Here is a 51,236-nt window from a genome sequence, read left to right on the forward strand (position 1 = left end):
CAGCTTCATTGCTTCTCTCCATCCTGGCTCCCTTCCTAGACCAGCTGCCCAGAGCCTTGGTTCCTCTCCTCTGCTCACAGGAGCCGCTTTGCCAGCCAGCCAGCCAGCCAGCCGGCCAGAGCCCCTCACCAACCATGCCACTGAGGGCCAACAGCTGGGAACCTGGGCTCATCCCCAGCTGGGTCTGGTCAGCTTGGCGGCCAACAGGAAAACCCAGGGCCTCCGGGAGCTCTAGGGGGAGGTGGCTCGATCCCAGCCCCGGCTGCCAGACGATGCCAGCCTGTCCACTTGACAGAAAAACACACGCTGGCCGCCTGCCCCGGGGTGTTTCCAGAAGAGAAATTTAATCTAATTTACATACTTCTAGGTACATCGATAACCAAAATGTGGCCACTGAAAAAAGTTAAAAGATCAATCAGCTCCCGGTCTCTAGCTGGCCCAGGATTGCAAAATAAAAAGATCCACGTTCCTTATTCTCTACACAAAACGCGTTTTTAAAAAAGTGAAAGGTCTAGGGAGCTATACATAGAAAGCAACAGTGAAAAGGAGGAGGGGAATGGGGGTGGGGGAGGAGAGTCCCATCCCCACCCCCTCCTGGGCCCCAGAGCCCCCCAAGGCTCTGGGGGGCCTTGACATGGCAGGAGGCAGCTGTCAGCTCTGAGCTCTTCCAGGCTGGGAAGGCCCCTCTGGGGGGGGTGGGGGGCGGCCAACAAGGATTTCCGTGGCATCATGGGCTCAGTGGGGGGCTCCCAGGCCCCAGCAGGCCCTCAGAGGGAGCGTGCCTTCCCCTGAGCAAGCACCGTGGCATGATGTGGTCGTTTGACTCAGGATCTGGGGGGCTAGGGCAAATCCTGGGTCTCACGAGGTGCGTGCGTGCGTGCGTGCACGTGTGCCTGTGTGTGCGTGCATGTGTGTATGTGTGTGTCTGTGTCTGCGTGTGCGTGTGTGAGAGGATATTCACAGGGGCAAGAGGGAACCAGGGCAGGGGTCTTTGGGGTCTTTGCAAATGGCCACGGATGGCGAACATAGCCCCGCCTGGCTGCCAGATGCGGGGGAGCGCTGGCCTTCCTCCCCTTGACCAGATCAGCTGCCACCACAAGAGACCTGGCCTCTGCCCCTGCTGGACCAGGTGGGCGTGGGCTGAAGGAAGATGCGCTGTGTGTGGCCCCAGAGCCCTCGGGCTGGGGGAAGGGCCACTAGCTGGCTCCTGGCGCCCCGGCTGTAGTGTGCCCGGCCCCCAAGGGGTGCCGGTTTGAGGTTTTGGCTTGCTCCTTTGGAAACGGAAAAGAAAGAGGGAGGACAGGGTGGAACAGACGGAGGAGAAAGAGAAGACAGAGGTGGCACAAGAGGGAATTTGGAATGCTTCTGTGTCAGGGCGCCTCTGCCGCCGCTGTCTGTGCCTGCGGGGCCCGGGGCTCCTCGGGTTGGGGGTCCGCTTTGGAGAAATTCATCTCCAGGATGTGCCGCTGTAAGTGCCGCACCCACTCCTCCTGGATGGAGAGGGGCCCCTGGAACTCCACGTCACAGAACCTGTGGGGGAACAGAGGGGAGGCCGAAGTGCAGCCCAGCCCACGTGCCCGGGCGTCAGGCACACCCGCCACGGCTCACTGTGCATGGTGCAGGCCCAGGGCTTCAGGGAAGGGGCCCTTCACGGACGGCTTCCTCTACCCACCCCTGGATGATGGCAGGGTCCCCTACAGACCCGCATCATCTCTAGGCTCAGGGAGGTCTGCTGGCTCTGATGCTGGGAAAGGGCCGTCGGGCTTCCAGGGCCCCTCTGCCATCTGACTGAAACACATGAGCTGAGAGGACAGAGACCCCAGAGCAGCAGACCCTGCCCTGCCAGGCCCCAAGACAGAAGGATGGCAGCTGGAGAAAGGGGGTCAGGCACTAACTCACACCCACCCTGCTCGGGCACCCACCTCCCCAACTCCTTATGCCTGAGGTCCCATGGGAGGCCTCTCAGAACAGGGGCCCAGGACCTGAGCCTGTGATGCCACAGACTTGGGTTCGAATCTTACTTCTGACTTGGCCTATGTGGTCTGAGGCCACCTTAAGTGTCAGACCCAGTTTCCTGGCTTCTGATGGATGCCTGGACTTTGATAAAAATGAACTAAGACCTTCATTTGTCTTAATCAGACAAGCACTTGTCGAGTGCTTACCATGTGGCAGGCATAGTTCATGTGTTTCATAAATACTCAACTTTTTAAATCTCATGACAAATCTATTTGGTAGGTCTGTTGTCAACCCCGTTATATACATGGGAGCATTGAGGTTTGGAGCAGGAAGCCCTTGCCCAAGGCCACTACGCTGATTAGGTGTCAGAGCCAGTACTGGAAACCAGGTCTCGTTGGCGACAAACCTCAGGGACCCAGCCTAATGCTCTGAGGTGCCGCTCTCTGTTAAGAATCCCTTAGCCTGGGTCCAGCCATGCTCTGAGGCAGTCCTTAAAGCTACATCTCCTGACTGCCACCAACCCCTGTGCTGTTCAGAGGTTCTGGGTGACTAAGCCCCAGGTGGGTGGTCTTTCTCCCCCGCCGCCCCAGGGGGCCACGTACCTGCACTTGAGGGTGTAGATGTTGCCAACAAACTTGACCAGTGATGTCTGGGGGGGCCGGGGTACCAGGGAGGGGACCGGCCGGACCCGGGGTGGGGGTTGCCGCACCTCCTCCAGCTTCTGCTGTAGATCATTGGCCTCTTCACCCCCCCGGACCGCAGAGGCATCTGGAGGGCGGGCTTGTCGGCGCTCAAATTCTGAGGCAGGGAAAGGTACGGGGAGGGACAAGACATAAGCCAGAGGGCAAGACCCCCGGGAAGGCAGGTTCCTGCCTTCAGCAAGCATGGTGTGAAGACTGTGGGGAACTGTAGGACAGGACAGGACAGTTGGCCACTGGATGCTGCCTGGGCCTGGGGGAGGAGTGAGGAGGGGGGAAGAGGTGGGATGGTAGCCAGATGGGTGAACGGGTGAGCAACTGGGGAAGTGACTAAGGGCAGGTGCCCCTCGCCCTCAAAACCCCCTCCCACCAGCACTCACTGTTGATGTTCTGCCGCTGGTGTTCCTCAGCCTTCACAGTGCCTGGCGGGCTGGCTGCCAGAGGCCGCTCACCACTGTCAGCTGCCCGTCCAGCCTCAGGCCCTGGCTCACCCCCAGCACTGCGGCCCACCACAGCCAGGCCCCCGGGTGCCAGCCCTAGGGGCGGCCGCTTGTCACTGTCGCGGCCATGGCCAGCACTGCGGAACTTCTTGGTGAATGGGCGGCCGCCCTGGATGTAGCTGCGGTAGGCCCCCACCTTCTGGGGCCGGTGCTTGATCCACTCGCTCAGTGTCTCAATGGGTGAGCCGTTTACACACCACTCGGTCACGCCAAACTGCCGCAGGTGCGCCCGCGCGTGGCTGGCCAGGGCCTTGCGGTTTTCGAAGTAAAGGCCACACAGCTCACAGCAGGCCTCGGTGGCTGCAGGCAGAGGGGGTGCTGCTGAGCCCCAGCCCAAAGGCAACCAGAGTGCCCAGAAGGCCCTGCCCAGGTCAGGAGTCAGTCCCACCTCCCACCGGGGCCTCGCCATGGGCCCCTGCCGGGGGTCAGTGTGTGCACAGCACTGCTGGGCCCTGTGGGCCCCGGCAGGTGCCCTCCCAGGACCCTGCCACTGGCTGCTTACAGGAATGGGAAGTCTTCTCGTGGAGGGTCTTTGCCTTGAAGGGCAGTTCAGTCTGGATGTAGGTCTTGGCCTTGACCTCTGCTGGGAGGAGGCGGTCCTCCTGCAGGGGCCGCTTGGCTGCCACTGAGCCCAGGTAGCCAGTGGCTGTGGGCTTGGCACCGGTGATGGGCGCCAAGCTGAGCTCTCGAGGAACTTGGGCCGGCCCAGCTCCTGGTTTGCCTGGGCGGCCAGCCATTGGCGCCAGCGGCAGGGGGGCCTGCACAGGCCCTGGAGCAGCCGTGGGGGGCCCGTCCTCAGCCAAGGCGGGGGCCAGGTCTCCAGCGGGCGGCTCTTTCTTGATGAGGCACGGTTTGGACTTCTTCTTGAGGATCTCCCGCAGCGTGTCGATGGGCGAGCCGTTGACAGACCACTCGGTCACGCCCATCTGCCGCAGGTGGGAGCGCGCATGGCTCGACAGGCCCTTGCGGTTCTCGAAGAACTCACCGCAGAACTCACAGCGGATGTCACGTACAGGCTCTGCCCGGGACGCTGCAGGGGGTCCAGGGTGGGGGGGAAGGGGAGGAGAAGGAGGCGGCGGCTGCGGCGGGAAGCCTCCAAGCTCAAGGCTAGTGTTAACTGTCCCGTCCATACAGCCCCAGACCCAAATGACCCACTCCCTCATCCACTTCCAGGGGCCCCTGTGTACATCCAGCCCTTCTGCCTGCTCTGTCACCTCAAATCCTAGCTGGCTTCAAGATGATCCCCTGTGACATCATGAAGCAGTGAGAGCAAGCGCTTCGTTGATCCTGGGCTCAGAGGCCAGCTTGGCTGTGACCCCCTTAATGTTACGCTGGGCTACGCTGGGCAAACCACTTCCCCTCTGAGCCTCAGTTTCCTCCTTTGCAAAATGCAGATGGAAACTTCCACCTTGAGGGAGCAGTTCAAAGCACATGGCACACAGCTGGTAATGAAATGCACAGAAGCACTAAGAGAGAGAGGCCTGGGCCATCCTCACCTGCTCAGTACACGACTCAGCCAACTGGAGCAGAAAGAACACGGTGACATGCACAGTATGACTACTATATACATACCAGGCACCGTGCTGGGTGCTTTATACCACTTTGGAACTATACAGAGCTTGGACCATGCTTATCTTCATTTCCAGAAAGAAGACACTTGCCCAAGGTCACATATTGCTAGACTGCTGAGCGCTTAACTTGAACCGGACTCCGAATGTCAAGCACTTAGCAACCAGGAATGTCAGAAAGACCGTTCAGATGCCCACTCAGAGTGCCTAGACTCCTGCCGGTGGAAGACATCACGAACTGACCCCTATCATCTTTCTCCCCAGGAATCTGGTTGGCAGACACTACCAATCAACTAAAGATGGCCCCAGAGATAAAATCTTTTTGCCATCATCCAATGGCACAATTCTGCCTCCCCAGAGTGGATGAAAGAGCATCAAGAAGCAGCTCAGCTGGGATCTGCACAGCCAGAATGCACAGCTAACCCCTTGTCCTCCAGACCTGTGTATCCTCCCTTCTACTTCTACCGTGGGCGCTTCGGGTACCCATGAAGTGCTGGGATGAGGGTGGGGAGGGGGCCCGGGGAGACCCCTCTACCTGTTTTCACTGCCCTGCCCCGGGGTCACACTTACACAGGTTCAGGGGGGCCATGTCTTCCCGCGGTGCCGCCCAGGGACCCTCGGATGGGTGAGGCTCCCCATGAAGGGCCCCTGGCAGCATCTCCCGTTTGATCTCCACCCGCATTTGTTCAGGCTTCAGCTTCTTGGGCAGGGAGGGTGCGGCCAGGCCTGGGAACATCTTCCGGGCCGTGGGAGGAGGAGAGGCAGTAGGTGAGTGGCCCAGGGGGCTGCCTGGTGGCGGTGGCAACTTCTTGGCCAGGGGTGAGAGGTGAAGGTCTGCGGGGCTGCGGGCTTCCAGCGAGCTGCCAGGACCTCCGCTGCCCATCACCTTGGCCAGGGCTTTCGGGCTGGGCCCTGGTGGGTTAGGGGGGCCACCAGGCCGGGACTGGGTCCGTCTCTTGAGGATCTCCCGTAGTGTGTCAATGGGCGAGCCGTTGACATACCACTCGGTCACGCCCATCTGCCGCAGGTGGGAGCGTGCGTGACTCGACAGGCCCTTGCGGTTCTCGAAGAACTCACCGCAGAACTCACAGCGGATGTCTCGAGCTGGCTCTGGGCCCGAGGCTGCAGCAGGAGAAAGGAGTAATTAGCATCATGGGCACCATCAGCATCGTCGCCTGTGGGTCTCCTGGTCGGCTGGGCATGGGCAGCAGCACGCCCACAGGCTGGGGTGGTGGTGGAGGGCAGGTGCAAGCGAGGGAACTGAGCGGGGTGGGGGCCAGACGCTCAGCAGGAGTGAGGGGAGGCTCCAGAGAGCGCATGGGCCCTCGGTCCTGGCAGAGAAGGATGGAACTAAGACTCCACGGCTCTGCGGGTCCCAACAAGGACAGGGGGCAAGAGGGCAGGAAGTAGCAGCCTAAGTGCCAAATGCCATCCAGACCAGGGGCAACCACGGGCACTTTCCACACCAAAAGGTAGCACCCCACCCTTGGCCTTCATTCTCAGGGAAGGTCACAGGCACGGAGGTCAAAGGCCAGGAGAAAAGGCCTAGCAGCCAACTGCCAGCAAGATCTCTGGGCAGAACCAGCCCACTGCCAAGGGCCCCTGTCTACTCCCTGCCCCAGCAGGAAAGGAGTAGGGAGGGGGCTGCGACCCCCCCGGGAGGGGCTCCAGGGCCCGCAGGGAGGAGGGAGCGGCTGAAGCGAGAACCTACAGAGGTTGAGAGGAGACGGCTCCACATCAGAGGCCCAGAAAATGCCGGCGGCTGCGGCGGCCGAGAGGTCCTGCTTCCCCCAGGGGCTGGCCGTACCCGCGGCCTTCAGCTTGGCCTTCTTGGCCGGCGGTGGGGGGGGGAGCAAGGAGAGGGCCGCAGAGGTGGGAGGAGGCCGCCCCAGCTGGGCCAGGGTGCCGCGCCCGGGTGGGAGGCGGATCTGGACGCCGTCCCTCCTGATGAGCCCGTGGAGCACGTCTATGGGGGATCCCTTGGCGTCCGGGTCGCTGACGCCCAGGTGGCGCAGGTGGGCGCGGGCGTGGCTGGACAGGCCCTTGCGGGTCTCAAACCAGGCACCGCACAGCTGGCAGTCCAGCTCTCTGCCCCCGTCACTATCTAAAGCTGCGGAGACAAAACACAGGGGGGGGGTTCACGGCCGCCACCTTGGCCGGCCCTGGGGGACTGAGGCAAGAAGACCTGGTGTGATTCAAGGCTGCCCAGGCCATTCGGGGTCCAAGACTTGTGCCGCAGATTTATTTTAAGAGGTTTTGGGAAACAGAAAGTCCTGTTCCCTGCCTAGCCCTTTGGCATCAAGGTGAGTGTGGAGAGCTTAAGAACATGGGGTGGAGAGGCGTGGCCAAATTCCAGTGGTACAATCTGATGCTCCCAGGCCCTCTTCCCTGGGACCCCAGCTTTGGGAGCTGTATGGGTGCAAAGCAGGGGCCCCACCCAGCTGCCAAGCACCATACAGCAAAGGGCAGACCTGCTCAGGGCCTTGCTCCTGAAAGCACAGCAGACAACGGAAGCAGCTTCATCAGAACATGAGGTGCCAACTGGGGTGCCCTGTTGGGCAGGGGGCTAGACCCTGGGCTCACCCTCAGACTCAAACACAAATGTGTGGGAAGGCCTGACTTCCTAAGGGACATCATGCTAAACCTGCTCACTGCACCTGGGGTGGGGGTGGGGGTCGGGGTGAGGGTGGGGTCTTCCCAAACCCTACTTTGCCAAGCCCACAAGTAGCCTAGGAGGTGTGGCTCCACCTATGGGCACCGTTGAGGTGCCTTTGCACATGACAGCCAGGAAGATGTGAAGACAGGACCGACTACAGGACCACCTGCCTGCCTATAGGACCCAAGATCCCCCTCCTGGGAAGCCAGGCCCACAGGAGTTCCGGTTACTTTCACTGTCCCAACCCTCAGGCTCAGAGGAGGTCAAGAGTGTCCCTAAGTGGCAAGGGTGACCCTGATGGGCTCAGCAGCCACAGTCAGGCCTCCAGGGGGAGGAACAGCAAAGTAAAGTGGGAGGCAGATGATAATATGCTGCATGGCCAGCCCAACAGGAGACACAGTGCTCTGACCAAAATTCTGACCCAATGGACCCAGGACGTAGGAGCTGCAGTCCCCATCGTCCCCACCCTGGGCTCTGCAGCCCTCCCGGTGCCAGGACCTCCCTCAGCTCCCAGGACCCGCACTCACTGAGGTTCAGGGGCCCTTCGTCCTCAGACTGGGGCCACTGTGCCTTTGGGGAGGCTGGCCGGGGGCTCAGGGACAGCTGGGGGCTCTTGTCCTCAGGATTCTTGGGCGTAGGGGAGCCCGCCAGGGCCAGTGGTGCCTTCTTGAGGAGTGGGGAGTTGGGTGGGTGGGCCAAGCCTTTGGTGGAGAAGCCGGGTGGTGACTTGATGGCCTTGTTGACAGCAGGAGCATCCAAGGGTTTGGCCAGGGCAAGCAGGCCAGGCCGGGGAGCCCCAGCTACCACCTCCTTCGGTGAGTTGGACTTCTTAGACAGGCCTGGGGGCAACCCAAGGGGTGTGTCAGGCAGGCCCTTTTGTTTCACGAGCTCGTAGAGGAGGTCAATGGGGGCACCGCTGCTCTCCGATTCGGCCACCCCCAGCTGCCGCAGGTGGGAGCGCGCGTGGCTGGACAGGCCCTTGCGTGTCTCAAAGCAGGCACCGCAGACCTCGCAGGTGGTCAGGCTCTGGGCTGGAGGGCGAGATGAAGGCCACGAGAGCTGGCTGTGAGGCCCCTTGAGCCCTGCCCTCCCACTTCTCCCCCCGACCAAGGACCCCACTCACCCAGGCTCCCCGCAAGCCTCCCTGATCCTTAAAATGACCCTAATAAGGCAGGAATCAGCCTGTCCAGTTTGCAAATAAGGAAACTGAGTCTCAGGGAAGAGTTGTGCCCAAGGGCACACAGCAGGAGACAGAGCCCTCCGTGGTCCAGCCAATGGAACGCCTTTCAGATATCCAACATACCAGGGTGTCCTGGCAACAGGTGTTCACACAAATGCTGACCTGCCAGCCACACGGTTTCCAGAGCTGTCCCAGCCAGCCTCTGCAGCTCAACTCATGCCCCAGACACTGGGTTGGAGACCCCAACCCAGACCCCAACCGCAGGTCCCTGCACCCTCTTCTGCAGAGCCCTTCCTTATCCCTGCCTGTCTCCTTCTCTGCCTCCCTGCTCCCCAACTTCAATGACTCCAAGGACAGGTGCCAGGTCTGTTCTGCTCCTCTCACATCCCTGGGGTCCGGCGCAGTGCCTGTTACCACTCAATAATGATCTGAATGTCAACACACAGATGAGAAAATACCATGCAAAAGATCACACAGCTAACCAGGGCCAAAGTCAGCAAATGAACTGGGTCTGAGTGTGAGCTCATGAAAACCATGCTCTTTCCTTGGATGTCCCTCCCTCGCCCAGTGAGGGTACAGCTCAAGGCCATGCATGCCCAGGGCAACAGAAGCTCGAGAGAAGACAGCTAGATCTCTCCTCAGTGTCTTGAAGCGAAGAGAAAGCTGTTGACCCCGCACTAACCCCCAGACCCCAGAGTTCCCTATGAGTGTGACCAGCCTGACCAGCACCCCCACCTTGCCACCTGGGCCACTCACCCTTGAGATCTGGCAGTTCCTGCTTGCTGCCATGAGGAACCTCTGCAGCCACTTTGCTGCTCAGCCGATTGGCCACCTGCTCCAAGGGCCCAGGGACAGGCAGGCTCTTCTTGGGGAGCGGGGGGGAGCCCAAGTCCATGGCCACCATTGTGTTTTCCTCAGAACCCAAGCCTGTGAGGTTAGGAAGACAGGCTCAGCCCAGGCTGGGTGCGAGCTGTCTACCCCCGTAACACTGAGAGTGGCGGCATGGAGCCTTCTTCCTCATCCTTGGCAGCTGCTCTCACCCTGGGAGGCGACTCACCCCATGAAAACAGGGGCTCCATCCATAACCCCCAGCACCAGTAAGACCCAGGGATGTCAAGGCTGCCCACTGACAGCCGGGACTAGGAGCAGCTTCCACGCACCGGCACACAGACTGGCTGGGCAACACAGTGTAAGCAGAGACTCCCGTCCTAGGAGATCTGACAACAAATCTCTCTGGGCAGAACGTGTGCGGGGGAGCATGTCAGTCTTGGGGGCAGCTAGGTGGCAGTCAGAAGGGGAATCCAGTAAGGGAAGGCCAGGGTCAGAGGCCAGAGAAGCAACACAGAGGTGAGAAGCCAAGGACAGGAAGGAGGCTCCTCCAGAGGAGGCTCCCAGGACTTGGGAATCTGCACCAGACAAGACAGCTGGGGCTGCCGAGACAACTCAGGGCTCGGAAGTAGTCTACTTATCACAAGCTGAGGCCTAAGTGGGGGAAGGTGAGAACGGGGAGCCTCCACCAGCAGGGATCTGAATCCGGACAGGAAAAGTGGGAATCACAGAACTTTGTGGGAAGTTTCCGGGACGTCCGTCCCGCCAGGAAGCTTCCCTGAATGAGCGGTGTATGAGAAGACGCAGTGGAAGGTATGTTTTCGTGGTCTAGTTTTTCAGAGAAGGGGGCCCGAGTGGCCCGCTGAGCCCCAGGTTTAGCGTTCAGGGCATGGAGACAGCTCTGAGGATGAAGGAACTGTGTGTCAGATGGGGCTTTGAAGTCGTTCAGTGCCCTGAGCAGGAAGCCACGCAGGTCCCCTGCTCAGTCTGAGTCCTACGGAAGCAAGGAGAAGGCAGGCAGGGGAGGCCACCGGGGTACGGGACACCGAGGACTTTGTCAGAGTCGCCGGGTGCAGTGGGCGCGTCTGTCACATAGTGTAGGGACCGTGTCTGAAGTGACTTGGAGTGGGTTTCCGCGCCGGAGGGACCGAGACTGAGGCGAGGGGCGCTCCCGGGGCTCCAAGGGGGACACAGGACATCTGTCAGACGGGGCGAGGGTCCCACGGAGCGGCGGCGGAGAGTGTTTCTGAAACCCGGGACTCTGCGAGCTCCGACAGGAGGCCCGGGGCCCGCGCGACCGGAGGGCCTGGGGGGGGAGGGGGAGTCCCGCAGACTGGAAGGCGGGCATCGGGGGCGGCGGCAGGGGGCGGGCGGAACGCCGACTTTGCCCTCCCCGTACCCTCCCCGGCGCGGGCTCTTACCCGGCGCGGGCGCCGGCCCGGGCCCCGGCTCCGGCTCGGCCTTGGGCCCGTCCCGCGGCGGCGGCGGCGGCGGCGGGGGCGGGGGCGGCGGCGGCGGCGCGGGGAGGGCCGCGGGGCCCGGGCTCGGGGGGCTGGGCGGGGGCGCCCCAGCGGGCGCGCGCTCCCGGGCGCCCCCCGCGCGCGGCCCCGCCGCCGCCTTGCTCTCCGCTTTTGTCACTCGGCACTGGGCGGTGGAGGCGGCCATCTTGGCTCCGGCGCACGCGGGGCGGCCGCCCCAGGCGGGAGCAGCCGAGCGCCGAGCGCCGAGCGCCGCCGCCGAGCCCGCTCCGTTCCGCCCCGCCCCTCGGGGCGCACCCAGTGTGGCCGGCCGAGCGCCGAGCGCCGCGAGCGAAACACTTGTCCCGGCCCAGCGGGCCGGCGGGGGGGGGGGCGGGGGATGGGGCCGGACCCTCAGGGAGCCGCCTGCACACCGGCTCGCGGAAGCACACAAGCCGCGCTCGGCCCGGCTGCCAACTGCACCCGTGACCTGGACGAGCTGGGACACTCTTCCCCAACCCTGGACATTCCTAAGGCTAGAATGGGAATCCTCGGGCCACAAGCATTTGCCTTAACAGCATTCAGGCTCCTGGAGCCCCGACGCCTGGAGCTAGAAACTGCGCCGGGACCCTGTTCCTTTCCCTATCCTGGAAGACTGCCCTCCGTGTCGGAGATCCTGGAAGACACCAGATCCCAACTACGAGGATCCCACAACATCATCCTGGTATCCAAATGTCCCCGCCCCAGCCCCTCCGGCGCCGTCCCGCAATCCTACGGAACTCCCCACACGACCGCCGTCACCTCATTCCAGGCACAACCTGCTTCTCCCCGACACCAAACCGATCGCCCCCAGCTGGTCCCTGACAGCTGGGTGGGGCCAGAATCTGACCGTTGTCCCGCCCCCAACCTGGCACCCGCCCCCTACGGCTCACTTAGGTGGGAGATGCTTCTAAGAACAACTGTGCAGGGCAGGGCGGGTGCCAGGACCTAGCCTTAATCTTGGGCATCCTTCCTCAAGGCAAGACTTCCAGGATCTTCTGAATCACTCATTAACGGCCCTCCTGCTCACCAGGTGTTAACTGGAAGACTGATCAGGGCCTCCCCTCCTACGGACAAGGCTAAGGCAGTACCAGACTGAATCCTGGCACCCCAATGGCTTGGCCGGATCCATCAGCACATAACTAGGGGCTGGCACATTGGTCTTCTCCTAGGAACAAGTGGACCAAAGCTGAACCTGACTGCTGAGCACATGCTACCATCCCTGGGTGGCCTGACCCAGGCACGAAGTAAGGAGTGTGAGCCTGACATTCAGGCCTCTACCTGAGTGACAGAAAAAGAAGGCAGCAGGGCTGGAACTTACAAACTACCTCCTGTGCCTCCCAGTCAACCTCAGAGCCAGCTCCACTTCTCAGCCACCCCTGAGAAACCACAAACCTAGCCAGGTGTGTGAGCTGAATGCCTGGGGACAGCCTTCAGCAGAGGCAAGAAGACTGAGGTCACATCCCTACAGTCTCTTTCGAAACTGTGACCTCCACCAACCACTATGCCCTTTCTGTGCCTTAGTCTTATCCAAGGAGGAGAGGGGCTTTGATAGTGCCACCCTCCACTTTGCAGACCCTCAGGTCTCCTTCACCAGTAAGGGGGCTTACAGATGAGTCTAGTGGAGGTCAGAGTACAGATCTAGGTAGGACCCTGGAAGCTGCAGGTAGGAGAAACAGAAGGAAACTCAGCCCCAAGCAGCCCCTGGACAGTTCCCCCTGTTCAGGGACCTCCTGCATTCCCCAGAGCCCACCTATTCCTCACTGCCCAGTTCTCTGCTTCAAGATTCAGTAAGGGCTCCCACAAAGTCAGCCGTTGCAAGGCTGGGGCCTTCACCTTTCTGCCCCCTCAGTGGTGCCCATTCCCAGGCTCCTTCACCAAAATATTACTTCTGGATTTCCCAAGCCATCCTCCCCTGGAGAGACCACCGAACATGGTTCAGAAGTCTCACTCTGTTGCTTTGTGGCTGTGTGGCAAAGCAGAGGACCCACAGTCTCTCTCTCCGTAAAACCAGAACACAACAATCCTTAGCTGCACTGAATTGTTTTGAGGCGTAAATACGATGAAACTTTAGTATACACAAGCACTCAAGTTACGGGAGGGGTTATAAATGCTGCCGGACAAAGTAGGCACCAATGAAAATCTAGAATGTGGACTCTAGATCTGCAGTGTCTGAGTGAATTGCAACTAACCTTGCACTAGCCACATTTCAAGTGCTCAACAGCCATAGGCGGCCAGTGGTGGCCTATAGAACACGTATCTAGAGAACCTTTCCATCTCAGAAAGTTCTATCGGAAAGCACTGCTCTAGATAGAAGACGTTTTTAAGACCAAGAGTGGTAGAGCCTGACTTGTCTAGGGTTTCAAATTCCAGCTCTGCCACTTCTGTGTGTCCCTGGGCAAATTAATGAATTTCGTTGTGCCTCAGTTTCCTTATCTGTAAAATGGGGATTATAATAACACCAGCCTTATATCGTTGTTGTCAGGATATAAATAAGTTTGTGTTTGTAAAGTGCTTAGAACCTATCTGGTTCCTAGTAAGAGCTGAATAAGCATGCATTAAAGTCACTGTCAGGCAGGGCAGGGACTAACTGGATCCAGAAGCAGCCCTGGCCCAGCCCCTGAGTAAAAGAGAAATAACCCCTACATGGTAGGGCAGTTGTGAGGACAGTTGTCAACATACTTTGAAAAGTGACTTGAAACCCTCCCAGGAAAGCAGAGCGGCTGACCCCCTCATACCCCCCATCTCTCTGGGCCCCTGAGGAGGGTCAGGGCCCCAACCCCCTCTGCACCCTCTCCCCTTACCATCTCCGTAGGCTGGCCCAGGGTCCTCAGCCCAGGTGGGTGGAAAGGGCACTGCAAGAGGTAAGCGGGGCCGGCGGGAGGTCAGGAAGCCGCTAGGCGACCCCCCAGGCTCGCAGCCCAGGGGGCTGGGGGGCCGCTCAGCAGCCGAGGTGGCCAGCAGCTCTTGTAGAATGTTGATGGGTGACACGGTGAGCTCCCAGTTAGTGATGCCAAAGTCACGCAGGTGGGCCCGGGCATGGCTGGAAAGGCCGGCCCGGGTGTCGAAGCCAGCCCCACAGAAGTCACAGCGCATCAGGCTGAAGGTGCCTGGGTCGAAGTTAGCCACTGTGGAGGGAGAGAGGACATGGGCTGCCTGGAGGGGTGACTCTCTGGCCCCAGCCATCCCCGTTCCCAGGGGTTCTCACCCTCCGCCCTCCACTCTCCACAGATCACACAGCCAGTGCCATCCCTGACCCGGGACACCTCCCTTTCCCATTCACACTCCTGCCTGTGTGAGCTCACACATCCTCCCGCAATTCCTGCTCCAAGAAGCCTTATGTGCCTGGCCTTCCAGATTTCCCCCTACTTAGCTCTCGCATCAGGGACTCCACCCTCAGAAACTTCTCTAGTTGTGGATTTGCAATCTTTTGGGTGAACGTTCGATTAAGAGCCTTCTCGTGTCTACAGTACACGCCTATTTTTGCTCACTGTCACTCCAGTGCTGTCAGTTAAATCTTTGTTGAATGAAGAAATGGCCAAATGGATGGGATCCCCTCCCCTAGGAGTCTGCTTCCCCCCCCCCTCCCCCGCCCACAACAGCCCCAGGCAGAGTCAGGGACCTCCTCTCAGCTTCCCCAGCCCCTGGCTTTCCCCATCACAGCCCTGGTCACTCACCGCCATAACTGCCTGGTTTTGTGGCTGTCTGCCCCCTGACCCTGACCCCCAGTGTACGCGCACACATGCACGCATGCGCACACACGCTCTCAAACACCACACCAGCACCTCCCCCAAGTGGGATCCACGTTCGCCAGCGTCAGAAGCACCCAGGGCAATCCTGTTGGAGATAGATCTCCAGAATCAGAACCCTGGTCCTGGGAATCTGCATAGCTCACAGGCTGCCCTGGGGTTTCTGAGGCCGGCCAGGGTCCCACACTCCTATTACTGGGCCGGGAACTCCAAGAGAGCAGGGACTGCTATTTCCTTCCCTGCTGTGCCCCCAAATGCCCGGAACAGAGGGGACCTCTCTCAATAAATATTCGCTGAGTGAAGACAGTGAAATTCCCTGCCTGGGGCTGCCTCCTCTGCCCATACTCCTTCCTCCAGCTGCTGGAAGGGCCAGGGCATCGGGGCGTCCCCACACCTCCACTGATGCAGTGGCCTTTGCCGCGGCTCCCAGTCTTCCAGAAGGGGAGGCCCTGACTTCCCCCTGCTTGGCGCTATGGGAGGACTTAGAGTGAGGGTTGCTCGGTTCAGAGCTCAGCTGCCCAGCTGCACGTCTCGCGGGCCTCGGAGGGAGGTGGGTGCCAGAGCGAAGCCGCCCTACCTTTTTTCTTCTTCTTCTGGAAGGAGAACCTGCGCTCAATGGCCTTCACCTCCTCGGCAGAGATGAAATGCCGCACATTGTAGCTGACGCCCACACGGTTCAGGTGGCCCCGGACGTGGTTGGCCAAGCCGATACCGTTGTGGAAGCGATCCGGGCAGTAGGGGCACTTCCGCTCCTCATGCTTCAGTGCCACCGCCGGGTCCCCATCCAAGAGCGCGTCCAGCCCCAGCGGGCTGCCCAATGGCGCGTCCAGGAGTAAGAAGTCCAGGGGGTGAGTGCCCCCCAGCCCCAGCTCCTCGGGCTGCAGCCGTGGGGGCACCCGGGTTGCTGCAGCCATGACCTGTGGCCCCAGCTTTGCCACCAGCACAACGGGCACCATCCCTCGGAGCTGCTGCCGCTGTGCCCGAGAGGCCTCAGCTGCCCTCAGAGCTTTTCGGAAAGTCCGCTTCAGGTCCAGGGCCAGCTGTGGGATGAGGCCAGGGGAAGCTAGGGGTGGAAAGACCCCATTTTCAGGGGAAAAGTCCATTTCCGAGGCCAGCGGTATGTCTTCCTCCTCCTCTTCGCTCCAAGGGTGTCTCCGGTCCCCCAGCTGGCCTGGGAGCCCCTGCGGGTGGACCACGCTCTTGTTTCTACCGGGATGTAAGGAGTAGGGGGCAGATGCGAGAGGTGAGGGGAAGGCTGGCCTTCCCAGGGGCCTCTGATCTGAGCCGCGCAGAAGTGGCTTTGACAGTGGGAAATCCCTCATGCCTAGCTGCTGGCAGCCTGGGCCAAAGGCCAGGCTGGGGTCATATCCAGCAGGGTTCTCCTGCCACGTGGGGGCCAAGAGCGGCTCAGCTTTGCCAAAGTAGTCCTCGGCAGCATCAGGGAAGCGGGCATATGCCTCCTGGCTGGTGCCCGGCTGGCTGGCAGGGTCCTCCTCAAAATCCTCGGCATCCTCCTCCCACTGGGGATGGGCATGCGCGAGCCTCATGTGCTCCCTGAGCAGGCTCTCGCTGGGCGCGGGGAAGCCACAGAAAACGCAGCCACTGAGCCCCGAGGAGCCTCGGTAGGGTCGATAGGCGAGGGCGGTGGCATCAGGGCCCGGGCTGCCGGCCCCGCTGCCGCCCCCAAAGGGCTCCCTGGCGGGCTGGCCCGGGAGCTCACGCACGTGCAGCTTGGCATGCTGCACAAAGGCCTTGGAGGAATTGGTGCCAAAGATGCACTTGGGGCACTGCAGCCGTGCCTCCCGGCCCTCATCTCCCGGGACCTGCTTCAGTTTCTGGATCTCTTCAATGATCTTCTCCCGGGAGGCCTGGTGCAGCTGGCGGTGCTGCTCCAGGGCACTGGGGTCCGCAAAGGCCCAGCCACACTCTCCACAGGCCAGCGGGGCCAAGTCGGCGGGGGGCTCCTGGCCCGGGGCTCGGCGGTGCTGGCTCATGTGCTCCAGAAGGTGCTCCTTCTGCTTAAAGTAGATGCTGCACTCGATGCACGGGAACACGGCCGGCTCCTCGTCCTCATCCTCATCTGGGCTGGCCACCCCCTTGGCCACCTCCTCCAGCAGCTCGCACAGGTAGGGCCCCGTCCGGACCGGGGCCAGCAGCGGCTGGAGCCGCTCCACGGACGCCTCCGAGTTCACTGTCCAGGTCTGTGTGGCCACCTCCGAGGCCGACCTGGGCAGGCCCCAGTCGGATGGCTGGGCCAGCCCTTCAAGGTCTGCCAGGTGCTCCCTAGTGTCCACCACCGTCACATCCAGTGACTTAGCGCTATCTTCTACTGGCACGAGCACCGTCCTGAAGGAGGTGAGGGGCAGGGGCTGGGGTGGCAGGTCCCGGTGCAGCCCTGCATCCTGGGGTGGGGCCTGCTCATCTGTGTCCCGGAGCCAGTCGAACCTGGGGTGGCCCCGGGAGGCCTTCTCCAAGAGCTTCGGTTCACCCTGATGGTGCAAGAACCTTCTAGAGCCCTCGAGCTCAATGTGGGGTTTCATGGTTCTCACAATGACCGAGTCCTCGAACCTCTGCTCAGATGTGAGGCCCTCCCTGGCTTCCTGGACCAGGGGGTGCTCCCAGGTCCCCTGGCCATCAGGGGGGCCAGGGAAGTGGCCCAGGAGGTGGGGTGGTGGGGAGCCCGGCTGGAAGTCCAGGCTGCCTCCATCCCAGCAACTGCAAGGAAGTGCCAATTGGGACAGGTTAGCCATGGGACTCAGTCTCCCTTCCTTGGGCAGGGGAGGGGATCCTCGTAGGCTCTGAGACAAGCCCCGGAGACCCAGCCCAAGGGCAACCTCAGAGGGGCCGGGAACATGGAGGTGAGGGTGGGGAGGTATGGGGAGTGCGGGTGGCGCGTCCAGAGCTGTTAGACCAGAAAACACATCCAGCTCCCAGGCTGCACCTGTCTATATAGCCCAGCCCCATTGCATGGTGGGAGAGTGTACAGGGTCTATCAGGGGTCACACCAGGGTCACAAGGCATGTCCTCAAGTCTGGTGGCACAGTCAACTCTCATCTGTCCCCCAGGAGGGCCCAAGGCTCTGATCTGTGCCCCCAAACTGGGGTGATTTAGTTCATCTAGTCTCACCTCTCCAGCAAATTTGGTGCAACTCTGTGGCGTAAACAACTCAAGGGAATGCACTTTTCCCCTGCAGCTCCCTTCCAGGAAGGGTGGAGTCAGGAATGGTGGAAGGATCCTGCTCAGCCTCTAGCCCCAAGGACCCTGGCCTTCTTTGGGGGAAGGGGGAAGGCGAAGCAACCTCACCGGGCCTCAGTTTTCCAATCCTACAAATGGGGACGAGTCCCAAAAACCAGGAGCCTCTGTGTCCTTATGCAGCACCTAAGGAGCTTTCTCGTATCCATAATCAAAGGAAAGTTTACATGAGGTATGTGCTCATTTAAATAATCACAGCTGTGGGGCGCCTGGGTGGCTTGGTTGGTTAAGCACCCGACTTTGGCTCAGGTCATGATCTTGCGGTTGGTGGGTTCGAGCCCCGTGTCAGACTCTGTGCTGACAGCTCAGAGCCTGGAGCCTGGAGCCTGCTTCGGATTCTGTTTCTCCCTCTCTCTCTGCCCCTCCCCCACTCACGCTCCATCTCTCTCTGTCTCTCAAAAAAGGATAAATGTTAAAAAAAAATTTTGTTGTAAACAATCACAGCTACGATCCTTCAAATGGGGGCCTTGACCCCGTGAAGTGTAAGGAGAGGAGGACACAGCTCAGTGCTGGGGGGAATGCTTCGCTTCACTAGATGCCTGGCTCCTGGTGAGCCCGCAGTCAACATGGGTTCTTCTTATCACTGTCCCTGATAAATCTCCCTTTGTTTTCAGGACCCTGACTCCAAGAGGGGCTATCGATCGTGTCCACCAAACAGGTGAACACATGGCTCCACCAAGAGGCTGAGCGGAAAGCAGGGGGTCACCTCTCTCAGCCCCATCGGTGACATGTGATACTACCAGGACCATCCCCCCAGGGCCATGGCAAAGATTCAGTGGGGTAAACCTGTGCCAAAGCTATCATTTAACCCGGTACAACTATTATTTGCATATTAGCACCCACCAAGACTTAATACAGGGTCCCTGCTGTCACCACTGCTGTCACTTCCTGCTCCTGTCCCACCTCCCTTGGGTCCTCAAGGCCAGCTTGTGAGATGCATCTTAGGGACTCTATTTTGCAGATGGGGAAACTGAGGCTTAGAGAGGCCTGGCATCAGGCTAAGGGCCACCTGGCAGAGACAGGACTCCAAGGGTCTAACCTTCAGGCTCCTGTCCCTCTGGCCCTGCTCCTGGCAGGGATAATGAGAGTTGACTGTCTGTGTTCATCCCAGTCTTCCCCACCCCCTGCACACGCCCAGGGGCTTGTCTGCCGGGAGCCACCTCCTCCTGCCTGGCCTCCTGATTCCCTCCTTTCCCCTTCTCACTCCCCAGGGGGCTTCTTTTGGGCCTAGGCACAAATCCTGCTTGCCCCCCTGCCCTCCCTGACGTCAGGGCCAGCGTGGCACTCACCAGCTGCTGATCCGATGGGTGGCGGAGGTGGCACGGGGGAGGGCTTCGCTGAGGCCGGGATGGGGCTGCCCGTCTGCAACAGAGAGGGGAGACCCTGAGGGGCTGGGGTCCCCCTGGCCGGGGTCCTTCACAACACCCCAGCTCCGGGAGCCCTGCCGGGCACCTCGGAAGGGCCTAGCCGGCTCCCCACCCCTCTCCCCTGAGAGGCCTTTGGCCTCTGCACTCCTGAGCCTTGAAAGGGGTTTCTTTGGAAGAGTCTCTTGGGGGACCCAAGGGGTATCCTGCCTTTAACCCTCCTCTCTTTGCCCCCACCCAGCAACCAGGGTGATTTATAAAAATCACACCCTGGTTAAAACTCACCTGACCTCTCATCATACCTATAATAAAAGCCAGATTCCCAACCACTACCTGCAAAGCCCTGAGAGGTCGGACCTCCACAGCAGGTCTCTCCAGCCTCAGCTCCCTGTCTTTGACCTTCACTCACTCTGTCCTGGCTCCTCTTGATGCTTCAAGCTCACCCAACCCTTTCTGGCCCCAGGGCCTTTGCATTGGCTATTTCTTCTGTCTGGAGAGTCCTTCCCTGGCCACTGACCAAAGTGAGCCCCTATGACTTTCTCTCTTGTCTCCTGTTTCATTTCTGTCTTCGAACTCTCTGAAATTGCCTTGTTCCACTATGGATGACTGCTTTCCCCGAGTCCCTGCAAACAGGTAAGCTCCCCCTGAGGGCAGGGACTTTTTCAGCCTCCTTCACTGCCACATCCCAGTGCCTGGCACACAGCAAGTGTGCAACCAATACTCGCCAGTTGATGAGTGAGGAGCCCTAAGCCCGAGCTGCAAAGGGCCTATCCCTGCCTCCCAGGCCCCCTTCCAGGCCTCAGTCCTAGAATCAAATCCCCTCCTGGGACCCCTTACACAGATAGAGCCAACTCTCCATTATCCGCCTGTGGAGCCAACGCCTGGAGCGACCACAGGAATCCTGGCCTGTGCCTCCTCTGCCCGCCGCACTCGCCTGACATGGGTGAACGTGCCAGTTGGGGTGCAGGCCAATTGCCTGGGCCAAGGTTAACACACGGGGGGAACTTGTGCCCCGTCCAGAGCCTGACAGATGCAATTGCTGGATTAACTTCAATTGGAGGATGGTCCAGGGCTAGCTCTTTGTCTGATCCCCCACGGTTCAATTTGCCCAGGAAATTGAGAGCTGACAGGAGCCAAAGAATTAAAAGTGCCATCAGGGATGATGTGGGGAATCAGAAAGTTGTGGTCACTGGCTGAGGGTCTTTCTGCTGAGCCTGAGAGAAGGGCTGTGACTGTCACATGGCCTCTGGAAGGGGAGGGTGGTGATGGGGGTACGTAAATTTGCATTTCTAGAGCAGTTTCTCAACTTCAGCACTATCCGCGTGTAGGGTCGGATGATTCTCTGTGTGGTGTAGGACACTGAGCGGCATCCCTGGCCTCTCCCCCCTGGGTGCCAGGAGCACCACCCACCCGCCCCCCCGGCCCCCAGCCCCTGGCCCTACCATCGTGACAACCAAAAATGTCTACAGACATTGCAAAAGGCCCCTTGCAGGCAGAACCGCCCCCCATTTGAGGACCCCTAGAGTAGACGGATGGGGAGCAGGGCCAGACCAGGGGTACACTTGACTGCAGGGGCCAGTGTCAGGGCGGAAGGATGAGGTGCATGTTGAAGGTGTGAGGGTTGGGAAAGCAAGGCCTGGACCACCCAAGGGACAGAGATCTCAAAAAATGGGGTCTCTTGAGAACACAGGAGTCATAAATGTGAGCTACTCAGGGGAGGGCAAGCAATTCAGTGGCACCAAGCCCCCGCACAGCCTAGAGGTGCAGGTCTGAGGGTGCGGGCATCCTGCTTCTGAGATTCTGGGACCCCAGCTCTGGAGATTCTGGGCGTCCCAGATTCGTTGATTCTGTGATTGGCGTTGTCTAAGGATTCCATGAGCCAGGGGGCTGTGTTGGCCTCTTTGAGCAGCTCCAGCGAGGCTCCTATTTTTAGTGGCAGCATTTTGGAGGAAGCAGGCCAAGCAGGGCCCCGTGTCCAAGACACCTGGGGGCTGGGGGGCTTGCCCAGAGGCCTCCATGGCCAGAGGGGATCCAGAAGTCCCTACAGGTCTGACGAGGTGCCCAGATGCAGCCCTTGGCAGTGGCCATGCCAAGGGGCCCTCATGGACTCCTGCTATCTTGGGGGTCCCCAAGAGGGTTTGACAATGAGAGAAGGAAAATGAGAAGGGTGTCCACTTGCAGCTTGAACCCCAAGCCAGGCAGCTTGGCAGAGTGACCATGAATCTAGACTTTGGAGGCAGACAGATCCAAGTTCAAGGCCCAGTGGTGACTGAAGGGCACACCTTTCCCACCTGTTTCCTCCTCTGTATAAAGGGAACAGCTACCACCCATCTCACAGGGCCAGCGACGGATGCCAAGGAGATCACACAGTACATGCTCCATCCGGAGAGGCGGCGGTGGGAGAAAGGAAGGGCTGTGAGGGTGCCTGGGACGGGGGTCGGGGTTGGCTTGGAGGTATCCCAGGTTGGAAGCTGGAGGCTGGACCCAGAGCTCACTCCATGCTCTGATTTCCTCCCCAGCCTGGGTCCCCACGCAAGGGCAGAAATAGTATGTCGTTCATTCCCTGGCCCCCGGTCCCAATGCCAGGCACGCACCAGACTCCCATCAATCCTTGTGGACCATCTCAGCCCCCTAAGCCTTGGCTGCACCCAGGAGCCGAGGAGAGAGAGGCCAAACATCAGGCGGGGGCTGCAAGGAGGCTGTGGGGGCTCCAAGTCAATAGGCATAATGGAGGACAGAGAAGGCAGTGGACGCATCCGTGTGCAGACAGAGAAGTTTGGAAGTAGCCACTCCAGGGGTACCCTTGGGGGGCTCCAAGGGCAGGGGCAGGGTGAGGGAAGGCCCAGGCTTCAGGGTGGAACAGCAGCCCCAGAGGCTGTTCCTATTTATAGACATCACAAGACTCCTAGGGCAGGTGCCCAAGCCAGGAAGGGGGGTCGAGCAGGCTGAGAGGACAGCAGGGGAGGCGCTGCATCCCAAGCCCAGGCCCTCATCTAACCTCCAGGCTGTGACCCCCCCCCCCAACCAAGTCAAGCCACCCCTGCCCCAAGCCCCCATCCACTCAAGGACATCATTTAGGGTGGGCCTGGCCCCCTTTGGCAGCCACATCCCCCTCCTCTCCAGGCACATGCACTCTGGAGCCTGGCTGATTCCCTGGAGGGAGGGAGGACGCACCTACCTACTTACCTTCCCCCTCTCTCGCCAGACCTGGGGCTTCTGCCAGATAGAGAACTGACCAGTTCCTCAGAAGCAGAGAGGATTCTGGGACCCCAGACCCTGTTTCCCTGGAGCTCTCATAAAATCAAGGTCTCAGGCCTGCCCTGGCCAGTTACATGCCGTGGAACATGGCTCTCCTTCTGTCTGGGCCTTGGTTATGAGTGATCTAGAGGAGGGGATTGCTAATGTTCCCTGAGCACTGATACTCTGCCCTCAGTCTCACCCTGTCCCCTGCTGTGTAACACCTTCAGTAGCTACCCATTACTTCCATGCCATTGCATATGTGGAGCCTGATGCCTAGATGGCCCCTGCCTGTCTGTTCCTCATCCAGGACTCCTGGATGGCCCCCAGGCTGGGCCTCACCCACTGTAGCCACAGCGACTATGTCATAACACCTGGTAGCTGGTTTGTCTCCCAGCCAGATGGCAGGGTTCATGAGTGTGAGGGTGCTATATGTGTGTGGCCCCAAGAAGGTGCTCAGTAAATATCTGAATATCATGAGTATTGCTAAGGGTGAGCTGGGGGCAGGTCCAGGATGCCTTGACACAGCGTGGTGGTTAAAGACCAGGGCTGTCAAGCCAGGTTACCACCAGCTGTGGGATCATGGGCAACTAATTTAACCCTTCAGGGTCTAAGACTCCCCATCTCGAACATGGGATGATAATAATTGAGGCTACCCCAAGGAATCTTTTAAGAATGACATGAGATGATCACATAAAGGGCTTGGCATGTAGGAAACTCCTAATGAGGTACCCGGAGGTTCCTGGAAACCAAGGCCTGTAGGGCAGGCCAAGGAGATGAAGGGAGACATCTGGTGCATCAGCCTGCACTGCCCCCACCACTCTGCTGCTCCTGCCTGGTCCTTGAACACACCAGGCTCCGCCTCACCACAGGACCTTTGCGCCTGCTGTTTCCCCCACCTGGCTTGCCCTTCCCACCATTCTTTCAATGCTCCATTCAAATTCCACCCACTCAGGGAGGTTTCCCAGGTCCTCCGGGCATGATCCTAGCACTCTATGTAAAACTTTTACGGCACCTGTTACTACCTGCCCTCACGTTATTTATATAGTTGCTTATTGCCTGTCTCTCCTACTAGGATGTCAGGCCTCTTGTAGGAAGGGAGTTTTGCCTCTTTTGTTCATGGCTGTATCCCCAGCACCTAGAAAACATCCTGACACCATAGTAGTTGCTGAGTATTTAATGAATGAATAACAAATCTGGAGGTGGGGACAGTATGAGACCCCCTTCTGCTGGGTAAACTGAGGCACAAAGGGTTAGCTGGTGTCCCTGACTAGCCAGTCTCTCCCCGGCCACTAGAGGGCACAAGCTGTTTTAACCTGTGGCTCAGGAGCAGGACTCACCCACAGCGTAGCAAGAGGGAGCTGGAACAGACTGATGGGACTGGGGTACACCTGGGGAACAAGTGGGCTCTCAGGTCAGGATGCTCAGGGTGCTAAGCTGTGCACCTGTATCCAATTAACGAGCTCAGAAGAGGGAACCAGGCAGACCCGAGTTCAAGCCCCAGCTCCTTGCCACCCCCTGTGGGGGGAGGGCATTCATCGGGTCTGTTTTCACAACCATAAAATGGGAAAATAAGCAGAGCACAAAGAGAAGGCTCCGGACCCAAGCAGAATCAGAATCCCATCCCAACCCCTGCTGGGCTGGGTGACCTAGCCCTCTCTGAACCTCAGGGACCAGGCTGGATGCTCCCCCAGGGCCGCAGGGCCCACTCTCTTACCAGAAATGCCACTTCTGCCATCCAGAATGTCTCGGGGTCCCTCCTTGGTGACAGGCAGGTAATGGGTGGACCGGAAGATGCCACCTTCCCCCTCAGCAGCCTCGGCCCCACCTTCGATGTCTTCCCTCGGTGCTGGGCCGGGCAGTCTCTCGGGGCCACGAGGACGATCTGGGGCGGCCAGGCCGCCTGCCAGGGGCCCATCCATGGATGCTGTCTGCCTGGCTCCGCTCAATTGCTGGTCTGGCTCAGCAAGGCATTGTAAGTCTGGGGGCAGAGAGACAGGTGCTCAGGAGAGGTGGGAAAGGGATGCTGCCTTAGTTTCTCCTACCTCCAAGTTCCAGTCCTCACCCTTGCTACTCAGTGCCTCAGTTTCCCTCCCAGCCCAAGAGAGCTAAGTAAATGGTGCTGAGGCCCTGTCCATATGCATTGTAACCCGGATGGCCCCTATCTTCCGTATGACTCAGTCTCCCCACGGGGAACTCCTCTTTACACAGCTCCTGCACTGTGCTGCCTCAGTTTACCCCATTTTTTACACATGCAAATTCATGGACCTTGTTTTCTTCCAGCATTCAACCTATCACTTCTCCCAGATGCCTCCTCTCACTCATGCTCCACTGCACTTTCCCCAATTGTGCCCTCACTTCCATGTACAAGCAGATCCTCTGTCCCTGCTTTAGCATGGATCCCAGCCACTTCTACACCCCGATCCTATACATTATCTCAAGTGCCCCCATCATTACCTCTGCACTTTTCCCACACTCTGACCCCTATCCTCGAAGGACCTTAGGGTTCTCCAGCATTAACCCTTCACCCTCACCCACAGCCTTAAGTGACCCCAGCATTAACCCCTTCTCTTCTCCCCAACACTCCCTCATGCATACCCAGCCTGGGCTTCTTCATCCCACCCTCCCAAGATTTCTCTAGTCTGCGGACAAAAACGACGGATGGGGCTCCTGGTCCAGAAATGAGGACCCTGGGGAGGCCGAGTGTGTGAGGGGGTGGGTGCTGTCCTCTCCACCTATAAATACCTTCAAGGTAACGGCGGAAAGTGAAGGGCAGGAATGAGGCGCCCTCCCCAGGGAGATGGTGGGGAGGCCGGGCCCAGGCAACCGGGGCGGGGCCCGGGCTCCAGGCCTGGCTGCAGGCGCTGCCCTCGGGGGCCTGGGGGCTCCCAGGGGGCCAGTCCGTGGCCTGGCAGTCGTGGCGGGGGTCCCTGCCCAGGCCCAGAGGAAGCACCTGCGGGTGCCCACCGGGTGGGCACTGCCCGCGGGGAACAGGCGGGACCGCAACTTCGGAGCACTTTGGCAGCGTGGGAAGGGGCCTCCCGCCTGGACACCCCCCGGGGGTCGCAGGGGTAGGGGCGGCGCCGCGCCAGCGCACCCCTCGTTGGGTCAGGGTCCGGGAGACGCTCCCTCCGCCCGTGCACTTCGGGGCGGGAGACCCCGTGGGACGCGCCGAGGTGGGGGGGGGGACACCTGCCCCAAGACCCCCGCTCCTCCCCCCCACCGGAACGGCCCCGCCCCCGACCAGGCCCCGCCCCTGCAGGCCCCGCCCCCGCCCCCCGCCCCGGGGGGTCCCGCCTGTCCCGGCCCGGCCCTGGCCTCCCCCTCCCCGCTCCGGCTCCGCCCCGCCCGCGGGCTCCCCAGGCCGGGCCGGGCCTCACCGGGGAGGCGGCGCCGCCGGTCAGGCGCCGGGGTTCGAAGCTTCCCTCCTCGGTGCGGCCGTCGCTGCCGCTACCGCCGCTGCCGCTCCCGGTGCCGGTGCCGCGGCCTCCGCAGCCGCCGCCGCCTCCACCGCTCGGGGGACATTGTCCCTTTAAATCGCTCCCCCCGCCGCCCCGCCCCCCCGGCGCGCCGCCGTGACCTCAGCGCGACAGCCCCGCCGCGCCGCCATGATGGGGAGGTCCAGGCCCCCCCCTTCCCCCCCCCCCCCGTGCCGCCCGGGGTGGGGGGGCGGTCAGCGGGCGCGCCGCCATATTGGGAGTGGCCAGGCGGGTCACACTTAAAGGGCCCGCGCGGCCTGAGAGTCCAGGGAGAGGGTCTGTTTCCATGACAACACACTTGTCCCCCTGCCCCCAGTAGCTCCTCATCACCCTACTGGTTCTTCCAATGCTAGGCCTGCGAATAGCAGCAGAAGAGTGAGGAGGGGGCAGAGAAGTTCCCCCCTGAGTCATTTATAGGTCACTGAGAACTCCACCCAGCCAATCCTTATCCTTCAGTCCCTTGCCCCCAGTCGGCTACCTTCCAACCACAAGCCTTCTCCCTCCTTTCGCATTATCCACGCTGGACTTCAGCGCCTCCATGCCCCTAGAGCTGCCCTAGGTCCCCAATATTAAGCCCCTTTTCTCCATCCAACCCCAAGGATCACAGCCTCCAGAACTACCCCATTGTGAATACATAAGAAGTCTGTGGCCTTCTCCCATCCACCACCTATCCACACGTTCAACCACCCATTCATCTCCCCACTCATTCATCCACACACTCAACCAACCACTCATCTATCCATTCAATCAACTAACCACCTATCCACCCATCCATCTAAACACCCACTCAAACCACCCATTCACTTCCCATCTACCCACTCATCCATCCACCACTCAACCAACATCTGGTCCTGTGAGCCAGCTAGCCACCCACCCAAACCCCCACAACCCATCTGAACACCCACTGAGTCCACCCATCCACATCCCATCTACCTGCTCACCCACCCACCACACAAGTAAATACTTACTTATCCATGCAACCAAGCAAGCATCCACCTATCCCTGCACACACCCTTTCACCCAGCCATGCAGGGTGGGTGGGTGGACCAGCCATGCATGGTCCATGCTTGGGCCGTGGACCCAAGCCATGTCCATCTTTCAGTTGCACATTTACTTGCCTCCTCCGCTTGAGTGTAAGCTCCATGAGGACAGGAGTCCCATCTGCCTTGTTCATTATTGGTTCCCCACTGTATAGCTCAAGAGTCTCAGGAGACCCCGACAAATATTCATGCAATATATATAACCACTTACTCAATTAACTCACATATTTATTTTCCACTGTGATCCAGGTCTCTTCTAGGCAGACACACCTATCTGGGCTATCTGCCTACTTACTCACCTACCAGGGCAAATATTCACCAAATGCTAACCTATTTACTTGCCTACTGTCCCATTCACCCTACCTCCCACCCATCCGTTCACCCATGATTCAAATGTCCACTGATTTACCCAACCAACACCCACGGAGCTCAACGGTCTTCACACCTACTCACCCCTTCCTCCATCTGCCTCCCAGACCTATGCTTTCCCTATCATGAGGGAGTTGGTGTGGGACTTGGGGGCCTAGGAAGATGCTATCATATGGGGACTGGGCTTCATTGAGAAGCAGGTACTGCCTCTAACAATGATGAATACCTTTTATCGAACGCCTTCAACTATGGGTCTTCTACTGTGTAAGAAACTTTAGATCCATTTTACAGATGAGGAAATTGAGGTTCTGACAGAGTAAAGGTCTAAGGTCACACAGCTGGTGAGAATCTCCTCACGTATCCCTTCCATGAGACCTCTAATTAGGAGTGAATTTGGGAGACCTGAATGGTGGGAGTGGGGTGCTTTCTGATTGGCAACACTTAGGGGCAAAAAAATCCATCGATTTTCCTGAAATCAAAATTTTACTGGGTAACCTCATAGTGCCAGACTTTTTGGCAGCTAAAGCTCCACTCCCTACTGTAGGCCACTTAGGGCTGGAACAGGGGTCGGACAGGCCTCTGGGACGGCCATCTGCTCCCAGACCACGTGGGGCAGCGTGGACAGCTCAGGTGGTATCTCCGTTGATACACGGTGGTTTGAGGGGGAGGGACTGGCTCCGGGATCCCGGCGTTCTTGAAAGAAGCTGCAGGCTTTGCACCACATTCCTCAGCTGGACCTGAGTACTCTCCATCTCAGCCAGGCGGCGCTCCTGGAGAGGCAGTGGCAGTGGGCTCGGAGCCAGGGGTGGGTCGCACCCCAACCCTGGTTCCCTCACCGCCCACATCTTCCCCGCGGCTGGGGCAAGGGTCTCACCAGACTTTTCAGCCTGTGATCCTCACCGCTTGGACGGCCACTCTCTGGATCCAACTGCGAGGTCCTGTGGGGATCAGGGGCAAGAAGGGAGGGTCAGAGGCTGAGAAACTCCGCTCCAGCTCCGGGTTGGGCAGCCAGGAAATCAGAGGGCGGGGCTTGGTGCGGAGGCGGAGTTTGTCTACACTAGGGGGCGGAGCCTAGATAAAATTGAAGCCCGGGCTGAATCAGAGCCTCGAATGGCTGGGAGGAAAGAACCGAGCAATTCTTGGGGGACGGGGCTTGGACAGTCTGGGTGAAGTGGGGACCGCGATGGAGGTGTGCCCAGATTGAGAAGCCCGGGACCAACCGTTTTGGGAGGGGCTGATTGAGGAGTGGGGCCTAGAGGATAGGACTCGCCAGCGAACTGGGGTGGGAGGAACTAAGAGGGGGGAGAGACAGGTGTGTTGGGGCGGGGCTGGCAGAGGGGCGTGGCCTGTCAGGAGTGATTTGAGCGGGATTGAGAGGCAGGGCCTGAATGAAAGTGGGGCCACGGCAGATCTGATTACAGCGGGCTGACCCGGGGGCAGAGCTAATGGAGAGGGCGGGGTTCACCCTTGGCGGAGCCTGGAGTCCAGGTCTTGCAGCTGGCCCTGAAGCTGCTCCTGCCTCTCCATCAAAGCCCGGATGTCGGTGCCCAGCGACTCCACGAGGCGGGACAGAGCCTTCTGCTCCTCGCGCAGGGCGGCCACCTCACACTGCAGCTCTAACTGTGGGAAGGGAGCAGCTGTAATCTGACCCGTCGTCCCGCCCCATCTTCTCCCCGAAAAACCCAGACCTCCTTGTCCCTTGCGCTCTGCCTCCTCACTGCCCTGCTCCGTTAGGAAACCTCGCTCAAGTTTTGCAAAGGAGGAAACTGAGGACCTAAGAGGGTTGCAAACTAGCCCCGGGGTCACACAGCGCAGCGAGCTCGGTATTTGAACCCAGACCTGCCTGGCTTCTTGTCTTTCCAGTCCCGTCTTCCCCCCCTGTGCAGAGACCTGAGCTGGACCTCACCTTGCCCACGGGTCGGTGCGTGCCCAGTGCCTGGTCTCTGTCCCGCGGCTGGTCCAGCTGGCGCTGCCACGGCACCGAGGGCTTCCGAGGCAACGATGCTGAGGCCCCGGTCCAGGGCCGGCCGCGGGGAGCGGGCCCCGCGCGTAGCGAGCTTTTGGGTCGTGGCCGTGGCCCTGCAGAGGGGCGGCGACGAGCGGGGCGGCCCGCAGGGACGCTCTGCGTGCGCTGCACCGGCCGGGGCAGCCTCGGGGGCCGCTCTTCGTCCGGCTGCGGTCGCGCCCAACTCCCTGCGCCGTGAACGCTGCGTAGGGACTGGCTCTTGGAGATGAGCGGGGTGTGCTTGGGGAGATCCCGGGGAGCCAGGAAGCCTGGCTTCTCCCCTGCAGAGAAACTGGGAGGAGAACGGGGGGCGGGGAGCTCAGATCCTTGACTGGCCCCTGAGCTGACCCCAAACCTACCTCTGACCAGAAATGATTCCACTTCTGATCTTTTCTATGCGACCCCGTCGCTGATGGAATCACATTTCCACCTCTGATCTTGCCCTGGACTTCTGACAATACTGTCCTCTCTATGATCTTCGACCTGACTCCAATGAAACTTTTGACTCCTCTCTAGCCTTGTCCCTGACTTTTGACACAAGGTGATTCTTGACCTGACTATCTCTGTAACCTCTGATTTCAATCTGACCCTGGGCTAGACCTCTGCTCACAGGAATATCCCCTTTCTGCCCTACCTGACCCTCCTTTTGTCCCTGACCTCTGACCTGAAGCTGACCCTGTCTGCCTCCGCACAGACCATGGACCCTGACTGTGACCATATGACTTTACGTATAACCCTTGACCCCATTTGACCCTGGGCCTGATGGACTTACCATACGAACCCTTCCCTGACCCTTGATGGTGCATCTTAACATCAGACCCTGATCTGACCCCTGATTTGATCCCCTCCACAACGTATCACTGAAACCTGACCCTCATCACTGACCACAATATCACTTTCTCTGTCTGACCCCAAATGTGACCTCTCCCTGACCTCTGCAATGACCAATCCCCACCTTGGGCTCCAATTTGACTCAGTACCATACTGTGAGCTTCTCTCTGATCCCTCAGGTGACCCCATCTCCAGCCTCTGACCTTTATGCAACACTGTTTCTGAGACAGAATCCCAACGTGACCCTGTTCCCGACTGCTGACATGATCTTGTCTTCACCTCTGACCCCAGTCTGACCCTGTGCTTGCCTTTGGTTCTGCCTCTGCTCTCACCCATCAGAACTGGACCAGACTTGAGGTAGCAGGTTACCTGCCATGAACTTGGGCCGGGGGTGGTGGGAGACGCATCGGCACAGTCACAGGTACAGGCCGGCCCTCCTCAATGGCTCGCAGGATGGTGGGCAGGGGTTCCAGGCTGTCACGGGTTGCCTAATGAGGCATGGAGGGAGAATGGTAAGCAGCTCTTTAGGGCCGGAGGCCTCTTGCCCCCCTCCCTACCCCACACACACCCTGGGCTCTGGCTATACCTGGTCAAGTTCAGCAAAGATGGTACAGAGCTGGGCGTGCAGGACTGCCAGCTGGAGGGCTAGGTCACTGCTGCCCTGGTAACCACTGGGTGCTGCATCCACATCCACCATGGCCACTTGGTCCAGGAATTGTTGCATGGCTGGCCCATGATCCTCCAGGAAGCTGTTCATGAAGCCCATGTAGGCCTCCTTCTCACCAAACCTGGGTCAAGGGTGGACGGGGTGGATCAAACTAGTCATCTGCCACCCCACTCCCCTGGCATACCGTCAGGGATGTCCCAACCAGGGCCACCCAGCCTCCCAGCTAAGGATGGGGCCAGCCTCCTAGCACCTACGGGGCACTGTTGGCGAGGTTCTGGATGACCTTGGCGATCAGTGTGAGGGCGCGGGCTGGGCCAGGTGCGGGGTGCTCTGGTGCCAGACCAAAGAGGCTGGGTGCCAGGATGGCAGGACACAGGAGCCGCAGGAAGAGAGAGGCACACACCAGTCGGGGGCCCAGTGCCTCAGAGCCACGGGCCTTGCATGCTTCTCTCCAGCCTGAGAACACAGTGCCCAGCTCTGCTGGGAACCAGCTGGGGCAGAAGAGACGATGGTCAGAGGGGGAAGTAGGCATAAAGGTCATATTCATGTAAAAGTCCTAAGGTCAGACGTCAGGAGTCACCTACATTGTGGGTTCCAGGATTGGAGACACTGGGGATAATAACACTTGGGGTCAGGATTTATGGTGTAAGTATTGTGGTGACCTCTGGAGTCAGTAATCTTGGAGCTGGGGATACAGGTTGACATGGAGATATAGACCATGAGCTTGGGATGTAGCTATAACTGGATAGGAGATTGGGGTGCCAGATTACACTATATAAAGTAGAATGGACTTGAGGTTACAGGGTAACCTAGGTTCAGAAATCACGGTATTGATGTCCCAAGTGACATGGGACTAGACGTATGGGTTCACCTAGGGTCAGAATTCAAGGAATTGGAATCCCAGGTTTTTTGTGATCAGTTGCATGGGATTTGGGGATCAGGGTCATTTAAGGTCAAGGTCATGGGATTGGGGGGTTAGCATCACCTGGAATCAGAGGTCATGATTGAGGTCCTATGTTAACTGGGGTCAGGTGGCATGGAATTAGGGTATGGGGCCACCTGTAGCTAGAGGATAAGGAATTGGGTCCCAGGTTATTTGGGGTCAGTAACCCCAAGTTGACATGACATTGGGAATGGGTTGTCATATTTAGCAAATACAAGTTCAGGACAAACAGTAAACTTGAATTTCAGATTAAACAATGCATATTTTTTTTAGTAAAAGGATGTCTCAACTGTTGCATCACATTTAACTAGGCATCCCGTATTTTAGCTGGCAACCCCAATTAGGAGTCACGGTTATTAGCACAGTGGATGAGATGTAGGGGTAGGCTCAGGGGCTGGGGCCCTGATTCTTACTTGTAGGAGTGGATGATGTTTTGGAAGACTTCCTCACAACTGTTTCGCAGTCTGGCCTGGTGCTGTGGCAGCTCTGGGGGAGGGCACTTGCTGGGGTCCACTTCACAGTCCTCAGTGGAAGCACAGAGACGCCGCACGACCTGCCCTGCAGCACAGCACAGCCAGACAGCGGCCAGGGCCGTGACCACCAGAACCCACCACACTTGGCCTCCAACTCCATGTCCAGCTTCCTCTGGAGACACCTAACATCTTTGGGGGAGCCCCCAGTTGCCTCCAGGATTTCAGCACCCCCAAAGGCACCACCCACTACCAGCATCCAGGTTACCCAGAAGCTCCCAGATCTTCCTTGGGGTTCCCTAGCCTGCCCAGACAGCCTCTGACATCCACTCTCCGACTCACCCAGAGTCTCTTGGAGGTAATCCTGTGCCACCAGCTTCATGTACTCATCGATGGCCTTGGTGGCCAATGTGTTTTCCCGGAACAGCAGCGCCTCACGGCCTCCACTGCGCGCCAGCTCTGCGGTGCCCAGATCTGTCACCAGTGCCTGGGCACAGTGGAGTTCACGTTGCGCGGGTTGCAGACTGAGCCAGGGGGAATACGAGCCCTTGGCCAATCACTCACACCTGGGACACAGGCCCCGCCCCTCATAGGCTGCTGCTCAGGTCCGGTCCTCACTCCTAGGGCTCACGGGGCCGGAACCTCCACCCCTCGCAGCAGAAAATTAAATCTTTCAGCTCAGAGTCTCTGCTCAGGCCCCACCCCTCGCAGCTGAAGCTCAGGTCCCGCCCCTGATGGTGCCCCGCCCCTCGTCTGTGCAACTGGGGTCCTGCGCCACCTGCCCCCCCTACACCCTGCTCCCCGGGGCGCGTGATCAGTCAGCCTCGGGTCACTCGCGTCCGCCCCGTCGCAGTGCCGCACCTGCGCCCGGCCGGTGGCCTGCAGCACGCGCACCATGGAAGCCGCCAGCTCCTCCTTGGCCTGGGCAGACAACGCGGGCTCCAGCGCCCCGCAGAGGCGCGCGTAGTGGAAGGTGAGGAACTCCGCCAGCTCCTTGTAGCGCTCCGACGGCAGCACGCGCAGGCGCCGCGCCCGGATCCGCGCCCGCAGCGCTGCGCCTGCTGGCGCCCCGAGCAGCGGGAACCAGCGCTCCAGGCCCGCGGCGGGCGCGCGGGGGACGCCCAGCTCCTCCAGTGCCAGTACCACGCGGCCCAGCGCCGCTCCCCCTGGGCCAGCTCCGCGCAGCCGTAACGACAGGCGACGCGCCGGAGGCAGCGCCTCGAAGTGGAAGCGCTCGGCCCAGAAGAGCTGGCCCGGGCCAGCCCGCGGCGCTGTGCGCGCCAGCAGCGCGCCGTCCAGCCACAGCTCGGCGCGCACGCCTGCTGTCCCCGCCGCCGCTCGGGGCAGCCCTTTTGCCTCGTGCACCCACACGCTCAGCCACGTCTCTTCCCGCTCCAAGTTGTCCTGCGGACGGGAGTGGGTTGGGAGGAGGCGTCGGTGCTCGACGTGGGGACCGTGCCCCCAGGGAGATCGCTGGGCCCTTGGGGGGAGACAGGGCCCACGGCGGTCTCAAGGTGGTTCTGCGAAAGCCCTCCTGCTTTTCTGGGCTCTCGCGGCGAGATCCGGACTCCAGGGTAAGGAGGAGTAGCCGCGGGGTGGGGACTTGGCGTTTGCCTGGTAGGCGGGGCTTTGGGGGCAAATAGGGCCCGGAGTGAATAGAAGGCACGCGATTTTTTTGTGCCAGGAGCTGGTAATGGAAGGAAGCTGGGGAGGGTCTCGGAGTGGTTGCAAAGGTGTTAGCGGGGAGGTGTATCTCACAGGCCGCGTTAGGGCGCCGGTGAGGGGTTGGGTGGGGGGAAGGGCGGGGCCGTGGCCATGGCCGTGGCCGAGGGCGGGGCCTTCATGTCCCACTAATCTGTACTGACCTGGCTGGGTTGGAAGTGGCGGCGAAGGTCCTCCATCCAGCGGTCTCTCTCAGCGGCGGAGCGACAAGAAAAGCAGCGGCTCCCGCCCGCCCAAGTTACCTGTTGGGGATGAGGATCCAAGGGTTGAGGCCAAGGTGGAACCAAAGGGTCGGGGTCAGAGGGAGAGTTGTCTGCATTTACCTGGAAACAGTGAGGCTCCTCCAGGAGGCTGGGATGCAGGGGCCAGACACGCACATCCCGCTCAGCACCCAAGTCCAGCTCGGAGAGCGTGGCCAGCGATTCCCGAGAGCCCAGAGCACTGGGAGGCCTGAGGAGGGGGCGGTTGGATAAGTGGTCGTACTTCTCTCCTCCCCACCAACCCACCCCCTACAGCCTGAAGGGTGGAGAGAGGCCAGGATGAACTTGAAACGAAATCGGACTTGAACCTAACCTTTTAGGATAAGCTCAACTCCTCATGGTGGCCTGTATGACCTCATATGGTACAGTCCTTGTCACCTTTTGACCTCATGTGCCTCCAATGAATCCCTTTCTCTGAACTCCAGTCATACTAGCCTTGTTTTTGTCACTCCGTCTGGCCCCTTGGCCTTTGCACTCCCTGCTTCCTAGCCTGGAATACTTTTCCTGCCCCTCTTGGCCTGGTTGACTTCCATCCTTCCTTCAGATCTCAGCTCATGTGTCCCTTCCCTGACACTCCCAGACCAGGGTGTTGACTTAGTTCCTGATTGAGAGTTATTGTGTCAAACTCTGCCCCCGCCCCCCTTCTTTCAGTGGCTCCAGCATTGCTCAACATGCGGCCGGACACAGCCGGGGCTGTATCGGGGTTTTGGTGAAGGGGGGGAATGGTGCAGGTGGAGGTGGAGGGCGCAGTGTTGAATCCCAGTCCCTCCGGCCCCTCAGAGACACTTACCCATCCCGGGAGGCATTGGCTCCAAGCTCTGACCTGGACTTTTTCTTCTCTTTCAGCCTCTTGAGCAATCCCTGTGGGAAAGGGGATATCAGGTGGGCAGAACCTTGTTCTCCCTCCTCAGCTTCTTTCCCCCCGGGGTGTCCTGGATGGTCTGCTGGTTTGCGGGGGGGACCACAAGCTCAGGCTGTATTAGCAGTAATAATAAAGGCAAGCAATAGCCCCGCTTTCTAAAGCACCAATCCTGGGGCGCCTGGGTGGCTCAGTCGGTTAAGCGGCCGACTTCAGCTCAGGTCACAATCTCGCGGTCCGTGAGTTCAAGCCCTGCGTCATGCTCTGGGCTGTTGGCTCAGATTCTGTGTCTCCCTCTCTCTCTGCCCCTCCCCCGTTCATGGTCTGTCTCTCTCTGTCTCAAAAATAAATAAATAAATAAATAAATAAATAAATAAATAAATAGTTAAAAAAATTAAAAAAAAAATAAAGCGCCAATCCTAGGCTATTCTGCATTCTCTACTAACTTCTCATAAACAACCCTGAGAGGGAGGTTCTCTCATTAGTGCCATTTGACAGACGGGGACACTGAAGCCATAGGTGGGTCAGTGACCTGCCCAAGATCACCCAGTAAGAGTCCCCTTTCATCTCTGAGGCTCTGGAAGTCTTTGCTGTCCCCTCTGCCTCCCACTGGATGCCTCACCCGAACGTTGTGGACCTGGTTGGGGCCAGCAGCCTCTGGCTCAGTCTTTCCGGGGGTCCGATCTGTAGACGGTCAGGGGTGGAAGGTTGGGGGGTGGGATCATCTTGGATTCTGCCCCACCTTGACAGGTTCCCAAATGCCCCAGCCCTCCCCACCTCTGAAACAACTCACCTGGATCCCTGAGGCTCCCCATGGCTACCTGGATGCTGCCCCCAGAGCTAGCACTCCCCAGCCTGGGCCGGCGAGGACCCTGTTCTCCAGAAAAGTGGGTAGTCATAAAGGGGAGCCAGGCAGGCAGACACATTTACATTACCCTCTCCCGCCACTCTCTTCTGTCTCCTTCCCACCCTCTTCTTCCCTCCCCTTGCTCCTGTGCCCCTTCTCACCTCCTCCTCACTGCCAAGCAGCACCAGCTTCCCATCAAGCAGGGTGAAGGCCCCAATGTTCCAGATGGGTACGTCAGGTGTGGGGGCCTCCGGGATCTGTGGGGCAGGGGTCTCTGGCTCTGGCTCAGGCTCTGGGTAGAGGAGGGGGTGCCGGGGACATAGGAGTCTTTCCCTCTCCATTCATAGAGGCTCATCAGGGGGTTCCCTCCCAAGTATCTCCTCTCCCCCTGGCCCCAGCCCACCCGGCAGCCATGTCGGGCTGTTGTTGGACAAGTTTCCACCCCTCTCTGGACCTTGTCCTTCCAGGCCAGGGGTGGTGGACACATGTACCCTGTACTGTGTTTACTACTCCACACGCCTTCTCTCATTTAATCCTCCAAAAGCCATTCAAAGGGCTATTAGAACTCCCATTTTGCCAAGGAGGAAACTGAAAACCAGAGAGGTTGAGTGACCTCCCCAAGGTCACACAGCTTGTGCGTGGTTGAGCCAGGCTTCGGACACAAGCATTCTCTTAACCAAGACAGCAGGTTGATCTAGGAGGTTAAACAGCAAGCCAGCATCCTTGGTTCCTTACATAAATAACTATTATAAGGTGGAAAGCATTCAACATTTGAGAAAGGAATAGAAAAAAGATCAGGGTAGGGGGAGGTGGTGGTGCAGTGGGTCAGGAAAAGCCTCCAGAGACAGTAGGTTTTCAGCGGGTCTTGAACAGCAGGTTGGATGTTGACAGAGATGGTGGCAAGATGGGGACAGTGGCAAGAGCAGTTTGAGCAAAGGCTGGGAGATGGCAGATGCCCAGGAAAGGCAAGAAGGGCTCAGAGAGCTCAGAGGCAAGAGGGAAAGGTCCAGGAAGAGATTGGTGCAGAAACTTGGGTGCCAGTTAGAGAGTTGTGGGATTTCATCCTGGGGGTAATGGGGAGCCATGGGTGGCATTTGAGCAGGGGAGAAGCAGAAGCAGTCTTGCTTGTTGGAACTCTCTCTGGATCCTGTGGAGTGGGAGGTTGAAGTGATACATCTGCAAAATGGGCATATGAAAAGAGCTTCCAGGAATAGAAGGGCTGAATTAACCCCCCAGATTACCTGTCACCCTATGGTTTTCCCATCAGGGGAATAAATAGCTCCACTTGTTCGTAGATCACTTAGAACATACCGGGCCCTGGGCTGGTGCTACGTTCATGCTACATTCGTACATACATTCAATCTTCATGGCCTATCCCTTACTCTTCTAGATCCCTCTGTGTAACAGCCCAATCTATCACTTTCTGTTTACTGTCTGTCATGCCCAGTATGAGCTACATGGGGCAGGCAGTTTCATCCGTTTTGTTCACTGCTGCGTCCTTAGTGACTAAATCAAGGCCTGGCATGTAGTAAATGCTTGACAGATCTCTGTTTGAATGCATGAATGAATGGATGAATGAATGAATGAATGAATGTGAATTAAATAAAATATGCTTTAAGGTAGGGATTATGATCCCCACTTAGCTGATGGAGAAGCTGAGGTCCAAGGTGAAGGAACTTAAGATATGGAGGCCAGAGGGCTAGAGAGCAGGAGGCAGCTGAGATGATACCCAGGCAGGAGAGAATGAGCTGGGCTATTGGATATGAGGAGAGACCCACTGGGGCCAAGAGCCATTTGGTATCTGGGCAGGGCTACCCTTAGTGTAGTCCCATTCCCTTCCCCAGGGTGGACCCCCAGCACGCAGGTCCCTGACCACTCCCCCCTACCCCCAGTCCCTGTGTGAGAGGGAAGAGGGAAGAGGGCAGCTGGGCCCCAGCCACTTCCTGTTGGGCTTTTGCACTCCCCACAACTTCCTGTGTCTGTAGGGCTGATGCTCCGGAGGCAGACAAAACCCAAGCATCCGGCCTCCCTCCCAGCCTGGGTGGGGGAGCCATGTACCTGGGGCCTCTGGCTCTGGCTCTGGTTCCAGCGGTGGGCTCTTATGCCTCCCCCAGAGGGTCTTGGATAGCCGGAGGCGGCTTGTGCGTGATTCCTTGGGGGGCGAAGAGAGGACACGACGGAACAGCGAGCGAGAGGCTGGCTGACTGCTGACCACGGGCTCCTGGTGGCTTAGTGCCCTCCCCCAGCCTGCAAGTCGGCCCCAGCGGGACCCTCCAGCTACTTTCTCCCCATCACCCCCTGTGTGCCAGCGGTAGGAGGTTAGCAGGGACGAAGCTGCAGGCTGGGTTTGGGAGGCCTTGCACGGTGATGATGGGTTCATGGCAGGGGTTCTCCTGGGGGACAAGAGGGTGACAGTTCTGCCCAGTGTGTTCCCACATGCTGTCCTCATCTTGGCCCCCTCCCCACTCTCAGCTCTGCCCCCAGGGAACCCCCTTAGTGGCCACACGCACTCCCTCCCTTACCTTGATTTCCCGACCAGCCCCAAAATCGGCAGCCGTCTGCACCCTGCCTGGCTTCCTCCCGCTGAACGCAACTCCACGTGACCCTGTCTGTCCCACCCCACCCCACAGCCAGGCTGGGAGGGCACAGTGGGGGCAGGATGCAGGAGGAGAGGAGGTGAGAGGTGACTGAGTAGGACCCAGAATCTCTCACTGCCTGGGAGGCAGCCTCTCTGAGCCTCAGATACCTTCTCTGCGAAATGGGTACATACTGACCAAGTGCTGGTGAGAATACGGAGCACCTCGAGGTCTCTGCTGGTCAGAGTGTAGATCAATTCACCTAAGGTGGAAAACTGCCACGATCTACTAACATTGACTATACAGCTCTCCTCTGACCCAGCAGTTGCAGTGGGAGGTATACATCCAATAGACCTACCAGTGCTGTCTGTAATAGTCCCAAGCTGGAGGCAACTCAAGTATCCGTCTACTGGAGAAGGAATAAGTTGTGTCTCTTCCCACAGTGGAATACTATGCAGCAACGAAATGAACAAACTACTGAATGGTTGAACTTGGATGAATCACAAACAGTGAAGAGTAAATACCGTGTAGTTCCTTTGACATAAAGTTGCAAGGGAGGCAAAACTATGTGCAACAAGTCAGGATTTCGGTCTCCTTGGGAAGAGGGTAGTGGAGCATCTGGGAGTTGATTTTTTTTTTTCCCTAATTGAGGTGAAGGTCACATAAGAAATTTAACGTGTCCCATTTCTCAAACTGGGTGCTGGTGACACTGTGTGTGTTCTGTTTTGAAAATTTATTGAGCTGTACATTTCGGTGCACTTCCCCGTATCTCTGTTATACCTCGGTGAGTGTTTACTTGTAAAAAGAGGTGAGCAAGTGCTGTTCTGAGAAATAAATGAGTCAGCATGAGAGTCCGTCGAATCCTGGCCCAGGAGTGGGCTCCAGTGCCAGCTGGTCCTCTCACTGTGTGACCTCCAGCAAGTCACTTCCTCTCTGAGCCTCGGTTTCCTTATTTGTACAACAAGACGATAGCATTGGTTACAGAAGGTTCATAACGGGAGCCTTGGCTTATTCATTTATTCAATAAATGCTTCCTGAATGCCTACGTAATATGTACTAGGTGCGGGAGAAGCCACGGGGAACAAAATGGATTTGGTTCTTGCCCTCCTGGAGCTCACAGTCCCATGAGGAAAACAGATCCTGAATATAAACGCCAGACATTTCTAGCTGGTGGGTAGGAATTGGAGGAAAATAGACTGGAGTAGAGGCTGAGCAGAAGTGAAAAAATCCAGGAGGACCTCCCTGAAGAGGTGACACTTGGGACCCAAGGCATAAGGAGCTGACCATGGGAAGGGCATGCCAGGTAGAAGGAAGAGTTTGTGCAAAGGCAAGGGTGACCAGAATCCACAGGATGGGGTGGGTAGGATCACATTCATGGACACGTGGCCTGGGCAGGTGTCCAGGACCCCCACTCATAGAAAGGCTTCAGACTACATTTAATGCTTTGCTGTCACTGTCTTGAAGTTCCTGCTTTAAAACAAATGTTTTTTGAGGCGCCTGGGTGGCTTGGTCGGTTAAGCGTCCGACTTCGGCTCAGGTCATGATCTCACAGTCCGTGAGTTCGAGCCCCGCGTCAGGCTCTGTGCTGACTGCTCAGAGCCTGGAGCCTGTTTCAGATTCTCTGTCTCCCTCTCACTGTGACCCTCCCCCATTCAGCTCTATCTCTCTCTGTCTCAAAAATAAATAAACGTTAAAAAAAATTTAAAAAAATGTATTTTTATTTACTTAGAGAGAGAGAGAGAGAGAGAGAGAGAGAGAGAGAGAGAATCCCAATCAGTCTCCACACTGTCAGCATGGAGCCCGATGCGGGGCTCGAACCCACCAACTGTGAGACCATGACCTGAGCCGAAGCCAAGAGTTGGATGCCCAACCCACTGAGCCACCCAGGCACCCAGAAGTTCCTGCTTTTTGGACAGAGGGCTCTGCATTTTCATTTTGCCCTGTGCCTCACAAATTCTGTAACCCATCCCAAGGTGCAGGATCTTGCATGAGGGCCAAAGACCCTTTTCCTGGAGCTGGACATGTGCACAGAGGTGTATACACCTTAGGTATGTCCACCTCATTCTTACTGCATTCAATCCGGTCACTGTGCACACACGCAGAGTTTCCCCGTGTTCTGATGTGTCCCTGAGTCTTTCCCACTTCACTGAATACTGATCCACTCCCAACTGCCTGCATTTTTGCTGGAGATCTTTCTCTGATGTATGGCGCCCACTCTCCCTCTCTACGCAACAAGCAGCCCCAAAGTGCCAGAGAATTAATACCTCCCCAAGATTAGCCCTTAGCCAACGACTATGAAGTCTGGAGAATCAACACCCAGCTCCCTTGCCTCTTGAGTGGGACAACTCTGAGGGGCGTGTCTTACACTGTCCCCCAGAGGTCCCTGGTGGGATTGAGCTGCGTGTCCCCGCAACACCAACTTGCTTGATAATGCACCCTTTCCTGGATGCCTTCCCGTCCCTACCTCTCTTCCTGCATCCCCAACTGATATGTCCTAGGATCACCTTCACCTCCCAAGCAAACTACTTGCGTTGGCATTCTTGTCTCTGGCCTGCTTCTAGGCAAACGCAAATTAAAACAATGTGTGCAAACACGGATGGTGCACAGACACGGGCTTTCTTTCCACTGTCTCTTTATTGGAGGTCTGAGGCTGGCAGGATCATTGCAGGTGGCTTCCTTCCGGATCTTCTAGAAGCCCTCCTGGCTGTTCTGGGTTTCACATTCTAGAAAATACAGGGCAGTGTGAGGCTTGGGGAGGGGGGGCGGGCCTGCCCCCATCATGGTGGGACCCTGGATAGGGAAGAGGACAGAAGCCCAAAGTGAGGGGGTGAGTACGATGCAGACTGCGAGCCAGCTTAATGAAATAGGGTTAAGGATGAGATTGTGCAGGTGTGAATATAGAGGTGTTTAGGTGATCGAGGGCAGGGGGTAGGTGGGATCATTAGGCCAAGGCTGTGCTGGCTGTACATGGATTGCTCCAGCATAAGAGCTGCCATCAGGGGTCAAGGAAGCTGGGGCGAGCAAGCATCCTTAGGGCTGAGATTGGGCAGAGGATGGCAGCACAGTTAGAAGCTGGCTAGAGGTTGTGCAGGCAAAGGGGTTTTCTGTAGAGGGTCACAGGCTAAGTTAGTGTTGTGTAGACCGAGGGCCTTTTGGGTAAGGGATGGGGTGAGGCCAAGTTTGGGTAGTCTGGGTGAGGGTGTACAGGCAGAAGAGGTAACTTGGGTATAAGTTATGCAGGCCAGGCTGAGGTTGTTTGGGCAGAAAGGCTGTGTAGGGTTGGAGTCCATGCCTTGGTTGGGAGGGCAGAGGTGTTGGGGCTGGGTAAAGGACAAGCTGGCTCGGTCGGGGCTCAGCTGACGTTGTGCAAGCAGAGGACAGTGAGTAGGAGCTGTTGTAAGCAGAAGGACTGAAGTCTGGGCCTAGGTTGCCGGAATAGATGGACTGCGAAGGGGCCCAGGAGCCTGGCTGAGGCTGTATGGGCATAGGGGTTGCAGTAAGGAGTCAGGGGCCTGCTGAGGTTGGGCGGGCAGACGGGGGTCAGGGGTGAGCTCTGGGCTTGTGCGGAAAGCTGGGCCGCAGGCTCAGGTAGTGTGGGGTCTTGTACTCACCGCAGCGAAGCGCGGCCAGGTGCGCAGCAGGTCGAAGAGCGCGTCCCCAGGACAGTCAGTGCGCACGAGCTGGCGGTGGCCAAGCATCTGGTAGTCTGGCCGCAGGAGGCCAGCGCGCACTGCGCAGCCGGGGAGCACGTCCTGCACGATGTGAAGCGCAGCCTTCGCCGGCAGCTCCGCGGTGTAGTTGCCCACGAAGGCCACGCCGAAGCCGCGGGAGTTGTGGCCGCGTGTGTGCGCGCCCACCCAGTGCCAGCCGCGGCCCTCATACACGTAGCCGTCTGAGCCTACCACGAAACTATAGAGGGGAGGGGGAAGCAGGCACTAGGCTGCATGAGGGACGCCCTGCCTTTCAGCCGGCCCCCTACCCCAATTCTGCACCCGAACCAAGGGCCACCTCCACGCCAAGTCCCCCCCACTCCTCCCCGGTCGCTCTGGCTCTACCCCGTCCATCCTCTCACCTCTCCCCACGTGCCACCGCAGAAACGGTTCCGTTTTTCTGGATCTGCCCCTCAGCATTGGCCGCGTCCCTTTCTACCCAGCCCCCTCCACATTGTCTCAAGTACAGCTCCTGCCCAATCCAGACCTCTTTTCTGTCCTAGGTCATATTCCCTCACTGCCCTGTCCCAGACCCAGCTCTTTCCACTGCTCTTTTCTTAGTTCCTACACCAGACCCAAGAATCCCGCCGTTTTGAGGTATTTCTGGTCCCGGTTAAGGCCCAGACCTGAGTCAAGGCCACGGCCCCTCCACCTTGGCTCCACCCACCCCCAAAAAGCCTCCTCTCGCCCTGGCGGCTCCGGTCCAAACCCCGCCCCCTGGGTCAGGCTCCGCCCACCCCAGGCTCCACCCTGAAAGGTTAGCGCTCGGCCGGGCTCGGTTTACCTGTAGCCAATGTCGTCCCAACCCCGAGTATCTTGGTGGAAGCGTTGCATCGAGCGCATGTCGGCGGCGCAGTGCGCGAAATCCGTGCAGGGTGGCGCCGGCACGTACGTGTGATGTACGTACAAGAACCCGAGGGGCAGCTGCAGCGGCGTCGGGAGGCCCCGATATGGTGCTGCGCCCCAGCGGCAACGGGGGTGGATGGCCGGGCACCCTGCGGAGAAGGGAGTCCAGGGCTGGGGTCAGCCAGCGTTTCTCTGCCTGCCGCCCGCATCCTCGGTAAAGCGCACGTGTGGACCAGACCTCCAGCCTCCCTCCAGATCTGAGGACATTTCCCCCGGCCGCCATGGGGATCTAACTTAACCAAATTTGACAGCGTCGCAGTCCTGTTGGAATATCTGCTATGACTCCCATCACCTTGAGGATAAACCCCAATAATTTAAGCTCTTGTTTTAAGGCCCGCTACAGTCCAGGACTCAGCACTCTCCAGCTGGCTCTGCTCTGATTTCTAGAGAGGGTCAGCTACGCTGAGAAAAGGGGGATCTCAGCCCCCGTTTATTGCCCTCTAATTGTGTAAAGCTACTTGCTTTACACGCTTCATCTTTCTTAAATCACCTAGAACATCCAAGAGGAAGCAATGATTTTCACTGAAGAAGGAGAGGTTCAGAGAAGTGAAGCAACTTCCCTAAAGATGCACAGGAGTAACTGGCTGAACTTCCATTTGAACCTCTGTGCCTTTGCATGTGCTGAGCCCACCTCCTAGAATGCCCTCTCTCTACCTGTCCCCCGCCTTTTTTTTTTTTTTTGGTCGGATGAACTTTTTTTTTTTTTTAACATTTATTTATTTTTGAGACAGGGAGAGACAGAGCATGAACAGGGGAGGGTCAGAGAAAGAGGGAGACACAGAATCTGAAACAGGCTCCAGGTTCTGAGCTGTCAGCACAGAGCCCGATGCGGGGCTCGAACCCACGGACGGCGAGATCATGACCTGAGCCGAAGTCGGCCGCCCAACCGACTGAGCCACCCAGGTGTCCCATTGGTCGGATGAACTTTTACTCAGCCTTTAAGACCCAAATCTAGCCTTTCTTTACCTATGCGGCCCTGCCCACACCGCCCCCCCCCCATTCCGCCTGGACCCTTATTTCTCCCTCTGGAATCCCCCAAGCCTAGGGGCTGTTAAATTTAGTTAAATTAGATCCCCCTGGCCACATGAGGCTAAGAGTGTAGCATCTGTGAGATGGGGGGGAGGGGGGCAGGGAATCACAGGGGATGGGGGCTGTTCTCACCCAGGAAGGCCTCAGTGAATTCCTTGGTAGCGTTGGTTGCTACCTGTGCCAGCTGTTCTTGGCTCATGCCTTGTAGTTGAGGGTGTTTTGGCTCCAGCTTCTGTAGCAGGATGAGGGCCCCCCACACCTGCTGGGTCAATGTAGGGGCTGAAGTCAGAGCAGCTCCGTTCTGCCGTCGGAGGTTGCTGCAAAGTCCTGGATTTCCAGCCACCCCAGCACCATAGTATTGGCTCAGTAGGTGGCTGAGAGGTAGCTGGGGCTCAGGAGTTCGGCTTAGATAATCTCCTAGGAGGGCCCCGTCCAGGGCACCGTTGAGGAAGGCCATGGTGACTGGCGATGCCTTGGAGTCTAAGAGTGTGAAGGTCCGGGGGGCAGATAGCTGGTCCCAGCAACCGTCGGTTCCCAGGCCTGAATGACTCCAGGTCTGAGGGCCCTGGAGGAAGGCCAGACCCAGGTCTCTGGCCAGGGTGACCACCAGGAGGCTGTCCACCGTGGTCGGGGACTTGACTTTGGTACCTGGCGAGGGAGCTTGGACATCCGGAGAGGTGACGGGGACATCTGGAGAGCCAGGTCTAACACCTGGAGAGGTGGGTTTGACATCTAGATCTGCGGCTCTCACATTTGAATACATGGCTCCGACATCTGCAGAGATGACATCTGGAAGGGCATCCCTGAACCCTGGAGATGTGGCTCTTACATCGGGAACCGTGGCTTCAGTGTCTGCAAAGGTGGCTCCCGCATCCAGAGGGCTGGCCGTGCTGTCCAAGGGCAGGTTTACAACCCTGTACCCCTGCAGCCCTGCCTCCAGCCCCGCCAGAAGAGGCTCCACTGCCACCGTTGAGCCATCGGGTGCCAGCACAACTCCATATTCCTGCCCGGCCTGAACACCATGTTGGACCACGTCCTTGGTTAGACCTCGAAGCTCTGGGCTCAGTTGGTGGGGATCCAGCCTGGTGGCCTTGAGACTCCGCCCCTCCAGCAGGAAGTGATGGACAAGATCGCGGGGACCCGACTCCTGGGCTAACAGCAGCCATGCAGAAGCAGTGTGCCTGGCCTTGGTGGCTGGTACCTTCTGCTCGAGCTCAGCCAGGGCCTGGATGACAGAGTCCATGAGCAGGGGCAGGGTTGCTGCAGGAGGACAGACAACATTAGCCCAGTGGCCCAGCACCTCCCCTGTTCCTCCCCCTGCTGCTTTCACATTTTCTCAATGCCCCCAGCTCTTCACTGGACAACCCTGTGACCCCCAACACCATCCTTGTGTAGATGAGGAAATTGAGGCACAGATAGCCAGTTAAGGAGCTTAGATGATCAGTGAGCACTGGGGAGCCATGTTCATGAGTAGAAGTTCATGTTCATGTTCATGAGCAGGAGAGAGACAGGGCCTGGTTGGTATTCTAAGGCTGCTCCTTTGGCTACCATGTGGAGAATGGATTTGGGGGAGGCTAGAGAAGGGAGAGGGGAGACAGTGTGGAGGTAAGTGATGAAGGTAGCCAAAGCCAGGGTAGTGTCAGTGGGATGGACAAAAATGGGCAGAGCTCCCAGATGCTTTGAGGGGAAAATGGAATTTTTCTTTTCTTTTAATTTTTAATGTTTTATTTTTTATTTCTGAGAGAGAGAGAGAGAGAGAGAGAGAGAGAGCAGGTGAGGGGCAGAGAGAGAGGGAGACACAGAATCCGAAGCAGGCTCCAGGCTCTGAGCTGTCAGCACAGAGCCTGACGTGGGGCTCGAACCCACGAACCGTGAGATCACGACCTGAGCCGAAGCCAGACGCTTAACCGACTGAGCCAACGAGGTGCCCCCAAATGGAGGTTTTAATGGCTTGGAGTTTGGGGGATTTTAGAGGGATAGGTGTCTCTAAGGATGGCCAGGGAGGGGAGAGTGGGCCTGTGCCCTGTGAAGGAAATGTCAAGTGCCTGACCCCGGAACTGAGGAATGCTGGGCTCGAGCTGAATGGGATGTTGAATGACAGCTAATGTTCATTAAACATTTACTATGTGCCAGGCACCATTCTAGGTGACCTAACCCATTTAATCTTCACAATGACCCTGTGAGCACAGAGAGGCTAAATCGTCTGCCTAGAATCACACAGCTAGGAAGTGACAGAGGCAGGATGTGAACCCGGGAAGTTTTAATCCCTACACTCTTTCTAGAATCCAGGTTCTTCTCCCAGACAGTCCACACTGTAATTCCTCTATAACTTTATTCTTCTTTTTGCCTAAAACACCCGTTCCTGCTTCCCCACCAAGTGATTTTTTTTTTCCTTCTTCTTATCTTAAATCTATGTCCCCTCCTCCAGGAAACTTTCCTGATTTTTGCTCTTCTGGCTCCAAGTCCTTCCCCCAGCTCCTGAGTCCTGACCCTTTGGGGCTGGCAGCATCTGGAGACTGGAGGTTCCTTGAGACTGGGGCCTCCTGGGGTCTCCAGCCTCACCCTGTACAGGGCTGGACACAGAGAGGGCACAATACACTTTTGCAGAATTGAGTCCCAGCCCCAGGTCTCTGCCTTCTGACCCACCTGTCCCGGGCTCCGGCCGCAGCAGCAATCCAAACAGGACCCAGAGGACACCCTGGGCCACCATTGTGGGGTTCCAGCTTCTGAGGGACATATCCAGTTGACCTCAGCGGAGACGCTGGCAGAACTGGAAGAGAGAATTGACTGGTGCCTTTGGCTACTGTCAAAGTCCAGTGGTGAATGACACAGCTGCCCCTTGCAGAGCTGTGGGCGGGAGGTAGCAGGAGCATGGGGACAGAGTGCCCTGGGTCAAGGTTGTCTGGTTTCAGGGACTCCCCCATCCTATCCTGTCCCTCCCAGGCTGAGGTCCAGGGTCAGCAAGCCAGGCCCATCCCAGGAGGGGCCCGGAGGCCAAGTAGTTTAGACTCCAACAAACTTCCCATTCCCAAGAGAGGCAGACTGAGGCCGGTCCAGCAAACCCTAACCCCTTCCTATAATTATTGTTCTGGAGCTGCAGCTGGCCACCGGAGGGGACTCTCAGGTGTCTGCCCAACTGGTAAGACCGGCTGTGCTGGGGGAAGGGAGAGTAGGAAAAACCCAGGGTTGATAAGGCCTCCTGTGTTCTTCGCTGCCAGCACCTCAGGTTCAGGCAGAAGATGGGCACAGGGGCTGGGGATTGTTTTTGCCGAGGCTTGCGCTGAGCCCATGGGATCAGGAGGTGTCACCTCTTATCCAGTTCCAAGTCCTGATCCCAAGCAATCAGAGGCAGCTGAGAGCAGGGATTGGGCCAGAGCATTCAGGACCCTGGCTTTGTCCCAGGAGCTGGCTTCTGGGCTCGCCTGGGTTGACAGAGAGGGGCCCTCCTCCTTCCTGGTGCGGTGCTGTGGCTGAGTCCTGCAGAAATGAACCCGCCTCCCCTTTATTCCAGTTTCAGGTGGGATGGGCTCCAAGTGGTTGGGGCTGCTTCACTGTGGGCCTCCCACCCTGAAACCAACCTGGGGAGTTTCCAGGAGACCCACCAGGCTGGGGACTCAGCATGGGGCAGGCCCTGGGCGGGCCTGGGAATGCCCAGGCTGAGCCAGGCCTGGGATTCCCCAGGAGGGGGTGAGGGGAGGAGGGGCGGTGGGTTGAGGGGCTTTGGCAGATACAGCGTCCTCTCTTTGGGCACCCAGCATCACACATGGGGGCTCAGGGAGTAGGGTGCTAGGGAGGGGAGTTAATGGAGGCCCCTCTCCAAGAGATTCCAAGCAAATCTCTGCCTTTGAGTCCCACTTTCGAAGGATTTGGGGATAAGGGGGCTCTGCCTGGTAGAACCATGTGTAGGATTTGGACTGTGGGTCCATCTGGTGGGAGGACTGATGAGGAGAGTGAGGCATTCACCTAGGGTGCAAAATTCAAAGGTGTTGCTGAAAATCTGAGATCAAGTTAATATTTTAACGCAATATTTTATTTTATTATTTTTTAAATTAAGGTTTTAAAATATTTATTTATTTTTGAGAAAGGGAGAGAGACAGAGCAAGGGAGGGACAGAGTGAGAGGGAGACACAGAATCTGAAGTAGGTTCTGAGCTATCAGCACAGAGCCCGATGTGGGGCTCAAACTCATGAATCACGAGATCATGACCTGAGCCGAAGTTGGACACTTAACAGACTGAGCCACCAGGCGCCCCATTTATTTATTTTTTAATTTATTTTTATTATTATTTTGTCATGTTTTATTTATTTTTGAGGGAGAGTGCGAGCGGGAGACGGGCAGAGAGCCGGGGGGACAGAGGATCCTAAGTAGTTTCTGTGCTGATAGCAGTGAGCCTGATGCGGGGGTCGCTGCTCACCAACCGTGAGATCATGACCTGAGCCGAAATCAGGAGTTGGATGCTTAACCGACTGAGCCACCCGGGTACCCCTGAAATATTTTATTTTTATTTTTATTTTTTCATGCCCAGTGCGAAGCCCAACATGAGCTTCTCGTGACCCTGAGATTAAGACTTGAGCTGAAAAAGAAAAAAAAGAGACTTGAGCTGAGATCAAGAGTGGGACATTTAACCTACTGAGCCACGCAAGGTGCCCCTTAATGCAATATTTTAAAAGACAAAAATGAATGCAAAAAGTCTATGATAAACAAAATACCAGCTTTTTTTTTCTTAAGTTTGTTTATTTACTTTTTGAGATGGAGAGAAAGCATGAGTGGGGCAGGGGCAGAGAGAGAGAAAGAGAGAGACAGGGGATCCCAAGCAGGCTCCACACTGTCAGAGTGGAGCCTGATATGGGGCTCAAACTCATGAACCAGGAGATCATGACCTGAGCTGAAGTTGGCTGCTTGACTGACTGAGCCACCCAGGCGCCCCATGTGTTCGTCAGGGGAAGCCTTCAGAATGTTGAGGGGTGGCCGAGGAGATCCCCACCTTGTGTCCACCTGGTCTGGAAATGCCCTTGACCTTGGGTTCGTCCCTCTGAGCCTCCCATCGATTGCAGTCATGGGGGACCCTTGCCGGTCGTATCTCACCATCCATTTACGCACGTTTTACCCAGCAGGACATGAGCTCAGAGACTTGCTCAAGGTCATGTAGCTGGAACCTGGGGAGGGCTCCAAGCGCAAAACACGTTTCCACTCTCCTGTGGCTGGGTCAGGGTCAGGGTCAGAGTAGTTCATACTGGGGAAGTGTTTGCAGAGTTGCTGTAGAGTGACTTCACACCCAGGAGTTCATGGGCCAGCCAGTCAGACAGCCTTGATCTCCTTTTGAAGCTTGGAATTGGTGGCAGGGACCTGGGGAGCGGAGTATGCCATGGCCGACCAATATTTCCCTCAGAGTGCGTCTGGGGTTTGTGTCCTGGGGTAGGACCCTTCCTCCAGGGAGCCTCCCTGATTTACCCCTGCCTCCCCCTCCTTCCCCATCCTGGCTCCCTAGCCTGGGGTTCCTCCCTTTGACTCAGACTCATCCATATAGGGCCACGAGTTTCTCTATCCGGTTCCTCCTCCCCCCACTAGGAGAGGCTGAGTCCTCTTAGGGTGCCCAGAAGTGCCCAGCACAGGCCATGGGCCAGGTGGGTGGCAGGGCGGGATTGCTGAGTGCACAAAAGGCCTGACTGAGGATGTGGGGTCAGTTTGGGATGGGGCTTTGAAATACGGGCACACACACACACACACACACACACACACACACATGCAGGCACCCACGCACCAAAGCACCTGGCCTGGGCTGGGCCTGGGAGGGACGAATCACCACTCCCCACCCCTGCTTCCCTTACACCTCATGAGGACCGCCTGCCAGGGTAGGTGAAGGCCCATCCAGGCCGCAGACAGACCAGTAGTCTCATGAAGTGAAGGGTGGGATCATGGCCAGAGGCTAGAGGGAGAGGAGCTCGGGGCAAGACTGGGCCTGGGGCCAACATCAGGGTTAAGAATGTTCATTTTGGTGGCAGAATAGTCATGAAGACCCTGGTTAATAATAATAATAATAATAATAATAATAATAACTGCTGTGTGTGGGGTTTGAAGCTAAGATTTTATATGCCTGTGGTTTTTTATTCAGCTCTGGGTTTTGTTAAGAGAAAGCAGGAGTTAGGAAACTATAGCCTGTGGACTAGCTGTTTTGTAGGTGATGTGGGGTTTTTTTTGTTGTTGTTTTGTTTTGTTTTGATTTGCTTTGGGTTTTTTTTTTTTTTTTTTCAAGAAGAAAGTCACCTCGTATAAAATGAACTGTTTGAAAGTGTATTGTTCAGGGGCGCCTTGGGTGGCTCAGTCGGTTTTCGTCAGACTCTTGATCTTGGCTTAGGTCAGGATCTTGCCGTTCGTGAGTTCGAGCCCTGCATTGGGCTCTCTGACAGTGCGGAGCCTGCTTGGGATTCTTCCTCTCTTGCCCCTTCCCTGCTCGTGCCCTCTCTCTCTCTGTCTCTCTCTCTGTCTCTCTCTCAAAGTAAATAAACTTAAAAAAATGTGTAATTCAGTGGCATTTAGTACTTCATAATATTGTGCAACCATCATCTCTGTCTGTTCCAGAACATCTCCAGCTCCCTAAAGTAAAAACCCTGCACCCAGAGCAGTCACACTCATTATCCTCCAGCCTCTGGGAACCACTGACCTGTTTTCTGTTTCTGTGTGTTGCCTGTTCTGGATGTTTCACACACATGGGATCAGACACTATGTGACTTTTTTGTGTCTGGCTGTTTTGTTGTTGTTGTTGTTGTTTGTTTCTTTTGTTTTGTTCTTGTTTTTTACTCAGGATAATGTTTTTGAGGTTCATCTGTGTTGTGGCATGAATCCGTGCATTTTATCACACATCATTCCTTTTTTTTTAAGGCCGAATAATATTCTGTCATATGGATGTGCCACGATTTGTTTATGTTAATAAATAAACACATTTATGTAGAGAAATTACTGGACGACATCCTTCCCCATTCATTTACATACTGTCTCTGACCGTTTTCACGCTCTATGGGCAGAGTTGAATCATAGCGGC

General features: G+C 57.9%; 3 protein-coding genes and 1 long non-coding RNA gene across 9 annotated transcripts; 1 reads left to right on the top strand and 3 right to left on the bottom strand.

Moving 5' to 3' along the window:
• Nucleotides 1-318: 318 nt before the first annotated feature.
• Nucleotides 319-25,950, bottom strand: WIZ (WIZ zinc finger). Of its 6 annotated transcripts, XM_042978430.1 has the most exons (13): nucleotides 25,865-25,950; nucleotides 24,202-24,465; nucleotides 19,173-19,245; nucleotides 15,209-17,346; nucleotides 13,687-14,010; nucleotides 9,315-9,485; nucleotides 7,906-8,409; nucleotides 6,434-6,832; nucleotides 5,293-5,844; nucleotides 3,657-4,184; nucleotides 3,035-3,454; nucleotides 2,559-2,754; nucleotides 319-1,530 (listed from the first exon to the last, which is right to left on the bottom strand). In XM_042978430.1, exons 2-13 carry the CDS (start codon nucleotides 24,404-24,406, stop codon nucleotides 1,371-1,373), a joined length of 5,670 nt encoding a protein of 1,889 aa, XP_042834364.1. In that variant the 5' UTR covers nucleotides 24,407-24,465; nucleotides 25,865-25,950; the 3' UTR covers nucleotides 319-1,370. The 6 variants fall into 6 exon arrangements, with proteins under 6 accessions (XP_042834364.1, XP_042834367.1, XP_042834366.1 ...); XM_042978433.1 differs by lacking the exon at nucleotides 9,315-9,485; XM_042978432.1 differs by lacking the exon at nucleotides 25,865-25,950 and having other exon boundaries at nucleotides 24,202-25,113.
• LOC122236610 lies at nucleotides 9,893-18,755 on the top strand. Its single transcript, XR_006214697.1, has 3 exons — nucleotides 9,893-10,199; nucleotides 17,825-18,055; nucleotides 18,498-18,755. It is a non-coding gene; the product is annotated as an uncharacterized LOC122236610 (long non-coding RNA).
• Nucleotides 25,951-27,214: 1,264 nt separating the features above from the next.
• RASAL3 (RAS protein activator like 3) lies at nucleotides 27,215-39,454 on the bottom strand. The gene is made up of 18 exons (XM_042978451.1): nucleotides 38,499-39,454; nucleotides 38,035-38,369; nucleotides 36,138-36,268; nucleotides 35,923-36,001; nucleotides 35,752-35,813; nucleotides 35,061-35,131; nucleotides 34,334-34,460; nucleotides 34,154-34,252; nucleotides 33,150-33,692; nucleotides 32,631-32,775; nucleotides 32,232-32,376; nucleotides 31,130-31,366; nucleotides 30,795-30,996; nucleotides 30,578-30,696; nucleotides 29,279-29,669; nucleotides 28,838-28,992; nucleotides 28,247-28,310; nucleotides 27,215-28,142 (listed from the first exon to the last, which is right to left on the bottom strand). The coding sequence occupies exons 2-18, from the start codon at nucleotides 38,354-38,356 to the stop codon at nucleotides 27,999-28,001; spliced, it is 3,036 nt and encodes a 1,011-aa protein (XP_042834385.1). The 5' UTR covers nucleotides 38,357-38,369; nucleotides 38,499-39,454; the 3' UTR covers nucleotides 27,215-27,998.
• Nucleotides 39,455-41,127: 1,673 nt separating this feature from the next.
• PGLYRP2 (peptidoglycan recognition protein 2) lies at nucleotides 41,128-46,934 on the bottom strand. The gene is made up of 5 exons (XM_042977321.1): nucleotides 46,844-46,934; nucleotides 44,330-45,457; nucleotides 43,047-43,257; nucleotides 42,164-42,461; nucleotides 41,128-41,275 (listed from the first exon to the last, which is right to left on the bottom strand). The coding sequence occupies exons 1-5, from the start codon at nucleotides 46,932-46,934 to the stop codon at nucleotides 41,186-41,188; spliced, it is 1,818 nt and encodes a 605-aa protein (XP_042833255.1). The 3' UTR covers nucleotides 41,128-41,185.
• Nucleotides 46,935-51,236: the final 4,302 nt, after the last annotated feature.

The sequence above is a fragment of the Panthera tigris genome, chromosome A2 (assembly GCF_018350195.1).
Source record: "Panthera tigris isolate Pti1 chromosome A2, P.tigris_Pti1_mat1.1, whole genome shotgun sequence".
NCBI lineage: Eukaryota > Metazoa > Chordata > Mammalia > Carnivora > Felidae > Panthera > Panthera tigris.

Excerpts from the sequence above, each read along its gene's own strand:
- WIZ (XM_042978430.1), bottom strand. The coding sequence starts at position 24,406 with ATGGATGGGCCCCTGGCAGGCGGCCTGGCCGCCCCAGATCGTCCTCGT. Across the intron at positions 6,833-7,905 it reads CGAAGGGCCCCTGAACCTCA|CTTTAGATAGTGACGGGGGC; the intron begins GTGAGTGCGGGT and ends TTGTCTCCGCAG. Across the intron at positions 3,455-3,656 it reads CGAGAAGACTTCCCATTCCT|CCACCGAGGCCTGCTGTGAG; the intron begins GTAAGCAGCCAG and ends CTCTGCCTGCAG.
- RASAL3 (XM_042978451.1), bottom strand. The coding sequence starts at position 38,356 with ATGAACCCATCATCACCGTGCAAGGCCTCCCAAACCCAGCCTGCAGCT. Across the intron at positions 35,132-35,751 it reads ACCAGGTCCACAACGTTCGG|GGATTGCTCAAGAGGCTGAA; the intron begins GTGAGGCATCCA and ends CCTTTCCCACAG. Across the intron at positions 33,693-34,153 it reads GCCACTTCCAACCCAGCCAG|GACAACTTGGAGCGGGAAGA; the intron begins GTCAGTACAGAT and ends TCCCGTCCGCAG.
- PGLYRP2 (XM_042977321.1), bottom strand. The coding sequence starts at position 46,934 with ATGTCCCTCAGAAGCTGGAACCCCACAATGGTGGCCCAGGGTGTCCTC. Across the intron at positions 45,458-46,843 it reads GCGGCCGGAGCCCGGGACAG|CAACCCTGCCCCTGCTCATG; the intron begins GTGGGTCAGAAG and ends GTCCTCCTGCAG. Across the intron at positions 43,258-44,329 it reads ATTCACTGAGGCCTTCCTGG|GGTGCCCGGCCATCCACCCC; the intron begins GTGAGAACAGCC and ends CCTTCTCCGCAG.